The following is a 72,089-nucleotide window of genomic DNA, read 5'->3' as shown; positions in this document are numbered from 1 at the left end:
AAAAATTGGGGATGTTAATTTTTGTTCTATTTTATTTTTTAACTTGAAATCAGTCCACTAAAATGATCAAGAACATTTTTCGCAGAATTCTTAACATGCACTCCAAATCTCATTGAACACGTGGAATCTCTATTCCATCATTGGCATTGGATAGAACACGTGTTTGACCCAAAAATCAAAATAAAAAATGGGGATTTTTGCAATCAAAGTTTAAAGTTGGATTTCCTACACCATTGGTTGCTTTTTAATTAAGGAATTTCCACGTGAAAGTCGATTTGGGGTGTGTTAGTTTTTTTTTTTTTTTTCTCTCTTTAATAAAAAAGATTGGTTTATAAGCGGGATTTTTGGCCATTTTAAATTGGTATTTTTTATTTTCTTTTGTTTTAAATCCATTTTTTAAAAAAAAATAGTAAAATCAATTGGTCGATTCATGTAAAACCACTCTGTGTTCCAACAATTACCACTCTATCCTTAATTCAATATTCTCTTAAATCTCAATTTATTTAAGGTCACTCAAGTAACCCTTGATTGAAACACATAAACAAATATTTCGAATTAAATGTTTGCTTCTAACATGGATATATGCTTGATATGCTTATCTTTAATCATGTGATTAAAATGGTGTTGGTCTTGATTAAATATTCATGTGATTCATGTTATAATGATTGGTTTGATTGGACCCATAGGCCCATTTGTTTGAAAAAGGCCCCGGCACACCCTTCCCTGTGTTGCACACACCACATGCACGTTTACTATTTTGCACACTTACACATCCTATATAGCCAACGTGGTACTAGTGCGTGGCCCGGTCTCTTCGGAGATGTGACGTCATTCATGAAAACCACAACTCCAGTCACATACCTTAGGGTATATCAAACTGGGGCATCAATACTGTCTGATCAGGTGATTCTGAGAAGTATATTGATGCACCCAGGATGGAGCGACCTAAGCCTTTTACCTATTGTAAGCCACACAGTCACATGTCCCGATTGCCAACGTAGTACTAGTACGTGGTCGGTCCACTCATGGGATGCCAAACCATTTATGAAAGCTACAACTCCTGACTCATACTCATAGGTATGTAAAAAATAGTCTAAGTATATCAATTGCACTTCTTGGTCAAAACCGGTGTCTAAGCGAGATCTTGCCCCGCTGTACCCTACTGTACGAGGGGGATAGACTACGTCTATTCTAGACGAGAGGTATTTAAGTGGGCCCTTGCTCAGCATCGTGCGCCACCTCTTAACTAGAGATCAAACTGGTTATTTTTGGCTTCAGAGAAGTGAGTTGATGTTTTAGATTATCACCTATACGATATATCAAAACAAGTCACCACGTATCGAGAGGTATATAGGTGTGCTTGGGCAAGGGTAGCCAGATAAAAATGCATTGCACATAGTAAGCTTAGAGTCTAGAAACCTTCCTATAGGTCATGACTCGAACTTATCGTGGGTGTTCCCGAGTTATTCATTGAATGGAACCTTATTAGACTTTGTGATTGATGTGAATGATGTGGATGATGAGATCAAAATGTATGGTTGTCTTCAAGGATTAAAGTTTTTTCTTTTAAAATAGGTGCACCGACCTAATAAAGAATCCATTCTTTTATAATAATGACCCAGTCCATCCCAATCCAACAATCATGACGGACCGGGCCATTTAAATCCAAATGGAAATCAAATTTTCAAGAAAAAAATAGTTCATAGAAGGAAAATATTTTCCAGAGAAGAATGTTTTCCAAAAGAAGTGTTCTTTATAAAAAAATATTTTCCATAAGAACAAGATTTTTCGAAAGGAAAATATTTTCTAAAAGAAAATAAAGAGAAAATTGATATTTTACATGGACCTTGGAAGAGTACTAAAATACCCTTTTGTGTCAAACCAGGATCCTAGTCGCAGGCGATAACCTAATCGATCAGTTAGTCAAAACAACCGTCGTAGGGATACACCCTGTAGAGAAGATCAATTTTGGGAGATTCAAGTTGAGGAGTGCTCTCTACTTCCACGAGTTTGAGATAGACTGGAACCTCTTACATGTTATGGCTAAGCGATGGAACCCCTATGTTCATATATTTCATATGGGGTATATACACTTGTGCCCCACTCACGAGGATTATTGTGGCATCATGGGGATATCCACTTCAGGACCTCTAGTCAGGCCCTCATTGAAGACCGGATATTCTGGTGACCTCGCCATAGACTGAACATTTCCAAGGAAGAAGCCAAGGCCTTAGTTCATAACGGGAGATTGGACTTAGTATTTTTACTAGGCCCGTATCGCTCCCGCAATCATCCCGTCAATGTAAAACCAGAACTTTGGCGAGCCACTAGAGACTATCGATTGTGTCTAGGAATCCTAACCCAATACATACTGACCTCTAATAGTGATGGCCAAACTATCCCTGAGTCCTTCATAGATATAGCCTCTCAACTCTTAAGGAAAGCCAACCCGGTACCTCTCATTCTAGCTGAAACTTTCTCAGGTTTAGATGCCATAAAAAATAGTGAGCGGGAAAGCTTCAAAAGAAGCCCCTACTTACTCTATATGTGGTTTTGTGATCGTCTCAAAATCGTAAATGCTCTCTCAAACCTCGAATATGGGCCAGAACACTTTTTCAAGAGAAACCTGTTAGTGCGTCACAACTCAGTCAAAGCTTGGAGCAAATGGTTAGACTTTCGCCTTGCCCATCATTTCGATTTAAGGTCCCCTTGGTGGATGACTGATCCCCCTGTTCTAAGAATCAAAGGATCCTACTATGTTCGTCTGATCCTAATTTGATCCCAAAACAGTACGACGTACCCATAGAGTTATCTTTACCTCAGCACAAAGCTTTCTTTTCCCCTGAGCCTTTGATTGAAAAGTTAGTGCACCTCATTGAGATGACTTGGAACAAACGCACCTTAAGGTATCCAGACGGACCAGCAGAATTCAAAGAGCCAGTTATTAGAGGCAAGAGGGTCAAGCTTGACAGCAATCCTGATGACCATCAAGACAAAGCCAAGTGTCCATGTAAAAATAGTTCAAGTCAAATTTGTTTAAAGATGTTTTTAATAAGAACATTTCTTTGTCAATCATTGTCAATAAAGCTATTTTTTCTTTCAAATAAATATTTATTTCTTCTTTGAAAGTTCCTTGTGTCAATGGATTAATTAATGGATTGGTGCACAAGCCTCAATGAAATGATTCCTTATCAGGATCAGCACTACGTTGGCTGATGTCTCAAGATCCAGTTACTGTGGGCACATGGGAGAACATGTCAAAGGCTTTCTGGCATCAGAATAAGTACATTACTGAGATTGAGACCTCAAAAAGGGATTTGGAAGCAATTAAACAGAAGAATGGGGAGACATTAACTGATTTCATTAGTCGTTGGAGGGCCAAGGCTGCCCAAATGTGGGATAGACCTTCAGAAAATGAACAAGTAGCGATTATTGTAAAGAACCTCTCACAAGGATATGCTCAACACCTAGTTGCCCAATATCTCCCTACTTTTGAGTCTTTGTTACAAGCCAGGAGTCAACTCGAGGACGCTTTTGCCTCTGGGGTTCTCTCTAACCCCTCAGATAACAAGCCTAAGAAACCCTATGTTTCTAAACATAGTACAAACCATGTCTACATAGCCAACACGTCAGCTACCCCAGCTCAACCCCCAGTCTAAACTAATAACCAGGCTCACCCAAGTCAACCTCAAACTCCATGTCAATTTACCAATCTAGGGATGAGTCTCACTGTAGTTCTTGACAAATTGGTGAAAAAAAGGGCTTATTACCCCTATCCAACCCTGACCTTTACCTAATCCCTTGCCAGCTGGACACAATTCTAACTTATTCTGCGAGTTCCATCAAAACCCTGGCCATCACATGGATCGATGTATCACCTTGCGCCATGCCATTCAAAACCTTATTGACAACAAAAAGGTCACAATCCCTAGCCCACCAAATGTCACCACTAATCTACTACCTACCTATCAACCTCCACCAATCCTGAATATGGTTTCTCACCCCATTACTATTCGATCCAGTTTCTCTCATCCATCCAATCCAAGTCTAACCACCTAGTTACCCCCTTGCCAGGATAGCCTTCACTGATAAGATTTTTAACACAAACTATGAACCATTTGATTTAACCTCGGATGATACGTATTGTTTATCCCTGCCTCACTACAGTCGCCCCGTATTCACTAGTTACCTGTTGGCTCAGATGAACCCAAAAAGCCCAGTATCTTTGACAAATGAAGACCCATACTTGTTAACTGAAGAAGATGAGCCTTTTCCCTCTCCTGTGATGAAGTTAGGCATATGACTCGAGGAGGAAGAGTTTTTAAATCACAATAACTCTATGTTGATAATCTTGCAGCATTGGCAAGAAAAGAAAGAGAAGTTCCCATCAAAGAAAATATCGAAGAAGATAATTTGTGATCAAGCAATTGAAGAAATCAGGGGCCAATATCTCAGTATGGGGTTTACTCATAGCTTCCACTACTCATAGAGAAGCCGTTCTCAAAGCATTAAGTACAGCCCAAGTCTCCCTTGATACTTCTCCAGATCAGCTGGCCAGTATAGTAGGGGAAACTTATGTAGAGAATATCCTATCCTTCTCAGACTCAGATCTCCCAAAAGAAGGAGCAAGCCATACTAAACCATTGCACATCACAGTTGACTGCAACGGGATGAGGGTACCTCTGGTACTGATCAATAATGAGAGTGTATTGAATGTTTGCCCTTTAAAGATCGCCACTTGCCTTGTGTTTAAAACTGAAGATCTCAAGCCCACTAATCAAGGGGTTAGGGTCTATGATAACACCAAAAGGGATGTATTGGGAATTTTGCATCTTCGATTGTCCACGGGCATAGCTGAATTTCTTACAGAATTTCAGGTCATAGACATCCAGTCTTCTTTTAATCTATTATTAGGAAGACTATGGCTACACCAAATCAAAGCCATACCTTTTACACTACACCAGAAGGTCAAGTTTATTAAAGATAGGCTAGTGATTACTCTTCATGGAGATGCTAAAATTGTGGGAATTGTAAATAGTACTGAAACTAAAAGTGAGCCGTTGCTTGAGATTCAACCAGAACAATAGGGAGTAGAGCTCAGTGGGTTCAAGTTTGAAAAGATATACTCAGTACTATGAAAGAATATTTTCCAATGGAAAATACTTTTAATTACTACATGGCCAATATATTCAGGAAAATGAGATTTTTCCCTGGTATGGGCTTAGGTCGCAAGCAGCAAGGTATTAAAGAGGCACCAGTGATTAAAGAGGTCATCGGTACATTCGGGTTAGAATATAAGCCTACAAAGGAAGATTGGGCCCAATACTGGAAGACAAAGCGGGACAAGGCTATTGCAAAAAGGCAAAGAAGCTCTACGGATCTCATTAAAATGAAGCCTTATCGTAAGACCCTTAATGGCTATTTCGTGAAGGAAGGATAAGACTTCCGTTACTGTGGGTTCCTAGAGCCATTCATTGACCACATCACAGGTACTTGTCTGCTGGGGTTTGAGATTTTCTTTGGTATGGATTGGCCTGAAAAGGAAGCAAGCACAGAAGTTCAAGAGAAGAAAATTGAAGACTGGCAGCTCAATCTAGATTCACTCAACATTGATCAATTATTCATTGAAGATCACAGTGTCCTGGTGTTGTCAATTGAGAAGGGGATCCCAAATCCTCAGTCTGCAATCAAACCCGTTGTAGGGTGTCTCTCTAGCTATCATGTAATTATTCATGTGTTGCATGTCAAGACTGGGTCTGTCAGTCCCCATAGTTCTGTTCAGTCTTACATGCCAGATGAATCATTTGTTTCTGCTGAGTCAAGTAGGTCCATTATTTTTACTAAGTTAAGTGAGTCTGTCAAGTCTGCAATGAGTCATGTTACCCCATCTCCTTTTAATGAAATGAAAGAAATTATTTATTACCTTGAGCGCAATAATAATTTAACTAATAATTTGGCTTCGGAGGGAGAGTCTTCTAATGAAGAACTTCCCCCTGAAATAATTAAATTACTTGAACAAGAAAATGAACTTCGGGTTCAACCTCTAATGGAGGAAGTAGAGGTTATCAACCTCGGAACAAAAGAAAGTCCTTAAGAAATTCGGATTGCGATCACATTATCCCCCGATGAACGCAAAGGGATAGTAGACTTGCTCAGAAAGTTCAAAGACGTGTTCGCGTGGTCTTACGAGGATATGCCGGGAATAAGCACAGACATTGTTCAACATCGTATTCCGTTATATCCAGATGCTCAACCCATTAAACAGAAACTTCGACATATGAAGCCGGAATGAACTCTGAAAATTAAAGAAGAAGTTACGAAGCAGATTAACGCTAAATTTTTGAAAGTAGTAGAATACCCTGAGTAGATTGCCAACGTCGTCCCAGTGCCTAAAAAAGATGGAAAAGTCAGAATGTGTGTAGACTTTAGAGATCTAAATAAGGCAAGCCCAAAAGACAGTTTTCCTTTACCACACATAGATATTCTAGTAGATAGTACAGCATGGCACGTTTTATTGTCCTTCATGGATGGTTTTTCGGGGGTACAATCAGATAAAAATGGATCCTCGGGATATGCAAAAAATTTCATTCATCACACAGTGGGGAACTTTTTGCTATAAGGTTATGCCTTTTGGTTTAAAGAATGCCGGAGTCACCTATCAAAGAGCAGCTACGACTCTACTACATGACATGATACACAAGGAAGTCAAATTCTATGTAGATGATATGATAGTCAAATCCAAAGAACGACTGGGGCACGTTGCTGCGTTAGAAAAATTTCTCACAAGGATTCAAAAGTATAAACTCTGCCTCAACCCTTAGAATTGTGTATTTGGAGTAACTTCTTAAAAATTATTAGGATTTGTGGTCAGTCAAAGAGGGATCGAAGTAGACCCTGTGAAGATTAAAGCTATCCAAGAGATGCCACCGTCGGAAACTGAAAAGCAAATTCGAGGTTTTTAGGCAAAATCCAGTATGTCAGCAGATTCATCGCTCAACTCACCAACGTCTGCAAACCTATTTTCAAGTTTCTCAAGAAGAATGAACCAACAGTTTGGAATGAGCAATGTCAAAAGGCCTTCGACCAAGTCAAGGAGTATCTCTTGAATCTACCTATTTTGGTTCCACCCACACCGGGTGAACCACTTCTTCTTTATCTGTAAGTCATAGAAGAAGCTATGGGATGCATGCTTGCACAGTATGAAAAAGATACTGGCAAAGAAAGGACTATCTACTACATCAGTAAGAAGATGTTAGAGTATGAACGAAAGTATTCAGCCCTAGAAAAAACTTGCTTGACACTAGTATGGGCTACTCAGAGACTTCGACACTATATGCTATCTCATTCAATTATTTTGTTATCTCGGATGGATCCTCTCAAGTATCTTTTCGAGAAAACGGTACTGACAGGGAGAACCACACGATGGTTATTGTTGTTATCAGAGTTTGACATCACGAACGTTACACAGAAATCTATTAAGGGAAGAGTTGTAGCAGAATACTTGGCAGATCACCCGGTAATAGAAGGAATAAGGCCTGTTGATCAGTTCCCAGATGAGAATATCTTGCATGTTGAAGAAGAGTCTCAGAATCAAACATGGCAGTTGTATTTTGATGGAGCCGCCAAGTAATATGGGTATAGAATAGGGGCAGTCCTGTTTTCTCCGAGAGGATGCCACATTCTGATCACTATTAAGTTAGCCTTCTCTAACACCAATAACACAGCCGAATATGAAGCATGCATCGCTGGACTTGAAGCTGTTTTAAATCTGGGCATTATAGAAATAGAAGTTTTTGGGGATTCAGCCTTGGTCATACACCAGTCATTGGAAGAATGGAAGACTAGGGACGAAAAGTTGAAACCTTATCATGAGTATTTGTTAAACCTAGTGAGTAAATTTGAAGCTATTATGTTCCAACACGTGTCAAGGGAAGATAATAGATTTGCTGACTCGTTAGCCACTATATTTTCAATGATCCATTTGCCCCTTAGCATGGAATTGAGGCCGATCACTGTTGAAGTCAAAGACAAACCTGCATATTGTTACCAGATCAACATTGCTACTCGACTACTTGATGGAAAGTCGTGGTACACAGAAATTAAAAAGGTGTTGGAAAAATAAGAATTCCCAGAAGAAGCATCAAGGAAGGAACGACAAGCCTTACTAAGATTAGCATCTCAATTCATCCTGTGGGCAAAAAGTTTATACAAAAGGTCTTATGATGGGGTTCATTTGTCGTACGTCGATGAAGATCAAGCTGAACAGATAATGGTTAAACTACATTCAAGAGAATGTGGCCCTCACATGAGTGGGAAAATGTTAGCTAAGAAAATTATGAGACAAGGGTACTACTGGCCTACGATGGAAACAGATTTTCATCACATGGTCAAGACCTGCCACAAATGCCAAATACATGCAAATCTTATACATGTGCCACCTTCTCTATTAGTTGGTCTGACGTCACCATGGCCATTCTCAGTTTGGGGAATTGACATTATTGGTAAAATATGGCCTAAAGCATTAAACGGGCATGAATACATTTTAGTTGCTATCGATTATTTAACCAAGTGGGTCGAAGCTGCGTCTTATGCTGTCCTCACTGCGTCTCGAGTTGCAAAGTTTATCCAAACAAACATCATTAACCGGTACGGGGTACCTTCGGAACTGATTTCTGATAACGGGTCACATTTCAAAGCTGAGGTTATTACTTTGTGTTCAAAATTCAAAATCTCACACCACAAATCACCTCCTTACCGCCCTCAGACTAATGGAGCAGTCGAAGCAGCTAAGAAGAATCTTAAAAGTATCATCAGAAAAATGTGTCAATCACATCGAGATTGGTCTGAAAAATTACCATTTGCACTATGGGCATATCGAACTTCAATTCGAACCTCTACTGGAGCTACTCTCTACTCTTTAGTTTATGGCATGGAAGCGGTCTTGCCAGTTGAAATGGAAATTCCATCTTTCAGGGTTTTGTTAGAAAGTCAGTTGTAAGAAATAGATTGGGTTCGCCAGCAATATAAAGAATTGAATTTGATCGAAGAAAAATGATTGAGAGATTTTGTATCACGTGCAAGCTTGTCAAAGAAGAGTCGCCCGTGCATTTGACAAAAAGATCAAGGCCCGTCACTTACAAGTCGGGGATTTAGTACTCAAAGAGAATCGGGCACGTATCTCTGACCCTAGAGGGAAGTTCAAACCAAATTGGGGAGGTCCGTTCATTATCAAGGAAATATTACCAGGAAAAACTGTCAGGCTTCAAGATCATGATGGAATCGAGTTATCAGAACCAACCAACCTTGACCAAATCAAATGGTACTACATTTAAGGAGGCCATTTTTAGCCGAATCAATTTTCCTACTACCTAGTTCATTATCTCCTTTCTCAACCCCTTTGCAGCCTGTTCAAAAAGAGAAAAATTATGTCTTTTACTTCTTAGCCTGATTACCTAACCCAGGGTAGGGAAAAATTTGAACTACATTTTGGTCTGATCCCAAAATTTTGGGGTACGTAAGCAACCTGAGAAGTTACTTCAGGCCCGACCACATCAAAATAAAATAATAGATTCCCCGACAAAGAAAAAAAAAATCTAAAAAGGAAAAAAATTCAAAAGAAAAAAAAATATCATCCAAAATGGGGAAGAAAATTCAAGAAATTTTTTTAAATGAAATGCCATACAAAGGGCATTTGGGTTTTTGAGCCTCAAAGTTCCTTTCTTTTTATACCCAGTCCTAAGCTTACCTATAAAAGTCCTCCTAAGTACCGTACGAAAAACCAAAGAAGATAGTAAAACATGATCAAACAGTAACTCTAGAAGTTCAGAGGAGAAGAAAAAGATAAAAAAAAATGATGAAGCCTGCTAAGTTGAAAACCCGGAAAGGGCAACTTAGGCAAAAATTAAGGCAAGCTCGCAAGGTGGAAAATCTGGAAGGACAACTTTGGCAACAATCAGAGCCAAGAAAAAAAAAGAAAAAGCTCGCTAGATCGAAAACCTTAAAAGGCGATTTAGGCAAAAGCTAGAGCAAGCTCCATAGATTGAAAACCTAAAAAAACGATCTAGGCAAAAGTTAGAGTAACAAAGAAAAATAGAAGAAAATCCCAAGCTGAGAGTGGTCCGAGCTGAAACATCAGAAATCCGAATAATCAAGTTCAATACTTAGCTTAAATCAGGCATAGACTCGGAAGCCACAACTATCTTGTCTACGATAAATCTGAAAATTCTTACTTCCCCAAGTGAACCAAGGGAGAGAAGGATGAATTCTATGATGAGTCTCAAAAGATAATATTTTTGTTCTCTTGAGCTTGACTCAAAATCTTCAATAAAATTAATCAAAATAAAATTTTGGATCTTTATTGCGCTTATGGTAATCAAATATTTTAAACCTTCATACAAGGGGCATTTTTCTTTTTCTTCTAATATGTAGTTTCCTTTTATACTAGGGGCATTTTTTTACATGATGTATTCAACTATCTCCAGTGCCATATTTGTTATCAAACCAGGGGCATTTTGTTTTTGAGCAATGTTAATCCTAAAAGATAATGGGAACCCCAAACTTAAGGTTACCCTCTTGATAACAGTTTTTTGGAAAACCCTTGAGGTTCAAAAAGAAATAAAAACTCAGGTTTTAAATTCATAAAATTTTTGGGTAAAACCTTAAGGGTCAAACAAAAGCATTTTGGATCTCACATTTGATTTTGTCTAGAGATTAACTCATAACCCTCTTACTTAGAATATGAGATAGGGCATTCATTCTTTCCCTGATCTATTCATTCCCAGATTCTAACAATCTTTTCCAGATTCATTTTCAATCGTTTCTTTCCCAGATTTATTCCTTCATTCTCCGTTTTACTCAGCCAGATGCCGCCAAGGGTTTTCTCGGAATTATGCTCAGTTACCGTCGAGGGTTTTCTTGGAACTATGCTCAGATGCCGCCTAGGATTTTCTCGGAACTACGCTCAGATGCCGCTAAGGGTTTTCTCATAATTATGCTCTGTTACCGCTGAGGGTTTTCTCAGAACTATGCTTAGTTACAGTCGAGGGTTTTCTTGGAACTATGCTCAAATGCCGCCGAGGGTTTTTTCGGAATTATGCTCAGTTACTGCCGAAGGTTTTCTCGGAATTATGCTCAGATGCCGCCGAGGATTTTCTCGGAATTATGCTTAGTTACCGCCGAGGATTTTCTCAGAATTATGCTCAAATGCCCCGAGGATTTTCTCAGAATTATGCTCAGTTACCGCCGAGGGTTTTCTCAGAATTATGCTCAGATACCACAGATGATTTTCTCGGAATTATGCTCAGATACCGCCGAGGGTTTTCTCGAAACTATGCTCAGATGCCGCCGAGGGTTTTCTCGGAATTATGCTTAGATGGAACCGAGGGTTTTCTCGGAACTATGCTCAGATACCGCCGAGGGTTTCTCGGAATTATGCTCAGTTTAGCTCAATTTATATTCACTTCATGCTCAAATTTGACTCATTTCCAACTTAAACTCTTTTAAATTTATCTCAGATTTTAAGTCCACACACTTGCACAGTTGTTACATCAGTCAAGGATAATTTTCTAAAATTCAAGGATCTGACACTGCCAGTGAGAGCTCGCTCTCAAAGACCTGACATTTTTTTTAATTTGAGTAGAGCTTTACCCTCAAGGATTCGAACATCCCGACGAATTGCTAAATCAGGCTGTAAAATGAACTGTCACTAGCTTTGGCATTCGGATATCGCACTATCTACCAAAATAGATTTGCTATCTGGTTCGCTTCAAACCTCTGTCAAAGAGGGGCATCTGTAGACACCCTATTTTTTGCATTCGCCTAATTAATCAACTCGTCAACCCGATCGCAACGGTTCCCAATGATGGATGTTTATTCCAATGATTTATTTTGTTACCAGATATATTTCAGAAATCCGAATGAAGTATCTCAAACTGACAAAACCTTAGAAACCACGCTACGCTAGGAAAATACGACCCCAGAAACAGAGAAATCATCATCTTGCATACCAAAAAGAAGCTTCACGATAAAAATCACTAAAAATGACCAAATTACCAAAATACCCATAACATCAAAACAACCTTAGAGCCTACGTTACGATTAGGAAAACTCATTCAAACACATAAAATAACAAATCGAAACCAAATAAATCATTTCTCCAATTTTCACAGAATTCGACAAAATTACGAAAATGCCCCTTATAAAGTTCACGACCATTTCATACAAAAAATTTCATAAATGAAAAAAATAAACATTCCCATTGAATTTCTTATGAAAACTGATTCAAAACCATCCTGAAATATTGAAAAATGACTTAAAATGCAAAAAATCCTTTCTGAGGGCAAAACAGTAATTTTATAATTTTAATAATTAAAATTTTTAAAATTAATAAATAAATCATTAAATAATGTAAAGTGAAACATTAATAAAATTAATTTAAAATTTTAAACCAAAAAAATTGATCAATTAGGCTTTTAGGCAAAATTGTTTATGGTTGCCAGGATATTTATTCAAGGACCCCTCCATCTAGGAGTCCAAACAATTAAAGATATAATAAAAGGGGGTTCTCCAAAAATTAAGGTCAATCAAGTAAGACTAAAGTCAAGATATTAAAGGTCAATCAAGAAAGACTAAAGTCAAGATATTAAAGGTCAACCAAGAAAGACTAAAGTCAAAGTATTAAAGTCAATCTCATAAAACTAAAGTCAAAACCATAATTTAAACTAATCACGTCAATCTCATAAGACTAAAGTCAAAACTCAAATCTAAACTAATCAAGTCAATCTTATAAGACTAAAGTCAAAACCCTAAATTAAAACCCTAAAGACTAAGTCAATCTCATAAGACTAAAGTCAAAACCCTAATTAAAACCCTAAAAGAAACCCTAATCAAATCCTAATTCTTCTAAAAAACTTTATAAATAGGAGCCTCCACATCCTATTTTCGAATCAAAGAAAAAACCCTAGAAAATGTAGGTCAAGAAGCCTCCACAACCTTCCCAAAACCCTAATTTTGATGTCCCAACTCCTTACCTAACACACATACTTCGATTTTAGCCTGAAAAATACTTAGAAGCTCTTTAAAAATATCCCGAAATTCATAAAAAAATTCGAAGAATCCAGATCTAGGGAAGGGATACCTCGTCTTAGAGATCAGAAATCAGATCCAAAGACAGAACGAAGCGAGGAATACTATAAAAGGAGTTACTCTATTAGATCTGAGGGAACGAGAACGTTGTCTTCGGAAAGGTATAGATTTCTTAACTCTTTTATTATTATTTAGGTTTTGTAGCGATGTAGGTTATTTGGGAATTAGTAAAGACCGGCGTTTGCCGGGCGGGGTTGGTGTCTAACACCTTCCAACCTCGTAACATGATCCCCGGACCCATATTTTTGTAGTAGATTAGTTGATTTATCCGTTTAAAGTCTATATTCGGTTCCTAGACCGTAATAACTAGGTGGCGACTCCCAAACCTCAAAGGTCAAAAGCGGATCCGTGCACCCCGCGGATCGAGGGCGCTTTCAGTAGGACATGACTATCTTCAAGACAACAGCTCGTAAAAGAGTAGCACACTCTTGATATTAATATTTGGAACCTATATCTAGCACGAATCAACCTATTTCTATATATAAAAAAATATTATATAGGAAATATGTCCAATTCAATGATTTAAATCTTCAAACCAGTCAGAACAAGGAAAAAGATGAAGAAAAGTATTCTAACTATGATGTTGTCGTTGGTCCACCACCCGAACGTGTTGCAGACAACTTTAAGTTGTTAAGAGTCACATAGCATCACAAATCTCCAAACCAGTCAGAACAAGAAAAAAAGATGAAGAAAAAATATTCTAACTATGATGTTGTCGTTGGTACACCACCCGAACGTGTTGCAGACAACTTTAAGTTGTTAGAGTCACATAGCGTCATGTAAAGAATATAAAATGGTATTAGAACAAAAATTGGATTAACATATTTCATGTTTGTAATATGTTATAATGTATATGTATGAAAGATGAAATAGAAATTGTGGTGAGTACTTACAGAAATATTCATAATACTTTTAATAACAAACTATTTCATTAGACCACTCAAATGAAGCCTATTATTTACTCATTTGATTCATTGTCTACATCAAGCTTGGTCTATACTTTGTATTTTATTTTTGTGTTCATGCTAAAAATCTATTTGTTTTTATATAAGTGTATTATTTTCTACCCCAATATGGTGTTGGCTGTACGTGTTCTACTCAATGTTTCCTTTTCAATTATCACATTCTTATCTAATAATTTCTATTGCTCTATATTTCTAATAATTCTATACTAGATTCTTTCTATTTTAGTTGTTCTTGTTGTTTATGTATTAGGTTATCTAATAATGATAGTAATACTAAAATGATTACTTGTATCAAATCCAATAAAAATATTCTTTGAAATAAAAAATTCTTCATTCTAAATTAATATAACTTGGGATAAGCATATTTAGTTATATAATAAAATAATATAATTACAATAATAATAACTATGCATTACACAGTTACATTTATTTTAAATATTATATTAATTTCATTTTCTTACAAGAATTCTTCATCTTTATCATCTATAATACGATCATAATGGTTGAAAGTTCTCATCATACAAACATACTTAATTCCAAGGAGAATCATGGGAATGTTATAAACAATGAAAAAGAAAAAAAGTTATTATTTATTTTCCTTTTTTTAAATATGCATATGCATAAACAATTATTTTTTTAATTTTGTTATTTACTAATTTAAAATTAAAATTATAAATGATAAATGATATATGATTATGATAGAAATTAGTTCTATTCAATCAAAATAATCAATTGCATGTTCAAACTTAATTAAAAATCATTAATTCAATAAGAATTAATGGTGATAATAATGAAATCATCTTAATGATACATATCACATATCTATGTGTAGACACCCCATTTTTGCATCCGCCTGATTAATCAAGTCGTCAATCCGATCACAAAAGTTCCCAATGATGGATGTTTATTCCAGTACTTTATTTTGTCACTAGATGTGTTTTCAGAAATCTGGATGAGGTATCTCGAACTGACGAAACCTTAGAAACCACGCTACGCTAGGAAAATACGATCCTAGAAACGTAGAAATCATCATATTGCAGACCAAAAAGAAGTTTTACGATAAAAATCACTAAAAATGACTAAATTACCAAAATACCCCTAACATCAAAACAACCTTAGAGCTTAGATTACGCTTAGGAAAATCCGTTCAAACACATAAAATGACAAATCGAAACCAAGTAAACCACTTTGCCAATTTTCACAAAATTTGACAAAATTACAAAAATACCCCTCATAAAATTCACGACCATTTCACACAAAAAATTTCATAAATGACAAAAACCAACATTCCCATTGAATTCCTTACGAAAAAATGTTTCCAAAACATCTTGGAACATTGAAAAACGACTTAAAACGTAAAAAATCTTCTCCGAGGGCAAAATGGTAATTTTACAATTTTAATAATTAAAATTTTTGAAATTAATAAATAAATCATTAAATAATGTAAATTGAAATATTAATAAAATTAATTATAAAATTTAAATCAAAAAATTGATCAATTAGGATTTCAAGAAAAATTGTTGATGGTTCGCAAGATATTTCTTTAAGGACCCCACCATTTGGGGGTCCAAAGAATCAAAGATATAATAGAGGGGGGTTCTCCAAAAATTTAAAGTCAATCAAGAAAGACTAAAGTCAAGATATTAAAGTCAATCAAATAAGACTAAAGTCAAAATTAAAGTCAATTAAGTAAGACTAAAGTCAAGTATTAAAGTCAATCTCATAAGACTAAAGTCAAAACCCTAAATCAAAATCTAAACTAATCAAGTCAATCTCATAAGACTAAAGTCAAAACCCTAAATCAAAACCCTAATCTAAGCTAATCAAGTTAATCTCATAAGACTAAAGTCAAAACCCTAAGTCAAAACCCTAAAGACTAAGTCCATCTCATGAGATCAAAGTCTAAACCCTAATTGAAACCCTAAAAGAAACCCTAATCAAACCCTAATTCTCCTAAAAAACTTTATAAATAGGAGCCTCCACACCCTATTTTCGTATCAAAGAAAAAATCCTAGAAAAAGTAGGTGAAGAAGCCTCCACAACCTCTCCAAAACCCTAATTTTGGAGTCCCAACTCCTTACCTAACACCCCTGCTTCGATTTTAGCCTAAGAAACACCCAAAAATCTCTCAAAAACATCCCAAAAATCCACAACAAATTCGAAGCACCCAGATCCAAGAAGGAGATACCTTACCTCGGAGATCAGAAATCAGATCCGGAGATAGAACGAAGTAAGGAATACGGTACAAGAAGCCATTTTCACCAGATCTGAGGGAATAGCACTTTTGCAGATCGTAGGTAAGTTTTTTTCATTATTTTTTAATCTAGGTTTGTCATTAGCGATGTAGATTTATTTTGGATAAGTAGAGACCGGCAATGACTGGGCGGGGTTGGTGCCTAACACCTTCCAACCCCGTAACATGATTCCCGGATTCAGATTTTCTGTAGTAGATTAGTTCATTATCCGTTTTAGAGTCAGTTTGGTTCCTAGACCATAATAACTAGGTGGCAACTCCAAAACCTCAAGGGTCAAAAGCGGATCCGCGCACCCCGTGGATCGAGGGCGCTTTCAGTGACGACTCCACTGGGGACATTAAGGATCAAACTTGAAAAACCCGAAGTATGGGAGTATCGCTAAAATAACCTAGATTTTTCTTATTTGTTCTTTGTTTATTTGTTTATTCATTATTTGCGTCTTTGTTTTTTGTTAGTATTTTATTTTATTTTATTTTTTCGATTATTGGGCATGTGTTTTGATTTTAAATATTTGGCTTCGACATACTATTCTTGTGAGTCAATCACGAACGTGATCTTAAATAATGAAGGATTTTAGAATGATTGGTTTTATTGAAAATGGTATGATGATTGGTGGATCATGACGCTTAATGTTTTTATGTGTGTAGGTTTTCTTTGTTTTTTTATTTTTTATTTTTTTAAGGTGTATGCGATTGATCACAGGATAGCGTTTTATCTTCTTAGTTTTTTTTTTTTTTTTTTAATTTTTTTTAGGGAAAAAGAGTATGTAATTAACCTTTTCTTTTAGTAAAATAAATTTATTTTTTCCAAAAGGAGTGCTGTCCATTGACAGCAAGAAAGAATAAAAAAAATTTCAAAAAAAAAAACAGGAAAAAAAGAGTTTTTTTCCTAGACTCTGTCAACAGCACAAGGTGCTGGAATTTTGGGTGCCTCGAGTAGTTTTTATTTATTTATTTTCACACCCATTAACAACATTGTTGTGTTGGTGTGTAATAAATAGAATCTAATTTGTCATATTCCCACATCGTCTTCTCTAAGAGAACACGTTGGTTCACATAGAGACCGATTCGGTCTCTCTGTTTAGCCGTTTGAAACCAACAAAAATCAACAACAAATCGATTGTTTTTAAAACCCACATCATCTTAAATGATTGGGGTTCACCGAACCAAATCAAAAATCGATTTTTGTCCATCGTTTTCTCTCTGTTCAGCCGTTTGAAACCAGCAAAAATCAACAAAAAATCGATTGTTTTTTAAAAGCCACATCATCTTAAACGATTGGGGTTCATCGAATCAAATCAAAAACCGATTTGTGTCCATCGTTTTTCAATCTGTTCAGCTGTTTGAAACCAGCAAAAATCAACAAAAAATCGATTGTTTTTTAAAACCCACATCATCTTAATTGATTGGGGTTTACCGAACCAAATCAAAAACCGATTTGTGTCCATCGTTTTCAACCGAATCAAATCAAAATCTGATCTTGGGTTCATCGTTTTCAACCGAACCAAATCAAAAACTGATCTTGGGTTCATCGTTTTCAACCGAACCAACTAGTTCATCGTTTTCAACCGAACTAGATCAGAGAATAACCAGTTTCGTTCTCTCAAACTAATCGGCGTGATTTGTTCGATGGTGAATCTGATTATGACTTAGGAAAATCATCATTTTCTTTTAAGGATTAAACATTGAGCTTTAACAAAGTATTAATGGCAGCGTTTTATTGAACTTAATCCGGGTTTGAATCACAGGAGATCATTGATAAGAGTTCTAAAACGGTTAAATTAACTTCAACCGATCGAGTTGAGAATCTAGATCAGTTTTTTTTTTTTTTAAATGTGAACATGGCTGATGGAGAAGATGGTGTGAGGGTAAATAAGAGCTTCATTTTACTAAGGGCACCCCCTTTTATTGAATATGACGGTTCCTAACAAAATGGCCTTTTGTTTTAATTTTTTTTTTTTTTTAAATAGTTTTTTTTTTTGCTGTTTTTGCTTGCTATCCATTTAATAATTTTTTTTTTTTAAAAGAAGAAAAAATGTAATTTCACGTGTTATGGGTAGATGAAATCTCGCACATCTATTTTTATGTGATTTAAACATATCAACGATTCTAATGTCACCTCAATTATAATGATTGTTTATTTATATGGAAATTGGGGTGACACTAGTAAAAAATGATATGTTAATCCATGTATGGATCAAATTTTTAGGCCTTTGTTTAAAAAAAAAAAAATGGGTTATTGGATTTCCAAGTCTCCATGCTAGCGATTATCCATTTATCTTCGATCCAATGTGCCTTAAAATTCGGAATTATTTTGGACCGTCCAAAATGACCCTTGATTGAAATACATGAATAAATATTTCGGATTAAATGTTTGCTTTTAACATGGATATATGCTTGATATATTTATTTTCAATCATGTAATTCGAATAGTGTTGATCTCGATTAAATATTCATGTGATTGGGATAGTGTTTTATTTCGATTAAATATTCATGTAATTCCTTTTGTAATGATTTGTTTGATTGGATCCATGGGCCCACGTGTTTGAAAAAGGCCCCGGGCACATCCCACCCTGTGTTGCACACACCACATACACGTTTACTGTTTTACCCACTTACACGTCCTATATAACCAACGTGGCACTAGTGCGTAGCCCGATCTCTTCGGAGATGCGACGTCATTCATGAAAATCACAACTCCAGTCACGTACCTTAGGGTATATCAAACTGGGGGCATCAATACCCTCTGATCAGGTGATTCTGAGAAGTATATTGATGCACCCAGGCTGGAGTGACCTGAGCCTTTGACCTATTGTAGGCCACATAGTCACATGTCCCAATTGCCAACGTAGTATTAGTACGTGGTCGATCCCCTCGTGGGTGAAAGCGCCCTCCATCCGCGGGGTGCGCGGATCCGCTTTTGAATCTTGAGGTTTGGGAGTCGCCACCTAGTTGTTGTGGTCTAGGAACTAAACTGACTCTAACATAGATAAAAAGAACTAATCTACCACAAAAAATCTGAATTCGGGGATCATGTTACGGGGTTGGAAGGTGTTAGGCACCAACCCCGCCCGGCCAAAGCCGGTCTCTACTAACTTCCCAAGTAAATTACATTGCTAAAACCTAGATAAAAATAAATATAAAAAAATACATACCTTTCAGATAGCAAGAATTTTTCTCCCTCAGATCTGACAAAAAAAAAATTCCTTGTACTGTACTCCCTTGCTTCTGTCTCCGGATTTGACTTCGGATCTCCTAGATCAAGGTATCTCTTTGTTTCTGAATCTGAACTCTTCAAGTTTGTTACGGATTTATGAGTGTTTTTGGAGGGATTTTAGGGGTTTTCTAGACTAAAATTGAAGGGGGGATGTTAGGTAAGGGGTTGGGGCTCCAAAACTAGGGTTTATGGGGGGCTAGGGGAGCTTCTAGACCTACTTCTCTTAGGGTTTATGATTTGATACGAAAATAGGGTGTGAGCACCTCTATTATAGATATTTTTTTTAGGGTTGATTTGGATAGAGTTAGTGTTTAATTAGAGATCTTTTAATTAGAGTTGTGTTTTAGTTAAAATTATTTTAGGTAGAATTGTGTTTTAATTAGAATTGTTTTAGGTAGAATTATTTTTAAGTTAGAACTCTATTAGATAGAGTTATTATTTAATTAGAATTCTATTATGACTTTTGGTCTTATTTGATTGACTTTTAATGTTTTGATTTTAGTCTTAATTGATTGACTTTTAATATCTTGACTTCAGTCTTGCTTAATTGACTTTAATTTTGACTTTAGTCTCACTTAATTGACTTTACTACCTTGAATTTAGTCTTGCTTGATTTACTTTTAATTTTTGGAGAACCCCCTTCCATTATTTATTTAATTCTTTGGACCCCCAAATGGAGGGGTCCTTAAAGAAATATCTCACGAACCCTCAACAATTTTGCCTGAGAGTCCGATTAATTGATTTTTTATGTTCAAATTTTTAAATTAATTTCATTAATGTTTCACTTTAATTATTTAATGTTTTATTTATTAATTTAGAATTTTTTAATTATGAAAATTGTGAAATTACCGTTTTGCCCCCGGAGAGGACTTTTCACGTTTTAAGTCGGTTTTTAATGTTCTAGGATGTTTTAGAATCGATTTTTCGTAAGGAATTCAATGGAAATATTATTTTGTGTTATTTATGAAATTTTTTGTGTGAAATGGTCGTGAACTTTATGAGGGGCATTTTCGTAATTTTGTCGAATTCTGTGAAAATTGGCGAAATGATTTATTTGGTTTCGATTTGTTGTTTTATGTGTTTGAATGAGTTTTCCTAAGCGTAACGTATGCTCTAGGGTTGTTTTGAGGTTAGGGGTATTTTGGTAATTTGATAGTTTTAGTGATTTTTATCGTGAAGCTTCTTTTTGGTTTGCAAGATGATGATTTCTATGTTTCTGAGGTGGTATTTACCTAGCGTAGCGTGGTTTCTAAGTTTTGTCAGTTCGAGATACCTCATCTGGATTTCTGAAACATATCTGATAACAAAATAAAGCAATGGAATACACATCCATCATTGGGAATCATTGCAATCGGGTTGACGAGTTGATTAATCAGGCGGATGCAAAAATGGGGTGTCTACAGTGGGATGCCAAACCATTTATGAAAGCTACAATTCTTGACTCGTACCCGTAGGTCTAAAAGATAATCTAAGTATATCAATTGCACTTCTTGGTCAAAACCGGTGCCTAAGCAAGATCTTGCCCTGTTGTACCCTACTGTACGAGGGGGATAGACTACGTCTATTCTAGACGAGAGGTATTTAAGTGGGCCCTTGCTCAGCATTGTACGCCACCTCTCAACTGGAGATCAAACTGGTTATTTTTTACTTCAGAGAAGTGAATTGAGGTTTTAGATTATCACATATACGATATATCAAACCAAGTCACCATGTATCGAGAGGTAAATAGGTGTGCTTGGGCAAAGATGGCCAGATAAAAATGCATTGCACGTAGTAAGCTTAGAGTCTAGAAACCTTCCCAGTAGGTCACGACTCGAACTTATCGTGGGTGTTCCCGGGTTGTTTATTGATTGGAACCTGTTGATTGATGAATGTATGCGAGTGCTGTGAATGATGAGACCAAAGTATATGGTTGTCCTCAAGGATCAAAAATTTTATTTTCTTTGAAAATTAAAATGGGTGCACCAACCCGATAAGGAATCCGTTTCTTGCAAAAATTCAATAATGACCCAGTTCATCTCGATCCAACAATCATGATAGACCGGGCCATTTAAATAGAAATCAAATTTTCAAAAGAAAAAAAATGGTTTACAAAGGGAAAGTATTTTCCAGAGAAAATATTTTTCAAAGGAAGTATTTTCCAGAAAAAGTGTTATTCTCTAGATATTTTCCAAAAAATATTTTCCATAAGAACAAGATTTTTCAAAATGAAAATATTTTCTCAAAATAAAGATTGATATTTTTACATGGACCTTGAAAGAGAACTAAAATACCATTTTGTGTCAAACCAGGATGTTAGCCGCAGGCGATAACCCAATTGATCAGTTAGTCAAAACAACCGTCGTAGGGATGCACCCAGTAGAAAAGATCAATTTTGGGAGATTCATGTTGAGGAGTGCCCTCTACTTCCACGAATTTGAGATAGACTGGAACCTTTTACGCGCTATGGCTAAGCGATGGAACCCCCACCTTCATATATTCCATATGGGGTATATGCATTTGTGCCCCACTCACGAGGATTTTTGTGGCATCATGAGGATATCCACTTCAGGACCTCTAGTCAGGCCCTCATTGAAGACCGGATATTCTGGTGAACTCGCCACAGGACTAAACATTTCCAAGGAAGAAGCCAAGGCCTTAGTTCATAACGGGAGATTAGACTTAGTACCTTTGCTGGGTCCATATCGCTCCCGCAGCCACCCTATCAATGTAAAACCTGAAGCCTGGCGAGCTACTAGAGATTATCGATTGTGCTTAGGAATCCTAGCCCAATACATGCTAACCTCCAATAGTGATGGTCAAACTATCCCTGAGTCCTTCATAGATATAGCCTCATAACTCTCAAGGAAAGCCAACCCAGTACCTCTCATCCTAGCTGAAACTTTCTCAGGTTTAGATGCCATAAAAAATGGTGAGCGGGAAAGCTTCAAAGGAAACCCCTACTTACTCTATATGTGGCTTTGTGATCGTCTCAAAATCGTAAAGGTTCCCTCAAACCTCGAATATGGGCCAAAACACTTTTCCAAGAGAAACCTGTTAGTGCGTCACAACTCACTCAAAGCTTGGAGCAAATGGTTAGACTCTCGCCTTGCCTGTCATATTGGTTTTAGGTGTCCTTGGTGGATGACTGATCCCCCTGTTCTAGGAACCAAAGGATCATACTATGTACGTCTGATTGGTTTAGAAGAAACATCTTTTTACCATCCTAATCTGATCCCAGAACAATATGACGTACCTACAGAGTTATCTTTACCTCAGCACAAAGCCTTCTTTCCCCCCGAGCCATTGACTGAAAAGTTAGTACACCTCATTGAGAAAGCTTGAAACAGGCGCACCTTAGGGTATCCAGACGGGCCAACAGAACTCAAAGAGCTAGTTGTTAGAGCCAAGAGGGTCAAGCCTGACAGCAATCCTGATGACCGTCAAGACAAAGCCAAGCGTCCATGTAAAAATAGTTCAAGTCAAATTTGTTGAAAGATGTTTTTAATAAGACATTTAAGACATTTATTTGTCAATCATTTTCAATAAAGTTATTTTTCTTTCAAACAAATATTGATTTCTTCTTTGAATGTTCATTATGTGAATGGATTAATCAATGGATTGATGTACAAACCTCAATGAAATGATTCCTTAAAATGTTATCAAGAGGGTAATACTGAAATTAACTAAATTTACCTTTGATGGGGTCATATAGGATTATCATTGCGCCCAAACTCAAGCGTCCACCTCCTAGTTGGAGTCGTAAGTCCAGTCGGTTAGAACGAGTTATGTTTCAGAGAACTTTATCAGGATCAGCATTACGCTGGCTAATGTCTCAAGATCCAGTTACTGTGGGCACCTGGGAGAGCATGTCAAAGACTTTCTGGCATCAGTACAAGCACAGTACCGAGATTGAGACCTCAAGAAGGGATTTGGAAGCAACTAAGTAGAGAAATGGGGAGACATTTACTGATTTCATTGGTCGTTGGAGGGCCAAGGCTGCCCAAATGTGGGATAGACCGTCAGAGAAAGAACAAGTAGCGATTATCCTAAAGAACCTCTCGCAAGGATATGCTCAACACTTAGTGGCCCAATATCTCCCTACTTTCGAGTCATTGTTACAAGCCGGAAGCCAACTCGAGGATGCATTTGCCTCTGGGATTCTCTTTAACCCCTCAGATAACAAGCTTAAGAAACCCTATGTTTCTAAACCTAGCACCAACCATGTCTACATAGCCAACACATCAGCTACCCCAGCTCAACCCCCAATCCGAACTAATAACTAGACTCACCCAAGTCAACCTCGAACTCCGCGTCAATTTACCAATCTAGGGATGAGTCTCATTGTAGCTTTTCACAAATTGGTGAAAAAAGGGCTTCTTACCCTTATCCAACCCCGACCTCTACCTAATCCCTTGCCAGCTGGACACAATTCTAACTTGTTCTACGAGTTCCATCAAAACTCTGGCCATCACACGGATCGATGTATTACCTTACGCCATGCTATTCAAAACCTGATAGACAACAAAAAGGTCACAATCCCTAGCCCACCGAATGTCACCAGTAATCCACTACCTACCTATCAACCCCCACCAACTTTGAATATGGTTTCTCACACACCATTACCATTCGACCCTATCTCTCTTATCCATCCCATCCAAGGCAAACCGCCTAGTTACCCCTTGCCGGGATAGCCTTCACTGATGAGGTTTTCACCACAAATTGTGAACCATTTGATTTAATCTCAGATGATACATATTGTTTATCCCCGCCTCGATACAGTAGTACCGCATTCACCAGTTACTTGTTGGCTCAGATGAACTTGAAAAGTCCTGTAACTTTGACAGATGAAGATCCATACTTGTTGACTGAAGAAGATGAGCCCTACTCTCTCTCTTGTGATGAAGTTAGGCATATGACTCGAGGGGGAAGAGTTTTTAAGCCACAAGAACTTTGTGTTGATAATCCGGTAGCCCTGGCAAGAAAAGAAAGAGAAGATCTTATCATAGAAAATATTGAAGAAGATAACTCCGTGATCAAGCAATTGAAGAAATCAGGAACCAACATCTCAGTCTGGTGTTTACTTATGGCTTCTAATGCCCATAGGGAGACTGTTCTCAAAGCATTAAGTACAACCCAAGTCTCTCTTGACACTTCTCCAGATCAGCTGGCCAACATAGTAGGGGCGACCTATGTGAAAAATATCTTATCCTTCTCGGACTCCGATCTCCCAAAGGAAGGAGCAAACCACACTAAGCCATTGCACATCACAGTTGACTGTAACGGGATGAGGGTACCTCTGGTATTGATCGATAATGGGAGTGCATTGGATGTTTGCCCTTTGAAGACCGCCACTTGCCTTGGGTTTAAAATTGAAGATCTCAAGCCCACTAATCAAGAGGTTAGGGCCTATGATAACACTAAAAGGGACTTACTGGGAATTCTACACCTTCGATTGTCCACGGGCATAGCTGAATTTCTGGCAGAATTTCAGGTCATAGACATCCAGTCCTCCTTTAATCTGTTATTAGGAGGACCGTGGCTACACCAAATCAAAGTCATACCTTCCACGCTACACCAGAAGGTCAAGTTTATCAGAGATGGGCTAGTGATCACTCTCTATGGAGATGCTGAAATTGTAGGGATCATAAATAGTACTGAAGCTAAGGATGAGCCGCTGCTTGAGATTCAGCCAGAACAACAGCGAGTAGAGCTCAGTGGGTTCGAGTTTGAGAAAATATACTCAGTCCAATGGGATCAAGCCATGAAAGAATATTTTCCAATGGAAAATACTTCTAACTGCAATATGGCCAATATATTCAAGAAAATGAGATTTTTCCCTGGTATGGGCTTAGGTCGCAGGCAACAAGGTATTAAAGAGGCACCAGTGATTAAAGAGGTCATCGGCACATTCGGACTAGGATATAAGTCTACTAATGAAGATTGGGCCCAATACTGGAAGACAAAGCGAGACAAGGCAATTGCGAAAAGGCAAAGACGCACTACGGATCTCATCAAAATGAAGCCTTATCGTAAGACCCTTAATGGCTATTTCATGAAGGAAGGAGAAGATTTCTGTTACTGTGGGTTCCCCGAGCCATTCATTGACCACATCACAGGTACTCGTCTGCCGGGGTTTGAGATTTTCATTGGTATGAATTGGCCTGAAGAGAAAGCAAACACAGAAGCTGAAGAGAAGAAAATTGAAGACTGACAGTTCGATCTAGACTCCCTCAACATCGATCAGTTATTCATTGAAGATCACAGTGTCTTGGTGTTGTCAACTGAGAAGGGGATCCCAAATACTCAGTCTGCAATCAAACCTGCTGTAGGGTGTCTTTCCAGCTATCATGTAATTAGTCTTGTATTGCATGTCAAGACTGGGTCTGTCAGTCCCCTTAGTCCTGTTCAGTCTGACATGCCAGATGAGTCATTTATTTCTGCTGAGTCAAGTAAGTCCATTATTTCTGCTAAGTTAAGTGAGTCTGTCAAGTCGGCAATGAGTCCTGTTACCCCATCTCCTTTTAATGAAATGAAAGAAATTCTTGATTACCCCGAGCGCAATAATAATTTAACTAATAATCTAACTTCAGAGGGAGAATCTTTTGACGAAGAACCTCCCCACGAGATAATCAAATTAGTTGAACAAGAAAATGAACGTCGGGCTCAACCTCCAATGGAGGAAGTAGAGGTTATCAATCTCGGAACAAAAGAAAGTCCTCAAGAGATTCGGATTGGGATCACATCATCCCCCGATGAACGCAAAGGGATAGTAGACTTGCTCAGAAAGTTCAAAGACGTGTTCACGTGGTCTTACGAGGATATGCCGGGAATAAGCGCAGACATTGTTCAACATCGGATTCCGTTATATGCAGATGCTCGACCCATTAAACAGAAACTTCGACGTATGAAGCCGGAATGGACTCTGAAAATAAAAGAAGAAGTTACGAAGTAGATTAACGCTGGATTCTTGGAAGTAGTAGAATATCCTGAGTGGATTGCCAATGTCGTCCTGGTGCCGAAGAAAGATGGAAAAGTCAGGATGTGTGTGGACTTTAGAGATCTAAACAAAACAAGCCTAAAGGATAGTTTTCCTTTACCACACATAGACGTTCTAGTAGATAGTACAGCAGGGCACGCTTTATTGTCCTTCATGGATGGTTTTTCGGGGTACAATCAGATAAAAATGGATCCTCGAGATATGCAAAAGACATCATTTATCACACAGTGGGGAACTTTTTGCTACAAGGTTATGCCTTTTGGTCTGAAGAATGCCGGAGCCACTTATCAAAGAGCAGCCACGACTCTACTACATGACATGATACACCAGGAAGTTGAAGTCTATGTAGACGATATGATAGTCAAGTCCAAAGAACGACTGGGGCATGTTGCTGCGTTAGAAAAATTTCTCACAAGGATTCAAAAGCACAAACTCCGCCTCAACCCGCAGAAATGTGTGTTTGGAGTAACTTCTGGAAAATTGTTGGGATTTGTGGTCAGTCAAAGAGGGATTGAAGTAGACCCTGTGAAGATTAAAGCCATCCAAGAGATGCCACCTCCAAAAACCGAAAAGGAAATTTCTAGATTTTTTAGGCAGAATCCAGTATGTCAGCAGATTCATCCCTCAACTCACCAACGTCTGCGAACCTATTTTCAAGCTTCTCAAGAAAAATGAACCAACAGTTTGGAATGAGCAATGTCAAAAGGCCTTCGACCAAGTCAAGGAGTATCTATTGAACCTGCCTATTTTGGTTCCACCCACACTGGGTGAACCACTTCTTCTTTATCTGTTAGTCACAGAAGAAGCTATGGGATGCATGTTGGCACAGTATGACAAAGATACTCGCAAAGAAAGGGCTATCTACTACATCAGTAAGAAGATGTTAGAGTATGAACGAAAGTATTCAGCCTTAGAAAAAACTTGTTTGGCACTAGTATGGGCTACTCAGAGACTTCGACACTATATGCTATCTCACTCAATTATCTTGTTATCCCGGATGGATCCTCTCAAGTATCTTTTCGAGAAATCGACACTGACAGGGAGAACCGCACGATGGTTATTGTTGTTATCAGAGTTTGACATCACGCACGTTACACAGAAATCTATCAAGGGGAGAGCTGTGGCAGAATACTTAGCAGATTACCCGGTAGTAGAAGAAACAAGGCCTATTGATCAGTTTCCAGATGAGAATATCTTACATGTTGAAGAAGAGCCTCAGAACCAAACATGGCAGTTGTATTTCGTGGAGCCGCCAATCAGAATGGGTATGGAATAGGGGCAGTCATGTTTTCTCCGGAAGGATGTCACGTTTCGATTGCTATTAAGTTAGCTTTCTCTAATACCAATAACACAGCTGAATAAGAGGCATGCATTGCTGGACTTGAAGCTGCGTTGAATCTGGGCATTACAGAAATCGAAGTCTTTGGGGATTCAGCCTTCGTCATACACCAGTCATCGGAAGAATGGAAGACTAGGGACGAAAAACTGAAGCCTTATCATGCGTATTTGTTAAACTTAGTGAGTAAGTTTGAAGCTATTCTGTTCCAACACGTGTCAAGGGAAGATAATAGATTTGCTGACTCGTTAGCCACTCTATCTTCAATGATCCATTTACCCCCTGGCATGGAATTGAGGCCGATCATTGTTGAAGTCATAGACAAACCTGCATATTGTTGTCAGATCAATATTGCTACTCGACTACCCGATGGAAAGCCGTGGTACACAGATATTAAAAAGGTGTTGGAAAAACAAGAATTTCCAGAAGAAGCATCGAGGAAGGAACGACAAACCCTTTTAAGATTAGCATCTCAATTCATCCTGTGTGCAGTAAGTTTGTACAAAAGGTCTTATGATGGGATTCATTTGTCGTGCGTCGATGAAGATCAAGTTGAACAGATAATGGTTGAACTACATTCAGGAGAATGCGGCCCTCACATGAGTGGGAAAATGTTAGTTAAGAAAATTATGAGACAAGGGTACTACTGGCCTACGATGGAAACAGATTGTCATCACATGGTCAAGACCTGCCACAAATGCCAAATACATGCAAATCTCATTCGTGTGCCACCTTCTCGATTAGTTGGTCTGACTTCACCATGGCCATTCTCAGTTTGGGGAATCGACATTATTGGTAAAATATCGCCTAAAGCATCAAATGGGCATGAATACATTTTGGTTGCTATCGATTATTTTACTAAGTGGGTCGAAGTTGCGTCTTATGCTGTCCTCACTGCATCTCGATGTGCAAAATTTATCCAAACGAACATCATTAGCCGGTACGGGGTAGCTTCAGAACTGATTTCTGACAACGGGTCACATTTCAAAGCTGAGGTTATTACTTTGTGTTCAAAGTTTAAAATCTCACACCACAAATCATCTCCTTACCGCCCTCAAACTAATGGAGCAGTCAAAGCAGCTAATAAGAATCTTAAAACTATCATAAAGAAAATGTGTCAATCACATCGAGATTGGTCTGAAAAACTACCATTTGCACTATGGGCATATCGAACTTCAATTCGATCCTCTACTAGAGCTACTCCCTACTCCTTAGTGTATGGCATGGAAGCAGTCTTGCCAGTTGAAATGGAAATTCCATCTCTGAGGGTCTTGTTGGAAAGTCAGTTGTCAGAAACAGATTGGGTTCGCCAGCGGTATGAAGAATTGAATTTGATTGAAGAAAAACGACTGAGAGCTTTGTATCACGTGCAAGCTTATCAAAGAAGAGTTGCCCGTGCATTTGATAAAAAGATCAAGGTTCGTCACTTACAAGTCGGGGATTTAGTACTCAAAGAGAATCGGGCACCTATCTTTGACCCTAGAGGGAAGTTCAAACCAAATTGGGGAGGTCCGTACATCATCAAGGAGATACTACTAGGAAAAGCTGTCAGGCTTCAAGATCATGATGGAATCGAGTTACCAGAACCAACCAACCTTGACCAAATCAAACGGTACTACATTTAAGGAGGCCATTTTTGGCCGAATCAATTTTCTTATTACCTAATTCTTTATCTCCTTTCTCAACCCCTTTGCAACCTGTTCAAAAAGAGAAAAATTGTGCCTTTTATTTCTTAGCCTGATCACCTAACCTAGGGGAGGGAAAATCCGAACTACGTTTTGGTCTGATCCCAAAAATTTGGGGTACGTAGGCAACCTGAGAAGTTACTTCAGGCCCGACCACACCAAAATAAAAAAAATAGATTCCCCGACAAAGAAAAAGTCTAAAAAGCAAAATTCAAAAGAATGGGGAAGAAAATTTATGAAAAAATTTTAAATGAAATGCCACACAAGGGGCATTTGGGTTTTTGAGCCTCAAAATTCCTTTCTTTTTATGCCTAGTCCCAAGCCTACCTATAAAAGTCCTCCTAAGTACCGTGTGAAAAAGTCAAGGAGGGTAGCGAAGCATGATCAGACAGTGATTCTAGAACTTCAGAGGAGAAGAAAAAAATAAAAAAATAAAAAATGAAGAAGCTTGCTAAGTTGAAAACCCGGAAATGGCGACTTAGGCAAAAATTAAGGCAAGCTCGCAAAGTTGAAAATCTGAAAGGACAACTTTGGCAACAATCAGAGCCAAGAAAAAAAAAAGTTCGCTAGATCGAAAACCTGAAAAGGCGATCTAGGCAAAAGTTAGAGCAAGCTCGGTAGATTGAAAACCTGGAAAGGCGATCTAGGCAAAAGTTAGAACAATAAAAAATAAAAATAAAAAAAATAAAAATAAAAAACAAAAGAAAATCCCAAGCTGAGAGCAGTTCGAGCTAAAACATCAGAAGTCCGAATAATCAAGTTCAATACTCAGCTTAAACCAGGCATAGACTCAGAAGCTACAAGTACCTTGTCTACGATCGATCTGAAAATTCTTACTTCCCCAAATGAACCAATAGAGAGAAGGGTGAATTCTATGATGAGTCTCAAAAGGAAATATTTTGTTCTCTTGAGCCTGACTCAAAATCTTCAATAAAATTAATCAAAATTAAAAGTTGGATCTTTATTGCGCTTGTGATAATCAAATATTTCAAACCTTCATACAAGGGGCATTTTTCTTTTTCCTCTAAATATATAATTTCCCCCCTTATACCAAGGGCATTTTTTAATGATGTGTTCAATGCCATGTTTATTGTCATACTAGGGACATTTTGTTTTTGAACAATGTTAATCCTAAAAGATAATGAGAACTCCAAACTTAAGGTTACCCTCTTGATAGCAGTTTTTTCGAAAAACTCTTGAGGTTCAAACACATGCATTTTAGATCTCACATAGGAGATAGGGCATCCATTCTGTCCTAGATCTATTCATTCCCGGATTCAACCCCTCTTTTCCAGATTTCATTTTCATTCATTATTTCCCAGATTTATTCCTTCATTCTCAGTTTTACTCAGCCAGATGCCAAGGGTTTTCTTGGAACTATGCTCAGATGCCGCCGAGGGTTTTCTCGGAACTATGCTCAGATGCCGCCAAGGGTTTTCTTGGAACTATGCTCAGATGCCGCCAAGGGTTTTCTTGGAATTATGCTCAGATGCCGCCGAGGGTTTTCTCAGAATCAGATGCCGCCGAGGGTTTTCTCGGAACTATGCTCAGATGCCGCCAAGGATTTTCTTGGAATTATGCTTAGATGCCGCCGAGGGTTTTCTCGGAACTATGCTCAGATGCCACCAAGGGTTTTCTTGGAATTATGCTCGGATGCCGCCAAGGGTTTTCTTGGAATTATGCTCAGATGCCGCCGAGGGTTTTCTCGGAACTATGCTCAGATGCCGCCAAGGGTTTTCTTGGAATTATGCTCAGATGCCACCGAGGGTTTTCTCGAAACTATGCTCAGATGCCGCCAAAGGTTTTCTTAGAATTATGCTCAGATACCGCCGAGGGTTTTCTCGGAACTATGCTCAGATGCCGCCAAGGGTTTTCTTGGAATTATGCTCAGATGTCGCCAAGGGTTTTCTTGGAATTATGCTCAGATGCCGCCGAAGGTTTTCTCGGAATTATGCTCAGATGCCGCCAAGGGTTTTCTTGGAATTATGCTCAGTTTATGCTCAGTGCTTAGATTTGACTCATTTCCAACTCAAACTCTTTGAAATCTATCTCAGATTTTGAGCCCACACACTTGCACAGTTGTTACATCAGTCAAGGAGAATTTTCTAAAATTCAAGGATCTGACACTGCCAGTGAGAGTTCGCGCTTAAGGACCTGACATTTTTCTAGTTCGGAGAGAGTTTTACGCTCAAAGATCCGAATACCCCAACGAATTGCTAAATCAGGCTGCAAAATGAACTGTCACTAGCTTTGGCATTCGGATATCACACTATCTACCAAAATAGATTTGCTATCTAGTTTGCTTCAACCCTCTGCCAAAGAGGGGCATCTGTAGACACCCCATTTTTGCATCCGCCTGATTAATCAAGTTGTCAATCCGATCGCAAAAGTTCCCAATGATGGATGTTTATTCCAGTGCTTTATTTTGTCACCAGATGTGTTTTCAGAAATCCGGATGAGGTATCTTGAACTGAGAAAATCTTAGAAACCACGCTACGCTAGGAAAATACGATCCCAGAAACGTAGAAATCATTATATTGCAGACCAAAAAGAAGCTTTACGATAAGAATCACTAAAAATGACTAAATTACCAAAATACCCCTAACATCAAAACAACCTTAGAGCTTACATTACGCTTAGGAAAATTTGTTCAAATACATAAAACGACAAATCGAAATCAAGTAAACCACTTCGCCAATTTTGACAAAATTCAACAAAATTACGAAAATACCCCTCATAAAATTCACAACCATTTCACACAAAAAAATTTCATAAATGATAAAAACCAACATTCCCATTGAATTCCTTACGAAAAACTGATTCCAAAACATCCTGGAACATAGAAAAACGACTTAAAACGTAAAAAATCCTCTCCGAGGGTAAAATGGTAATTTCACAATTTTAATAATTAAAATTTTCGAAATTAATAAATAAATCATTAAATAATGTAAATTAAAATATTAATAAAATTAATTATAAAATTTAAATCAAAAAATTGATCAATCAGGCTTTCAAGAAAAATTGTTGATGGTTCGCAAGATATTTCTCTAAGACTAAAGATATAATAGAGGGGAGTTCTCCAAAAATTTAACGTCAATCAAGCAAGATTAAAGTCAAGATATTAAAATCAATCAAATAAGACTAAAGTCAAAATTAAAGTCAATTAAGTAAGACTAAAGTCAAGTATTAAAGTCAATCTCATAAGACTAAAGTCAAAACCCTAAATCAAAACCCTAATCTAAACTAATCAAGTCAATCTCATAAGACTAAAGTCAAAACCCTAAATCAAAACCCTAATCTAAACTAATCAAGTCAATCTCATAAGACTAAAGTCAAAACCCTAAGTCAAAACCCTAAAGACTAAGTCCATCTCATGAGACAAAAGTCTAAACCCTAATTGAAACCCTAAAAGAAACCCTAATCAAACCCTAATTCTCCTAAAAAACTTTATAAATAGGAGCCTCCACACCCTATTTTCGTATCAAAGAAAAAACCCTAGAAAAAGTAGGTGAAGAAGCCTCCACAACCTCCCCAAAACCTTAATTTTGGAGCCCCAACTCCTTACCTAACACCCCTACTTCGATTTTAGCCTAAAAAACACCCAAAAACATCCCAAAAATCTACAACAAATTCGAAGCACCCAGATCCAAGAAAGAGATACCTTACCTCGGAGATCAAAAATCAGATCCGGAGATAAAACGAAGTAAGGAATACGGTACAAGGAGCCATTTTCACCAGATCTGAGGGAATAGCACTTTTGCAGATCGTAAGTAAGCTTTTTTCATTATTTTTTAATCTAGGTTTGTCATTAGCGATGTAGATTTATTTTGGATAAGTAGAGACCGGTAATGGCTGGGCGGGGTTGGTACCTAACACCTTCGAACCCCGTAACATGATCCCCGGATTCAGATTTTCTATAGTAGATTAGTTCATTATCCGTTTTAGAGTCAGTTTAGTTCCTAGACCATAATAACTAGGTGGCGACTCCCAAACCTCAAGGGTCAAAAGTGGATCCGCGCACCCCGCGGATCGAGGGCGCTTTCACTATGTCAACATTTATCATTTATTTATGTTATATGTTATTATATGTTATAACACAATTATATTAAATATTTCTTAGTTATTGATTTTATGTTTGTTAAAAAATAATATTATAAAATTTCAACTGAGCAACATAAGTAATAAACTTCCATTAGATTCTTCTACTATTAATCATACTTTAATTACATTAATTCTAAACTATATACTGCTTTTTTCATATAATGAAAATGACCATTATCATTATCCAAAATACCATGTATTTGAGCAGATTCTCGAAAAGTATTATAATGGAATTCCATCTATAGTAAACAAATAATCATATGATATCGGATCCCGTACATGGTTTAAAAGCATTATCAAATAATACCTTTTACCTTCAGATGGATATGCTGCACTAACTTGACCAATCGCATGTTTCGATTTTCTCCTACTCTAACTTTTTGAGGTTTTTTTCCAGATGTAATGTTTAGGAAATTCTTTGTAAAGATATTGTCGAGCATCTTGATCATTGACATTAATATTGAAGAATTCTGTTAGCATCATTCGTGCTATAAGATTTTCACGAAGTAACTGTGTCAAGTTTTTATTTTTCTAATATGTGACAAAATTCTGATTTGGTAGGTGTAATTGCAGAACTGTAATGGATAGGTAAACTTCATTTATATATAACTCATATATTCTCCACTTTGCTTTTGGTGGAGAAACCCACCGAGCATCTTGATAATTTTGAATTTCATCAACCCTTGCCTTAGAACCATTTTAATCTATATATATGGCTATACGATCATGCCCCTTGTAAATGTACTTATATAAGTACTTAATAGCAGATATGCTTGAGCAAACTTCAACGTTTATGTGACAATTATACCTTTAAAGAAGTATGGATTGTAAGGCTCAACCCATCTATTATCGATATACACTTTTCGAACTTCTACTTAACGCCCATTATTTCTTCTTCGATAAATAGGATAAGAATCTTTGACTTCAGTTGTTTCATAAAATGATCTTGGATAATGAAATTTAGATTTTTTTTGTATCATGCAAGAGGAACTCTTCCTCAAATTGTCGCACGAACTATGCATCATTTGCTTTACGACTCTCACATAAAGTACGGGATTCATATCTTGATTTGATATTTCCGTCGTAACAATTTCATCATAATCTGCTGGGGTCAACACCTTATCTGTATTTTCTAAGATAATCAAGAAATAAACATGCGGTAGACCTCTTTTTTTAAATTCAATAACATTAACATGAGCAACAACTTGTCCAAATATCTAATCCTTGAATAATATTTTCTTCAAGTCTTTGATCTTTGATCTAAATACATGAGTTGTTAGATCTGATCTATTGAAAGGTTTTTTGAAGGTCTTTATCTTGAAGTTATATCCTCCTATTCTGGATTGCATGTGATTGTGAGAAAAATGTTAGACTTGCCAAAACGATGTACAAAAACCATTGCATTTAAATATCGCTGATGCATATCACGAGAACCACCAACAAATGAAGTAGGGAACACAACTCTTTTTCCCACGTTATCACCCCTGACTTCACCAATAGTCACACTATCCACTATACCTTGATATAATTCAGAACAAATTTTATCTTGATATTTGTAGTAGAATTCAAGTGTTGTTATCTTGATCTTGATATACATATTAACCACAAATTGTTGAAATAGACGTCCATTGTATAATAATACTATTCTAAGATGATTTCTTATTTGAAATAGGTGGCAATAGTATTCTCTACAAGAGACACATTTGGCAGCTTCTTTGACGGTATCTATAACAGAGACTTGTATTAATTTATTTAGGTAAACATAAGTGAAAATTCAAAATTTAATTATGCTAAAATTCAAAATTTATAATTGGAAATTTTAAAATAGGTACCTAGTTTTTTACATAAGACTTCATCAAAATTTTCAGATATTGGTTGTGTAATATGCGATATTGAAGACTCAGAACATGCATTGTTCTTATTTCCCTTAGACTTGTTTATTCTTTGGTGCCACCTTGTTTTGCCAAGAGGAAACAATAGAGGATATTGTAATGGGTCGTAACAACCATAATATGGTTGTACTTTATATGAATTTCCTCTATGACCATGCACCATTATTTCCCTTGCATATCTCCCCTCTAAATTATTTTTCTCAACCCATAGCGCAGCAACTTGTGAAATAGATGGAGCATTGTAAACACATTGATCTAAACCACAATCTCTTTTGATTATGATTGTATGATCTTCTAACGATGATAGACTCCTTAAACTCCTTAAGAACATAGAATACAGATTCATATCGAGGATTGATATTAATTTTTCTATGATTTGAAGTTTTAAAATTGGAAGATGGTGTGTTCTATTCATAACCTCATTTTCAGTATCATAGAAATATAATTGAAGAAACTTAGCATGTCCATCAGTTGGTATCAAACTGGGTATATAATGAAAGACTTGACCCTGAACTTTGAAAGTATATACACCACCCTTATTGTTGGTCAGTTTTTTGTCTAGTTTAGCACTTATTGATGTGAAAGTGAAAACACTATTATAAGCACGGACAAATTCTTGAAATTCCTTAGATTCATCTATTTGAGAAGTAAACAAGTTGAACAATTCCATAGGTATGAGATTTATATTTAATACCACTTTGCCATTATAACAACAAAATAATGGAGATGCAAATTTCAACTTTATAGCACAACAATATTTACCTCCTTAAACTTTGGTACCATTCTCTTTTTCATGTGTTTGGTATCACCTTCTAAAGAATGTGTAATAATATTTTTATTTTTTGTTGTACTACCTATATACATCTAGAAAAATTGATTAATTTATCTATTATTTATCATTTGTCAATTTTTAAGATTTATTAGGAACATGGATATTATTATACTTAGAATAATATGAGAGTACACCTCGGAAGGGTGTCCTTAGAGAAGAGTTGGACAAGATGATGCTTTGTCTATTCATTGTTAATATATCGTCGTTATTGCGATCAATATTCTGAATTCTTTCACTGGTTCTATAATAATTCATCATCCTTTTCTTTAGTAGTTCAACTCTGCTATGGTCATCCATCCTAGCATTTCGCTGACGAGCTTGAATACGTCGTAACTCTTTTTATATATGCGAATTAAGAGTATTATATCATATGCCATTTGCACTTCGAAAACTATTTGTTACAATATTAGCGTATTGTGAACCAAATAACGTCAAGTTGTTATGAGAAATTTTTATTTAATCTATATCTGAAGATTATTGTAAGTCTGCTGCCCTACCATTTGAATATCTAAGTTGAGAAGTATTGAAGGATATAAATAATTTTCTTGAAAGTATGGGAAAAAAGTTAAAGATTATGATTTGCTAATACTCAACTTGCTAAGCAATGATGGAATCAGTCAATTGAAATATATACAAGATGAAATGGTAGTATTCACACCACCAGATGATCTTCTTGCATGTGACCTTCTTAATTTGGACCAATTGGATGTTTTTACTACTATCATTGCTAGAATCAATCGTAACAAAAGTGATGTCTTCTTTGTTGATGGACCAGACAGGATTGGGATAACTTTCTTATATCGTTCATTACTTGCTCGTGTGAGATCAACTAATAACATTGCTTTAGTTACATCAACATCGGGTGTAACTGCAGGAATTGTGCTTGGGGGTCAAACATCACATTCAAGATTTAAAATACTTTTGATTGTTAATTATTCGAACATGTGTGGCATTCCCAAACAAAGCAGTCGCGTCGAATTAATAAGAGTGACAAAATTAATTATTTGGGATGAGGCTCTTGTGTCAAAGAAACTAGCAATTGAAGCTCTCGATCGTACTTTACAAGATATTATGGACTCACAATTACCTTTTAGAGGTAAGGTACTTATTTTTTGTGAGGATTTCAAGCAAGTTCTTCCTATTGTACGTCGAGCTACAAGAACACAAGCAATAGATTCTAGTTTAGTAAAATCATACTTATGGCCAAAGATGGAAAAAATTCAATTGAAGACAAATATACGTGCTAAAAGTAATGTAGATTTTTATCATTTACTATTACGTATTGGCGACGGCATCGAGGAAACGATTTCTCAAGATGTTATAAAAATTTCAAATGACATATTGATTAAATGTGAAGATGAAGAGAAATCAAAGCATCAACTTATTCATACAATTTTTTCTTCTATACATGAAAATGGTCATTGTTCAAAATATATAATAGAATGAACATTGTTGGCTACAAAGAATGAGTATGTTGATGATCTGAATAATTTGGTTATTAATAATTTTCCCAGCGATGAAGTTATTTACTATAGTTTTGATAGTACTGTAAATGAGACTAATAAGAATTATCAGTTAGAGATTTTGAATGGACTGACACCTAATGGACTCCCATCGCACAAGTTAGTCTTGAAACTCAATTGTCCAATTATGTTATTAAGAAATTTAGATCCATCAAACGGACTTTGCAATAGGACACGCCTGATTTGTCGTAATTTCGAGAAAAATGTTATACATGTAGAAATCGTTGTTGAATAGTACATCGGAAGAGAAGTCTTTCTACCTAGCATTCCATTATATCCAGTGGAAAATGAGTAATATCCTTTCATATTCAAGTGAAAAAAATTTCTAGTCTGATTGGCATTTACTATGATTGTAAACAAATCACAAGGGCAAACTATACCACATATTGGTATATATTTATCAGAGACAGTCTTCTCACATAGACAACTCTATGTGACAATGTCAAGGGGTGTCTCCAGATCAACAATAAGATTTCTTATAAAGTCGTTATCTGCAAATGATGATGAAATGGGATATACAAAAAATATTGTATATACTGAGATATATGAGTAAGCTCAACATTTTATTTAATTGATTACAACCAACGTTATTAATTTTATTAAAATAAATCACATCATAAGAAAAATATATTATGTAGAATGTTAAGAAGCATACTCATAACAAACTATTATTACATGAATTATTTTATTAAATGTTATATTAAATTTTTGAAAATGATGATTGTTTTATTTAATTATTATTATAATTATATTTGTTATTTGCAGGTCATGATGTGTCTAATAATAACAAATCAATAGAGTCAAAGTATCAAATGATTACTTCTTTGAACCAAAATGCAATAAATTGAAATTTGAAGTGTCGCCTTGCACAAGTAGGAGATCCACATCATTATAATAACAAAAATGGATTTGGATCAGTCATGACAGTTATCTTTGTTTATAAAAATGTTAGTAATAATTTTTTTTAAATAAAAAATTATATATAAATATAAAATAATAATTGTATAATTTCTGAATTAACAAGGTGATAGGATCCAGACAACAATGTTCAATGATACAATAGAACATTTTAAATCAAATTTAAAATGTGATAATATTTATTTCATTTCGCATGAAACCATCAAAGTAGCAAATCCAAAATACAACGGTAGGAGTACGAAATTTGAGTTCATTATCGACAGAAAAAATAAATTGAAAGAAATCGATAATGTCGTATAAGATATTTATATGATCAAATATAACTTTATAAAGTTTTCCTCACTGCCAAAGCATTAAACATTTGATTGATTGATAGGTACAAAATTCATACTATCAATTATATATGATGTTTATTCATTTATCTTGATGATCTTAATTGATTGATATATAAATTAACTTTATATTAATTCCTACAACTAAAATATCTCTAATTATATTTTCATATTATAGATATTGTAGGAGTCATCACAGAACTTGGTGAATCAATTAGTATAAAAAAAAAGCTTAATGGATCAAAAGTTCTTCGATGAGAAATCACATTATTGGATTCATTGTAAGATATTATCAATTATTAAAATTTATATGATTTATATTATATTATATTAACATTGAACATATTTTACAAATACTTAAACTAATATTTCTCTTTCTTTTTTCTTTGAACTTCACCATCTCTCGTAATTTTAACATTATGGGAGTAGTTTGATAAAAATTTATGGTGAAAAATTTAATGAAATTATCAGTGAAAATCCTGTAATTGCTGTAACATTGTTGAAAATTCAGAATTTACATGAAGGTTTGTCATAAATTACTATATTTCACTAAATTGTTAATTATATATGATTGAATTTCTTATTAATTAATTCTAAACATTATTATGTATCATACCTAATTATTATTGATATTTTTTTAAAATATATAGGAATCACTCTATCATCCACAAAAAATACAATTGTGGAGATCAATTCTTCAAGAGCAGAAATTGTTGAATTGAGGAACTAGTATCTAATTTATTAAATTTACATATTACATATATATATATATATTATACTATCTTAATATTCAAATAAAAAAATAATACATAATAAGTTTAAAAAAGATTGTCTGAAAAAGAAAAATATTCTTGTTATTTACAAGTTGCTCATCGACCTATCATCAAAATTGAACTAGTAACTTTAATAGATTTATTCACTCTTAATCCAGAAGATACCAATCATGTATGTATAAATTATACAAATAAAATTTTTCTAATTGTTACTATTTACTAAATTATAATAATAATCTTAATAAAATAAATGTTGTTGTGTATGTTGTATTTAAACCTTTATTTCAAGTCAATATAAAAATAATAGAGCTAAATAAGGAACAAGACCCATGGTATATTGCATGTAAAACATGCAATAAAAAGATACAACAAATAATGAAAATTTTTGAATGTTCAAAATGTACCAAAATAATAATCGACGTCGTTTATAGGTAATTTACAAGAATATTAAAAATACTTTAGGTCAAACAATTATTTCTTAACTATTTTTTTTACAATAATTACATTTACAGATATATGTTGCGTATAAAAATTACTGATGAGACTACATCGACGTGGGTGACACTATTCAATAATGAGACTGCAAAATTTTTGCAACATAGTGTCGATGATGTATGAAAGATGAAGGTAAAAAAATTAATATTAATTTAGAAAATACATAATTTCAATTATTGTTTTAGTTTCTTTAAAAATAATCTTATAAGAATTCAATGTACTTATTTTTCAATTTTGATTTTATTTACAGGAGAATGACTTCCCTAATTACATGAGTATTCTGGAAAGTTGCTTGGAAAGATCATATATCTTCGACATTCAGACAAAACAATTCAGAAATGAATATCGAAATAAATTAAGTTTCACATGCGTGGGGATTGATAATATTTATGAATAACAAATATAAATAATTGATTACTGATTTAAAATAGACAGTTAAATACTTTCTTGATTAAATTTATTTTGGATTGTTGAATGTTATATAAATTTAGGGATTAGGGATATTATGATTATTTAATATTAAGATATTATCAAAATACAGTCTTCTAATATAAATTGTCTTTTTTTATTTTTATTCATGTATCTTTCTGAATGAAATTTTGGTGCAAAACTTCATATTCATACTATATATTATAGATATTCTAACAAGTAGATAGTATCTGCATAAATTTTTTTGATTGGCTTGAATGATTTTGTTTCTATATAGTATATATTCTATGTCATTTTGATGGGTTTTAGTGTCAATACTTGATGGGGCCTTGTCTTGCATAAGGTTTAGGTTTGAATGTTTAAATTTGTTAAATTTGTATCTTTAAGTGTTCTATGATGTACTAGAAAATTAAATGAATTAAATGAAAATACAAGATGGATGATTTGGAGTTTGTTAGCATTGAAAAGGTACTGAAAAATAAATGATTGGCTGTTGTGATAATTAAGGTACTTTGCGTTTGTTAAGTTTATATTACTTTAACAGATTCAAGACATTACTTAAACTTTAATTTTCTAAAATTGAAATTGTAGTGATCATGCTATCTACAATTGATTTGAAGGACAAATCAAGCATGTGACCCAACTTTAAATTTTATTTTTCTGAAATTGAAAATGTAGTAATCATGCCATCTACAATTGATTTGAAGGAAAAAATCCAGCGTGTGGACCCAACCAAATTAAAAGGTAAGTTAATTACTTATGTGACAGGATCACTTTCTGTCATGTTTGGAGCAATCATACTTGGATCATATCGTGAATCTTTGTAATGCATACCACAAAGTCTCATGTAGTTGGTAAAATGTTGAAATCCTCTCTCAAAAAAAAAATGTTTTAGAACCTTTTTAAGATGGACTAAACTAGGTAGAAATATTTTTAAAAATTTAAAAATTTATAGTTTCATGTAAATTAAACATGTATTTCACGTGCAACGCACGTGTACTTTACTAGTATATTTAAATGAAACTTCAAAATGATGCATAAAATGGGTCGAATTTTATTTGAAATCCGAGGATCCAAATAAAAAAAATGGGTCAAATAGGATTTGATGCCCCTTGATCTGAGTCGAATCCAGGTCCATATCCACCTAGATCCAAATAATATATTGCTTTGAAAGTTATACTTTTAGGTTTTTCAAAATATCATATTTTACCACTTTAATACAACATGAATTCTTTTAAAATTAACGTTCTAGAATTTTCAAGTCAACATGACTAGAATCGTCAAATTAGTAGGAACCCATCTCAACTCCGCCGAGACAAAAGGGAAGAACTGCTGGAGGCGGCAGTATAGTATAGCCAAGAGGCCTTGGGGGGCGGGGGCGGGGGCGGGGGCGGGGGCGGGTACCAAGGCAAAGTAGTTTATAATTGAATCTCAGAGGATTCAGATTAAGTAAAAGCAAAATAATTCGGATATGATTTTACATAGTAGAAACTGAATAAAATTTGGATACGGATTAGGATCTAGATAAAAGTCGAAGTGCGGAGATGGACAGGGATTTGTTGGAGCTCAACATTGTTGCAGAGGAGGTAAAAGATCTAGATGTCCAAGAGGATTACACTCGATGACAAGGGTAGAGCATAAATGAAAAATATAAAAATATATTGACTAGAAACAATTATAGACATAAAAGTATTCAGCATAATACTTGCAGACCTATTATAGAAGTATTCAGCATAATTTAACATAAAAGTGGAAAGATTATATACATTATAACTAATGAGCAAGAAAATGATTGAAGTTGCTACACTTAATTAAAAAACAATGATTTAACTTTCTAGACATAGATGTTCTAGAAGAATTTAGTTCATGTAAAGGGGAAGATATACATTATGGGATAGTTGCAGGTGCTAAAATTTCTAAAGGCACACCAGGTATCGGCTCTAATACCTTGGCATCTGGTAGCTCTTTTAACAAAAGCTCCTGCACATAAAAGTCATTAACTTTGTCAATTAAAGGAAATGTTTGAATAAAGAAGCTAACACAGGAAAACATGTAATGATAAGGAAAAGTGAAAAGTGAAAATGAAATTACAGAAGCAAGTACTATAACATGATCTATAACCAAAGTGAAATGATGTGGAAACCAAAACTTCTAACACAGAAGACTAAATAATTTCAATACTAACCCTTAAGCATCATGACCTTACACATCAAGAATCTGAATTCTGTGAAGATTTCATGAAAAGTTGGTTTCTAGCACCGGCAGTGGTCTAGCATGCTGTGGCATATGAGACTACCCACTTGGGTCCTTTCATGGACTGGTAGTCGGAGGTTAAGTATATGAGAATTTGAATGGAATAAATGAGTCCGCCACATTGGATCAGTCTCCCAAACATTTATTAAGTAATACTGTAGAGTTATTGAATGATTTCGACATCACAGTTTACAATCATTGTAACAAGGAAGCTCCATCTTCTAAGATATGGCATGTTGACCACCATGCCAACATACTTTTCCAAAGTATCTTAATTATTCTTCTTTTTTTTTTTCATTTATTATTTATATATTGTTTATATGACTTCAATGTATTATCAGCTTACCTAAATACAATATTTCTAAATTTATACTTAAAATAATTCTTTAGGGATATATCAGTGTATCCGGTTTGTGGCATCAGTGTAACTGACACTTCGTATCATTGTCAGACCGTGGCACATATACATGTCCTTTGTTAGGTCACAATAATTACTATAACCATATGTACAAGTGGAATAGTATCACAATACTCAAACATTTTGTTCTTGTTTCAATGATAACAACCAAAGAAAACCCTACTTCAAATGATTCTGCTATAAAGCCTTACTTTAAATGATTCTATTGTTCCATCAGATTGAACGATACTCGCTAGAAAGCCTTTACTGTCGAGGTCTCCATTTTTCATTGACACAACAAACCTGTGAAAAAAGAGAGACAATAATCGAAGCAAAATATCAGTAGGATAAATTTATGTCATGTTAACCATCAAAGTGAAGGAAATTAATATACTTGGCACCCAGCAGCTTTGCGAGCTGAACTGCATCTTCTTGTCCAGAAACCAAAGTGAACTTAGGCAGCAATTGCTTTATAACTGGTGTGATGACAATGTCAGCATGCTCATTTTGAAGAAACGACTGGTTATACACACAGTGAGGCTCATAGTAAAGAGTGAGCTGGCCTTGATCAGAAGTTACAAGATACCTAGAAATACATTAGCCGTGCTAAATGTGATTACATAAAGTATAAACGAGAAGAATAAGAGTGCCCTGATCATAAAGTGAAACTAATACACAGAAGTGCTATTAAAATAAGTATTATGTAGGATTAGTCGTTAGACAAGTTAAGGACTTACCCATTCTCCGGACGCTGCCAAGGAGGACCCAGAATAGGACCTGCGGTAGCCCGGATTCTTACTTTAGAACCAATTTTTCCTTCAATTTCAGAGCTCTGGCCTGGTTCTAAATATGTAACCTGGAAATTTCTCAGATTAAATGTTAACATGCATTCAAGATATCAACCATTACTGCAAAGCAACTTTGAGGTCATGGATTCAAATCTGGCCTACCCATCCAAAAAAGAGATATCAACCATTAACAGAAGAATGGGCAGTGTCAAATGGTTGGATTACAGAGACCATTATGTAAGGAAAAGAGGAGAAATAAAAAAATGAAAATAGTAAGACAGTTCGGCATCGTAGATTTTTCGGTCAATGGTAGGTATAGCTAGGCACATACCAGTATCGACTATGAAATTAAGTAGTCACGATCACAGAAGAATTATAATGTGTGTGACATATTCTCCTGGACATATGTGTATCCCTATATCCTTAAAAGGGGAAGAAAAGATAAGGGAAAAAGAAAACAAAACTATCACAAACATATTTCTTGGGTGTTCTACAGCAAGTGTATGCATGAATAGGTTTGGTTCGACCTAATTGCTATTGAAAAGTGTATAGGTTCGACAAACAAGAAGCTAATTGTACAAACTACAAATTGTAGTAGTTGGATGTCCATACAACTTATTGGGACATCCATGTTGATCACATTCTATAAACAATTTGAATCAAACATTTACTTGAAATACAATTTTCTTTTTTTTTTTGATAGGTAAGACTTTTATTAAACAAGCAAAGGAGAAAGTACAAACGGGTTGGTCGGGGGAACCAACCAAAAGATGAAGAAAAAGAATAAAAAAGAAATAAAACCAGCCCACCAACGCTGATTGATAAATTACAAACCCAATCCCACCTACTTATTAAATCTTCAAAAAATAATTCCGAGAATTCTTTGAAGATTTTACACCAAAGGAACAAGCGAACTAAATCGTAATATGGATCTCATCTTACGATCATTCGCAGGCATCGAAGATATGCTGGTTCGTCTCTCTCCAGATCCCCCAACAGACTACAGAGGGGATTACATTCCATATGAGTTTCTTTGCCATAGAAAATTAACTACCCAAGTGCAATCACCATTGAAATAACACTTCAATAGACCTAGGGAGGCACACATAGATATCAAACAAAGCAAAAGTAAACCATCACATTTCCTTCACCACATTAGAATGGATAAGAATAGAATATGCTCCGTCGTTTCTCTATCATTTCTGCTAAGGTAGCAATAATTCAGCATACAAACACCCCTCCATGCAAGCTGGTCTGTCGTTAGAATTCTTTCCAAAACCACCAACCAAATGAAGAACGGAGCCTCGGATGGAACTCTCAGGCCCCAAACTGCTATATGGGAGAATGACAAAAAGAAGCCTCGACAAGTGACTTACAAAAGGAGCTCACCAAGAAGGCACCATCCTTACTGCATGTCCAAACTCTCTATACAGACACCGAATAAAGACACTCTTAACAACTATGAGATAAGAATCAATGTCCCAATCATCTACATTTCTTCTAAACCCAAGACCCAAGCCACATCTTCTCATGATATAACCTTGAATCTGGGCACCAGCACTCTTTTCCACCAAGATAACTCATACGTGTTAGGAAACCAATCCATAAGATGACTCGCACAAAAGATCCTTCTAGAACTGAATCTTGTCACCACTACAAATCTTAAATGTAATCCTCATAAAGCTTGCAGGACTTGAAAGATGCCCTTCTATAACCCACAAGCATACAACAATCTAGAATGACCACTTTCCTAGCAAATCTCCTTTTCCCCAAACTTTGCTTGAATGCTTTTTTCTCCAAGGGCTATCTCAATTTGCTCCAAATCTCCAGAACCACTGGCCCAATAAAGCCCGATTCATCCTTCCCAAATTTTGAATCCCAAAATCTCCTTGACTCTTTTGGAACAAACCTTCTTCCATTTCACAAAACTGAAATTCCACCTCCCATCTTTATCATGCCAAAGAAACTCACGCAACATCTTCACAAGCTTTACTCCACACTCCTAGGAATCGAGAACAAAGAAGGAAATAAACTAGAATACTCACAAGTATACTCTTTATCAAAGTAAACTTAATTCCTTGGGAGAGAGAAATTTCCAAGAACATAACTGTCGAAGCAGAACCCCGTATTTCTTCTAGAGAATCTCCTAATTGTTCCAGAGCAACTAGAAAGAGATTCTTTAACCCGAAAGAATTCTGTTCAGATGTAGGATATCTATCCAGAAGTTTTCGCAACTCAATCATGTATGATGGAATCATCAAAGATTTGATCTTTTTGACCCAACCCTCTAAACCACTAGGTTTCAAATAGACTGATTGTTATAAGCAATTCCGAATGGAAGCCCAAGATAAGACGAGGGATGAGATGTAACATGGAACCAAAGGTTGCTGCAAGAACCTCAATATTGGGCATGTTGCCAACCATAAAGACTTTACTGTTTTGAAGATTGACTACAAATCCCGAAACAACTTCAAAGGAACAAGAATGCCCCCAAGAAACTGCAACTGGCCGATCAAGACGTCTAGGAACACAAGGTTATCATCTGCAAACTAAAGATGGAATCCCTACCAAGAACCCATAAATAGCCCCAAAGGTGATGGTCTTACTCATCATTCTTCCAAAAGCTTCAGCTACCATGATGAACAAAAAGGGGAAAACCCATTACATACCTAAGAAAATTCTAGCTCAAATGATTATATACGTTTTCCAAATAGATTTTACACACAACCCCTGGGACACGTGATATTCTGTTAGAATCAATACATTCATTTTCTATGAGCACACCGTCCAAGATTTGCCTCCCTGTAACAAAAGGCACCTTGGGCAGGCTCGACAATTCCTTAGAGCACCTCCTTCATCCTTTATGCCAGCAACTTTGAGATGATCTTATAGGATGCGCTCACTAAACTAATGGGTCTCAAGTCAGAAATGTCCCCAAGCCCAATTTCTTTCGAATAAGCATCACGAAAGTATAGTTTGACCCAAAGTCCAAGAAACCATCATTAACAACCTCCACAAAGTCCCCTTTGATAGAATCCCAATATGAATTGAAGAAACCCGTCATGAATCCATCTGGCCCCATCGCTGTCATTGCTTATACCAACTACCTCCTCAAAGGGTATCTCTAACCACCACTGCTGCTCAAGAAAAATACTATCAAAAGCTGACTAAGAGTGGGTCTAGTCTCATGAATCTCAGTATAAAGCTTCCTATAATAATCCACCACCCCATTCCTCACCTCATCCTCCCCCTCCAGCATTACCCCATCAATTTGAAATAAAAACCAAAAGAGTGGAATTAATTTTGTACTGAGGAGGGAGAGGGAGGTCAAACATACGACAACCATGACATCTATCTGCCATTCACTTCAAGCAATCATTTCCCCACCAAAGCAGTGAAGGCACAGTTGAATTTTTTGGCGTCCATTATTTGCAAAGCTAGAGGCAAATCTGTCAACCATTTCTTTATTCATTGTAGCTTTGACTGTGCTTGTTTGGTCCCATTTTTCTACCCTATTTATTGAATCCTTCCCAAGACTGCTCTTTCTTCATTGCAAAGTTACTATCCCATGGCATTTAAATCTAAGTAGAGAATCTTATGGGGGTTTATTCCGTTTATTGTTTGTTGGGCTCTTTGGAATGAAAATGATTAAAGGGTCATTTTTCTATAGTGTAAGATCTTCAAAGAATTTTAGAGCTTTTTATTTGAAGACTTAATGGGTAAGTGGGATCTTGTGATTGGGAAGGTAAGTATTTTAGTAGGGATCTTGTGATTAGGAAAGAAAATTAGTTTAACTGTTCCATTTTTTATTATATTTTTTTGCTATATCTTCTCTCTTTAGCTCTCCTTCCCCTTAGCTAGGTCTCCTCAACCTTCTTTGTATGTTTCTCTTTTGGTAATACCATTTTATACTAGTTAAAATGAAAAGATGTTTTCTTTTGACCAGGTATCCCTATCTCAACCCTCTCGGACACTTTAAATACATATTCTCTTGGTGGGTTAGTTGATTGGCTATGTATGGTTGCTCTAGTATAGTTGATTAAGAAGCTTCAAAGTAAATTACTGGTCAGATTACCAGCCTTCACTTTTGCATCCTCTTGTTCAAGGAGCAATTGAGTAAGGCTTGCAAGTGATCTTTCGCTTCTACCAAAAGGAATTGTTTTAAATGAGTTCCTCCTTCATATCCCTCACCAATCTCCATACATTACTGATTAAGGAGCTTCGAAGAAAATGACAAATAAGACTATTGGCTTTCAATTATGTATCCTCTTGTTCAAGGAATGATTAGTAAGAGGCTTGTAGGTGATCTTTTGCTTTACCACAAGGAAAGGTTGTACATATGTCTCCTTTATTTCTCTCATCAGTCTCCATATGCCTCAACATACTATTAATCTATTGTCTATAATAAGTCTAACCAGATACTTCAATTATTCCTCACTTCATTTTTTTTTCTTTCTTTTGTTCCTCTGATTACGAGGATATGGACACTATGATCTAGGGATAAACATCACACTAACCAATGTTGAGAACCACTCCCGATGACAAGATCCTTTTCTAAAGAAGAATCAATTCTTTAAATAAAAAACATAACTTGTATTTAAAAAACTCAAAATGTAAGATCTCAAATTGAATATAATGCTCTCCCAGAATGGTAAAACTAATCCCAACTGTTGATTCTATGTTATCCTAGCAAACCAGTTGTCATAACATCTTTTTTTATAGGCAAAGCATAGTGGTTAGCAAGGTCAAGATGGGTTCCAGCGGGTTCGAAACTAGGACATGGGAACAACACTACACGTGTCTAACAAGCTTAATTAAGTTGGAACTTCTTTCACAACATCTATTCATCATGGCTTGGATTGACTTAGGAAGAGAAAGAACAAAAGAAAACCATAACTGACCTATGTTGTTCATCACATGAGACAATTTCAAAGATTTTTCACTTTTAAGAAGACTATACTCAAGCATAAAAGTAAGCCTTTTACGACAGACCCTATGGAGTCCAATCCTATTACCCTACCAAAACACTATCAATGTAGTCATTAACAACTTACACTCTATAACTCTTTGATCAGGGATAGCGTGGAAGACCCCAGCGAGGAGGGGACCACGCCATCACACCTTGCCAAATAGGTGCCAAACTATCAGTACGACGAAAAGGACAACCAATAGAATTCAAGAGTGCGATCGGATACCTAGATCTAGTGATGTATACGATGAAATAAACAAGAAACACACATAGTTCAGCAAGATTGCCTATGTCCATGAGTGATGATTCTTTCACTATTTCCATGAAAAAAAGGGTTACAATCTTTCTTTCTCACTGTCTTAGAAAACTGAAAACACTCCTTATAGGAAGCCTAAAACAAGTTGGCTATGTGTTTATAGTCCATACAACAGGTGAAACTTTCCCTTGGGAAAAAGTCACAAAATTGTGGAAAATGTTAACCGAAAAAGTTGGACCCTCATAATTGCTCCTGGTGTACAGCCAATATAATACCACCAACCATGGTTTTAAATCTTGTTCAAGACTGAGGCGACTTGTCCGATTTGTCTCAGTATTGCCCACCAACGAGACAAAAGGGCTGGCAATGATCTGAAATATACATGATGTCTGAATTGGACCAAACCAATCCAATCCGAAAAAAACATGAAAATTTGGATTTTTGGATCAGATTCGGATGTACTCCAATACGCTCTGAAAAAAATCTGATCTGAACATATTTTAATATTTTATTATTATTATTAATTTAATATAAATACATATAGATAACACATTTTAGTCTTTTGGTTTCCCTCTACATTTGTAGTTGAAAAGTGGATTTTTTTTTTTTAATTTTATATGATTTAAAATTTAAAAAAAAAAATGTCAACATTGATAATTTGAAAATAAGCATGTGTTCAAATCGGATCAGAATAATTTCGGATTAAGGATGAAATGAAACGGATCGGATTTGGTTCACATATTCATTAATCCGATCAGATTGGATACATGTTTAAAAACAATTGGATCAGTATACCAAACTGATTCGTTGGCCCTAGGATAGACAAGTCATCTCAAACTTGATTTGTTTCTCAAAAGTCAGACCATTGTCTCATTGTTGACCGGGACGACTTGGTCTCATTCATGATGAGACGAGACGAGACGTCAAAACGAGTTTTAAAACCATGCCACCAATAGAATACAAGGTATAAACATAACAAAAGCAATAATGACTATGACAACAATCAAGCAGAAGAAATGAAGATGTCGAAAAGCATGACTTACATTGCTGAAAAGGGGGTCCAACAAGGCTTCCGCATTCGGAGTTGCAATGACTCGAAGATCCGGGGAAATGTTGGAGAGAGGCCTCAAAGTCTTCAAATGGCAATGATCATCAAGGCTTTGTGTAATCAATAAGCAGTCGATTTCAGGAAGATCACTAAGCTGCTCTAGAATCAGAAAATCAATGAGAATGAGCTAAATCATTACACTAATTCACAACCCATCATACAATGGTTATCAAATATTACCTGGAAGTTCTTCAAGACCTTCTTGCCTGCATCATAAAGCCATGGAATTCCAAAATCCAAATTACCCACCAAGATTGGATCGACCAAAATTTTCAACCCACCCACATCCCACAACCAGCTATTCCCCTATTAAAAAAATAATTCAATAACAATTCAATGAAAAAACTAAATAATTAAATAAAAGAGACCCATTTTAGAAGAGCAAAAACCCACTTCTAAGTAAGTGAGTTTGAACAAATCCGTGCTGGAGAAACTCGACCCAATTGCATTCTTCTTAGAAATCACCGCAGAATCAACGCTAGACCTGTAAAAAGTAGACTTAAGAATACAGTTCATTTAATGTAAATTCCCAAACATCAATGGAGAGAGAAAGAGACCTGGATTTGGAGATCTTCAATTTGTTGTTTGGAGAGAAGCAGAGTGCAGTATAGGAAGTGTGATTTAGAAGATTGTGGGAAAATGATAATGGCAAGAAGGGTTTGTTTGAACAATAGAGAAGAGAGCGGAATTGAACAGACATGATCAAATCAAAGTAGTGGAACCGGTGAAAGATTGAAGATGGGTTTTTGACAGTAAAATTACAAATATCTATTTCGTGTGTTTTTCTTTTGATTCGACGAAGGCGAGTGACACTCGTGGCTTTAGTCTTCCCGCGAACTCTAGAAGTGTTTCGCTTCGCTTCTTATTTTTTAGCCATCCAATTATTATAATCGCTTAACCAACCACTTGTTTAGTCGTTATGGCTTTTAAACTCGTCTAAAACCGAGATGACTCGGGCGAGTCACAATGAAGCTGCACCCATAGTCATAAGAATCAAAATCGATTCCACTCTATCCGGCGGGATGGAGGGCCACTATTTGCACACACAAAATGGCTCAATGCACTCACTTAATTGACTTTTATAAAATAATCAAATTATCATTTCACCCTTTTGTTTTGACTTATTACACCCACCACCACCTATCGAACAAAAATCCAAAACCCACTTCCTCCTTCCTTCCTTCCTTCCCCCTTATTCTTCTTCTTCTCCTTCTTCCTTATTTCCTCATTCTCTTCTTCTTCTTCTTCTTCTTCTTTATATTTATCTTTTTCTGAGTTTTGTGAAAAATTGAATCAATGGATTTTAGGTTTTAGGATTTTTTTTTTCAAATCATCTTATTTTTTTTAATTTTCTTTTACTTTTTTGTATTTAATAATCAAGAAAAATAAAAAAATCATTGTTACAACCTTCATAATGATGATTTTGAATCAAAAAAATCAAAGATTCTTTTACAGTTTTGTTTAGTATGTTTAGACCGAACTTATTTTAGTACATTTAGTAGGTAACTATCATATATATATTACCAAACGGAGTCGATAGGTACTTACCGAGCATTACAAACTCAAGACCTACCGAATCTTACAAAATAGATTTGGTAAGTACCTACCAAACAGAACTTTCTCATGTGAACAACTTCGACTCAATTGAAAATCTTAGAGTAAGAAAAATAAGTAAAATCAAAATTCAAAATCCTCATTGAAATCTTTCTAGATAGAAAGAAGAAGAAGAATAAATGTGAGAGAGAAAAGAAGAAGAAAAAAGAAAAATGATTTAGTACCTTTAAGTGTGTGAAATAAGCAATTTAGGTTAAAGTACATTTAATAACTATGTGTAGATAGTTATTTTAAAGTTAAGGTGGCTACCGCATGACAGTGGGTGAAATGAGCCATTTGAGTGTGTGCAAATAGTCGTCCCAATTTCAAATCTCATTTAAGACTTAATGATTCATTCTAGTCATCTCCGTAGCATTCAAGAATGATGTTGATTTTCATGGTGACACATCTCACACGTTGTCTCGTTTGAAAACTGAGTTTACTTGGACTAATATTTAAAAATTCTTGATTGAGTCAATAAGATTGTCCAAGTCAAATGGGATTTTCGTATATTTTGATTCAAATAATTAAATTTTTATAACTTAAATATATATTATCTAAATAAATATATAATCTTATAACTAAGCATCTTCAAATTAATCTATCTTATTTCTATAAAAAATTCTAATTATTTGTATATAAATATTGTAAGTCAAGTTAAATGATTTATCTCATCTTAAGACAAGATGACTCATCCAAGATAATTTTGTCCCATTCATGAACGAGACGAGATGTCAAACGAACATTTAAAACCATGGCGAGGACTCTCTTTTGTTTATGAAAAGATCTTGTCACGTCCCAAAATCCTAGCACCCATCCCCATAAAGAAGTGTTAGAATCTCGATGTGTGATTAACTATCCATTCCTATGATACTATATAATAATAGATATGAGTTCATGTTTAACAATTGTATCGTAACGGAATAATTGCTCAAATCAATAATTAAGAATTTGGAGAAGTTAACAATCAATTTTAATTATAATCCATAATCCTCAATCTCGTAATAACATAAATTAATGTCTCCTAATCTGACATATAAATATAGTTAATATGTAATACTAAAATAAAATGATACACAATATCCTAGCATAAATGTTTTAAACTGAAACATAAAAAGAAATAACTATTAAACTCTAAGACTACACAAATTGATGGAAACGGTTTGCTCATCCACGTACTCAAACTCCGGTACCTCTTGGTAACTCTCTTCCTTAATGATTGGCTCCTCAAATGTTGTATAACTTGAAAATATGAATGATACTTAGTAGGAAGTCTATTATTTTAACAACTAGTCACAACATGCAACATATAATTATTCTGAAGTTTAAATCATATAAGTTTTGATATAATATAGAATTTAGATAAAGTCTAATTGAAATAAGAAAATAAAACAAATATAATAAGTAATGGTCTATCAATCATATCATTTAACAATGTAATCATCTCATAATGTTTTCAAAGTAAAATAATCATCCATTGGCATATAATAAAGAGATACATAATACATATTTGGGGGTGTAATCGATAAGAGTGTTGAGAAACACGCCACTATAATTGCCTCGGCTATGGAAAATCGATATTCCAATACTTAACCTTCGGTGTGAAATCCCACCATTCTTATCTAATTTTGTGGCTGGTATAACATACCATAGGTGAGTGACCATTTATCTAGTTCAGACTGATTGTTGACCAAGAACCCAATACTGAGATCAACTAATAACAAGGCCAACCATTTGACGATTACAGACTCTTAGTGATCACTAATTAACCTAGGGACGAACTCCTCATGTATAAGCCTATTAAAAGGCAATACATGTGAATTTTGACTATCTTTACATTATACAAAGATTTTCTTTACACACAAATATTTCCTAGGAAAGAAGATGAGAAATTTTCGAATTTCACGAGCTGTACTATTTTTTAAGGTATCCCATACTACCTAAGAAAAAAAATATCAAGTGTTATCATAGATTAACATATTGTTTTCGAAAATATAGCAATGCATCACTCTTTCTAGGTTTTCTACGATCATTTTTTTGTAAAAAATAATTTTATTCTGTATATATATATAACTTCTTAATATCAAAAATACAAACAAAGTATGGTAGTACCCTCCAGTAAGATCTATTTGTCAATTAATTCATCCATCAATCACATCTCACGTGGTCATAGGAACGTGAGATATCTATCTATCTTTCTATCTATCATGCATAACGTGGCCTAGCCACTGCATAAGGCTAGAGACACTATCCCATCAATCAATTGAGAACATAAGTCATTTCTATCCATTTATCAATCCATCGACTCAAACATCTATTTTCTTATGTATCTGTTAAAGTACACATTTTCTAGAAAAATGTTTGTGATTCTAAGACATCAACTAATTCCATATGACGGTCTTGGTGAGAAGAAAAGACTCAAAAAATATGATAAAATTATAAATAATTAAAAGTTGTGAAAATTTAGCTAATTGTCAAAAATGTGATTTTTCATAGTTCTTCAAACGAAAAAAGAGTTTTTAAAATTGAAAGTTTTAATTATGAAATTCCACATCATATGATTATTAAAACTTAATTTTGAGGGAAATAAAAGAAAAGAAAATTTGAAAATCTGATAAAAATGTCTTAATTTGCATTTTGTTCTTAAAACCAAAAATTAGATTTTGATATGTTAAGATTTAGATTTTTAAACTATTCCCATTATTTTCAAATGGGGTGATAAGTCAACGACTGTGGCGTCCCGTTAAATACTAACACAAATCCCAAGGTCAAACCTCAAGGTACTAGGTAGCACCACAAAATTTAGACATGGCTTCATCTATTTATGTTAACATTCTATGAAACTTGAAAAACTAATAGTCCAATATACAACAAATCCTGCATATAAAAATGTAAACACGAAATAACAGCAGAAGACTAAATACATCTAACACGCAAGTAGATCAGAGTGCGGAAGTTCAACAATATATAGGATTACAAAAATACTCTTATCTAACATGAACCTAATACTCAATCCCAAAATCTATATACATCCTGGATGAAACTGACCCCACTAAAGGGTGTAGCCCTAATGCTCACCATGCAACAGATTCTGGTTGTCGATCTAACCAACTAAATACTCCTCACTTGTCGACTATATGCCTGTTTCGGTAACTACAAGTCCTGAAACTAAAAAAAATAGGAAGATATGGACATGAATGATTTTTTAATCCGACTTGGTGGTTGCGAAGATCTCGATGACGTTGTCCTTTTTTTATTTTTCAAGTGGAGGACGGTTTGGGCTCTAAGTCAATGAAATCAAAGGTCAAAGGGTCGAAATCCCGTATGTGTTATGGTTGTTTTTGATGAAATACAAAGAAAGATAAGAGAAAAATAAAAAGAATTGGGTGGGATTTGCAGAGTTCAACGTTACGGACATTTTTCCCTTCTTCGTCGAACATCGACAGAAACCCGTTCATGATGAATCTGTAGATCAAGTTGGTTCCAAAACCAATGTCTTTAAAAGAATGCCTTTTTCCAATTTTTGACGCATTTAAGAAACAATGAATAGTAAAAAAAAGTTAGAAATTTGTTTATATATAAAATATCGGGACACAATTGTCCTTTTTGAAGTTGTTTTAATTGATGATAACTTGACTTTCTAGACACCAAAACTGATGAGTAAATACTTCATTTTCTATAAATTTTCATTGTGGACCCAATAGTGCAATCGGATTTGAAAAATTCTTACTCTAGTAAAAATTTCTTTTTTTTTTAACTAGGTCTAACTCAAAAATCAAGGATTTTGTAAATTTTTTGTTCGAACTCGCATTTGAGCATGCTTACAAGCTAAAATATATTTTTTCGATCATTTTAAATCCAATAGTGAGGTCAGATTTCATTAAAAATGATCAGAAAATTTTAAAAATTTATCTTAAATCTCACTTTTAAAATTTTCTCAAAATTTCACTTATTTTTTTCTAGATATAACTCAAAAACTCGGGGTATTACAAAACATACAACCACAATTAACTATCCTGGATATCCATTCACCAACCCACACACAACACAATAATGTAAAATGCAAACATCACCTCTTGGGTGTGATTCTGATATGTTACCATTTCATCCCCATTTTTCTTCCTTTCAGTATTTTCACTTTTCGATTTTTGAACACAACATTCATTTTTCAAACTTTCAAATTCATTTTGATCATTTAGTCGAAAAACTATCAAAATTTAGTCAAAATGAGGTCCCGACAATTATGCGAAAAAGTTGGTGAAAATTTGGCTAAGTGTCGAAAAAGTGATTTTTCAAAGTTCTCTAAATTAAAAACGGATTTTTGAAAATGAAAGCCTTGAATACAAGATTTGACATCATGTAATTTTTATGACCCTATTCAAAATAACACAAAAGATATTTAGGTTTGAAAAATCTAACGAAAAAGTCAAAATTTACGTTTTGTTCTTGGAAACAAAAATTAGATTTTTATCTTTTGAGATTTGGATTTTAAAACCATTTTCATTGTTTCCAAATGGGGGGTAAAACCTTAATTTTATTAGAAAACTTAAAGTAAATGTCCTCTTTAATATTTTACTTTCCAATTAAAGTAAATGGAAAGTAAAAATTATAGAGGACATTTACTTTAACTTTTTTAATGAAATGAAGGGCCCAAAAATATATGTAGGTTGTGGGGATAACAAATAAAAAACAAAAATCCAATTATTACTAAAAAAAATTACTGACGACGGCGCTAATAAAGACTTGCAAGTTGTATGCAAATTTTGATTTTTCAATCAAATTTTTTAGAGTTCTTCATCGATTTTTCGATCTATTATCCCACCCACTTACAATTGTTAAAATACTATTAAAACACATCAAGTATGTAGTTCTTTCATGAATTTGAAGATAAAAACAAAGAATTTCTACGATTTATAAACATAACACACATTCGATAAAAGTCCTAAATATAATTTTTGCAATTTATGATTACCAATAGGAATTGAGAGTCCTCTAACAAAGTTCGTAGTTGTAGGATGTGAAAAATTAGCACATAAATCGAGGTTGGATGTTTGGTTGAGACTGGTTTACGAAGATTTTGAAGACGATGTTCTCCTTCCTTCTACGATAAAAAATGATTTTTCCTCCAACTAGATGAAACTCTGAGTGGGTGGTATCGAAATCCACTCGTTGGTTTTTGCTAAGAGACGGAGAGAAATAAAGAAAACAAATATTGAAGGTAGTGAGATTTTAGAGCTTGTCAATACCGACAACTTTGTTTCTTTCGTCGATGATCAACGATGGCTCATTCGCGACGGATCTAAGTGAGAAAGAGTGGAAACCCTTGGTTCAATCGGTTGGGAGTTCAATTCTTTAGAGAAGAAGACAATGAAATAAAAGGTCAACTTTTTTTTATAAAAGCATGAAAGGCATTTTTGATATTTTTCATTTGTTTCGATGGTTGACGATATTTCGACTACCCAGACTCAAAATTTGAATAATAAATACTTTATTTTTATAATTTTTCATCGTGGACCTAATGGTGTGATCGGATTTTATTAATTCTCACTCTATCGAAAATTCACCATTTTTGGTCTCATCCGACACAAAATTCGACAATTTTATAACTTTTTCGTTTAACTCCAATTCAAATGGGCTTATAAGCTAAAATACATTTTTCGATCATTTTGAATCCAATGGCAAAGTCAGTTTTCATTAAAAATGAATAGAACCAAATCCGAGTGTTTTACCCTAAGTTCCTTTTTTAGAATTTTCTCAAAATTTCATCATTTGATTTCCTCGAGATACAAGTTAAAACTTAGGGTATTACACAGACGTTATAAAAGTATATATAAACATATTTCTTTCGATAAATATGAATTTTATTCCACAATAGGAAATGATACATGAATACAAGGATGTTAAAAGGCCATAGAATGCAAGTGGATACATCTAGACATTTTTTTATGGGCAATGAAATACATTTACAAAAGATGGGATTCTAGCCATAAGCTTATCCTCTTATAACCCAACCCTTCATTTACAAAAAAACACCAAAATTTTAACGAAAAGTTCAAAGGTTATGATTCCATCATGAAATGCAGAACATAAAAAATAATATTGAGGGTCTATATCTTATAAATAAAGTGTAATAAACTATATTATATATTATAATATCACGTGTGACCAAAAAAAGCAATCATACGAATCTGGTGACAACTTTAATTAAGTCAACGAAATAGACACACGTGTAAATATTACATTTCCGATGAAAGCTTTTGTGGCAACTGCAACTCCGATAATGTTCTGTACAAGTTAACATTCTCATCAACTTTTCCTCAAACTTCCCACCAAGCAAAAAATAAAAATAGGCAGTTAGTAATAAGTATACTTATTTTAGATTATATTGTAAAGCTACTAAAATATCATTGTTTTAATAGTAAAGTAGCTTCTATTTCAAATTATATAAAAGAATTACCTCTTGGCCAGGTGCATCAAGCGAACTACTTCTTACTTCATCATTTTCCCTCATCTTTTATCCGAACTTGGGATCAGCAATGTAAACCCTAAACCCTAAAAGTTAAAAAAGATTTACCTACTAAGTAAAAAAAAAATATGAGTTAGTAACAAGTAAAAAAAGTGATATAGTAAAACACATAAAATATGAAACATGAGATACTAAAAATAAAATAATATGAGATATTAACAAGTAAAAAATATGATATGAGTTAGGAAAAGTATATGAAGTCTTATACCAACATATTAGTATGTGTAGCTTACACATTCCAAAATAAAGAGTAAGATATGGGTGTAGAAAGTAATTCTTACCTATATTAATATAATTCAAAAAATACAAAAAATTATCGATGTTACTTAGTATTTAAAATAAAGTAGTTTGCTAAAGCGATTAAAAGAAAAAGTAACTTTTAAAAATTACGATAAATCAATCATCATCTAGAGGCTGGATAGAAGAGTCAGGTGGAATCAAGTACAAGTATACGAACTACAAAAAAAAACATATTATGAATTATATTGTATTACTTTATTATAACTTAAACAATAAGAATAAATAATTACTAATTGTTGTATTCCCATAAAAAATCATTTGAGCTCCTCATACGCCTTCCTTTCAGATTATCTTTGTCGCGCAGCCTCGACCTTATCAACTTTTTTTTGTTTCTCCATTTCAATCAGTTGATTTTCTAAAATTTTTACTCTATCCTCCTTAGTATCTATGGATGAGGAGGCGCCTTGGCTAGAAGATCATCCAAATAATGATGTTGGAGTCGAATCCAAGTCATACCCATGAACATGACTAGGTTTATCGGGTCCCATAACCTTGGCAAATATATCATTCAGTCCGATGATGTCTTGGGAGTCCGATGGTAAATCTTTTTTGGGTTCTTTCATCTCATCCTACAAAAATATTTATGAGTTTAATTAATTTAATCAACAATTATTGACAATGATTAATTATAGTACATAATTAACATTTTTCAATAACAATGTAATTAGGGGTGCAACTTAATTCGGTTCAAATCGAGAACCGAACCAAACTGTGAAATTTGGATTGGTTTGGTTCGGTTTAAATCAATATCGGTTCGATTTCGGATTTAGAAAATAAAAAATCGATGAATTCAGTTCGGTTCTCGGTTCAGGTAATATAAAAACCCGAACCAAAACGAAAACCGAATTCCTATTAATTTTAAATAAAATATTTAATTTATATTTAATTTTTAATTTTTAATTTTTATAAAAACTAAACTTACCCCCTCTCGTCTCTCTCGTCTCTCACGCGAATATGCAACCTGTTGCCAGCGGTTGCCAGCCTGCCACCGGTCGATGAATCAATCAATCAATCTCTCTCTCTCTCTCTCTCTCTCTCTCTCTCGTCACTCTCGTTGGTCTCTGCGACCTGCTATCAGCGGTTGCCAGCATGCACCGGCTGATCGCTCGTCTCTGCGACCTGCCGCCAGCGGTTGCCACCGTCCGATCAATCTCTCTCTCTCTCTCTCGTCTCTACGACCGGCTGCCAGCCTGCCATCGGCTGATCTCGTCTCTGCGACCGGCTGCCAGCCTGCCACTAGTTGATTTCTCTCCCTCTACGACTGCGATTCACGACCAAACTGTAAGTCTCTTCGCAACCCATGAAACCGAACCGAACCAAACCGAATAAAGGTCGGTTTGGATTGGTTCGGTTTTAGAACAATTCGGTTCGGTTCTGGTTCTCATATGATGGAACCGACCGTGATCGGTTCGGTTCTGATTTTGCTCTAACCTGAACCGAGTTGCACCCCTAAATGTAATTACACTTACAATTTTCTTAGTAGCAACATCTTCTATTGGAACATTATCATCATTGGAGTGGGTCTTAATAAATAATTATACCCAACTAAGTGGGTGTTGGATTTTGCTATTCCTATTCACATATTAGAAAATAACATAATAGTAATTAGTATAGTTATATATATAATTGATATATTAAATAGAATAATGACAATATTTATAGTCAATGGAATATTAATAGGATTGATATACCTCTTTATGAAGTACACATGAAAAACTCTTCAAATCAGATGTATGAAACATCATCTGGTGGGAACGGTTTTCCCAATTAGTAGTACTTCGACGCTACATTAAAATCAATTAATTAATTAATAATTCAACATGTAATGTTAACAAATTAAATTCTTTTATACAAAACATACCTAACCCAATTCAGAATTTCAAAAATCAATCAACGTGATCTACTGTTAAATAGGAATATTTTCTGGACATTTTTGAACTTGAGTTCTATCATCATTAAATACATCATAAATATGAGCTTTCAATCTGTGCTTATAGTCTTTCCATAACTTATTATTTTTCATTACGTGCTTACAATACTATGAATCGATGACAAATTTATCCTAAAAATCAAATACATATGTAAAGCTATTATAAAATTTTTATAAAAGCATATTGATAAAATAACCTATATAATTCTGTTAAAGATATCTAACATACAAAAACGCTTTGCCAAACCTGTTCTTTGACATCCTTATCAATTGTTTTCTTTGATATGGCGTCTAATCTGAGTAGATATATGTCTTTAATCAAGACACTACAAAAATTAGACAACTTTTGAGCATGCTTACCATAAGGTTGTCCAGCCTTGTTGAAACATACTTCCGATCTTCGATTAGGTTCGACATTAAATATATTAATGCATTGTGTCGGGTCTCGTCTTCTCTTGAGGGTCATTTTTAAAACACTTCATCAACCTCATGCTAGAGTAGGTCCATCTACATTTACAAGTAATGTTAAAACATAAATATGAAATCAAAATGAAAATTAGTTAAGTATTTATTACAAATATAAGTAATAAATAATTATTTATAAATAATGATATTGACATATTGATGATCACTTACGTTAAATAATTCATTACAAAATATGAGTTTTAACTTAGTGATCTTCAAAATCAAAATTATTTGCATCATCAACTGGATGCGGAGGCGATTCAGATTGTAAGTGGGAGGTGCATCGATAGTAACTACCGATACATCATCTTTAACCTAATTGACATCACCATAATTGTTCTCTTCAAAGATATTTCTATCAAAATCATCACCAAATAGATGACTCTCTTATATATCATCTTTATCATTAATGATTTCCTCATTTATGTCATACAAATCTCTAGATTTAGTCTCTACAATAACATTCCATTCTAAATCAGCAAGATCTCCTATATAAAAAACTTGTCATGTTTGTGAAGCTAATACAAATGATTCATCTATGATTTTATCTCCTTGAAATAAAAGTCGTGTGAAGTTGACAAGTGTAAACCCATGATCATCAATTTTTATTCCTTTGCCCATTGTCATAACATCGGCCCAATCGTACTTAAACAATATAAGCTTAAGACTATGAGAATATGTCAATTCAATTATATCCATTAAATGCCCATAATATGTTATTTAATCCTGTTACGGGTCTTTTATCTCTAACACTTTCACAAGTAGTGGTTGTTGTAACCACAACACCACTATTTTGACTTTTACGTCCCTTCTCGTTATCCGATACACGAAATCTAAATTCATTCTGAATATACTATTTAAATCTTTTCTCAAAACTTTGTAAATCTAAGCTTAAGCTCACAATTTCATTTGACACGATTTTATTTTATTTTTTCAATAATTGCATCTGATTGAAGCGAAAAAGTTAATATTGATACATTATCAATATAAAACTAATGAGTCATAATCATATTTAATCTATTTTACTTACATGATCATTGAACCAACTAGTAAATATTTCATATTGCAACTTCTACAGTTTAGGAGAATTTTTATATGAAAGCTGTTGTAGACACCCCATTTTTGTACTCGCCTGATTAATCAACTCGTCAACCCGATTGTAACGGTTCCCAATGATGGATGATTATTCCAATGCTTTATTTTGTTACTAGACATGCTTCAAAAATTCAGATAAGGTATCTCAAACCAACAAAACCTTAGAAACCACGTTACGCTAGAAAAATATAACTCCAAAAACATAGAAACTATCATCTTACAAACAAAAAGAAGCTTAACGGTAAAAATCACTAAAAAATTATAAAATTATCAAAATAACCCTAACCTCAAAACATCAGTACGCTTAGGAAAATCCTTTCAAACATATAAAACAACAAATCGAAATCAAATAAATCATTTTGCCAATTTTTGACAAAATTACGAAAATGCCTCTCATAAGGTTCACAACCATTTCACACAAAATAAATTTCATAAATGACACAAATCAATATTCCCATTGAATTCCTTACGAAAAATTGATTCCAAAACATCCTAAAACATCAAAAACTTACTTAAAACATAAAAAGTCATCTTCGAGGGTAAAACAGTAATTTTACAATTTTAATAATTAAAATTTCTGAAATTAATAATTAAAACATTAATTAATGTAAATTAAAATCCTAATTAAAATTAAAGTCAATCAAGTAAGACTAAAGTCAATCAAGTAAGACTAAAGTCAAGAAATTAAAGTTAATTAAGTAAGACAAAAGTTAATCTTAAAGTCTATCAAGTAAGACTAAAGTCAAGATATTAAAGTTGATCAAGTAAGACTAAATTCAATCTTAAAGTCAATCAAGTACGACTAAAGTCAAAATCTTAAAGGTAATCAAGTATGACTAAAGACAAAATCTTAAAGTCAATCAAATAAGACTAAAAGTCAAAACCTTAATTGAATTCTAATTAAATAATAACTCTATTTAAAACAATCCTAATTAAATAATAACTCTATTTAAAATAATTCTAATTAAAATATAACTCTACCTAAAACAATTATAATTAAACACTAACTCTATCTAAACAAATACTTAAACAAATCTATAAAAAGGGGTTCTTACAACCTATTTTCGTATTAAAAAATAAATCCTAGAAAAAATAGGTCAAAAAGTTTCCCTAGCTTCCCATAAACCTTGATTTTGAAGCTCCAACTCCTTACTTAACATCTATACCCTAACTTTAGCTCAAAAAATACCTAGAAACCCTTCCAAAATACCTAGAAACTCATATAAAAATTAGAAAAATCCAGAAGGAGAAACTTTATTTTGGAGATTCGAAACGAATCCGGTGATAAAACGAAGCTAGGAGTGTTGTACGAAAAACTATTCTACCAGATCTGAGGGAACAAGACATTTGTCTTCGTAAAGGTAAAGATTTAAAAAAAAATTATTGATTAGGTCTTTTTAGCAATGTAATTCTATTTGAGAATTAGTAGAGACCGACGTTTGCCGAGCGGGGTTGGTATCTAACACCTTCCAACCCCATAATGTGATCCCCGAACTTAATTTTTTTAAAGTAAATTAGATGTTTTTATCCGTTTAGAGTCGATATTCGATTCCTAGACCGCAATAACTAGGTGGCAACTCCCAAACCTCAAAAGTCAAAAGCGGTTCCGCGCACCCCGCGGAACGATGGCGCTTTCATTGACGACTCCATTGGGGACCATTGAGGATCAGACTTGAAAAACCCCAAGTATGGGAACATTGCCAATGACCTAGTTTTTTATTTTATTTTATTTTATTTTTAGTTAGTTTCTTTTTATTGTTTGTTTATCAGTTTTTTTTTATTATATTTGTTGGTCTAATCACTAATTTCGGTTCGATTTTGGGTACGTTAACCTGGCATATTATTATTATTAATTTTTTTTATAATTCAATCGAGAGTCACTTAGGGTGACTTTAAATAATGCTAAACTTCAAAGGATAATTTCATTGAGGGTGGAATAATGAGACAAAGGGGATTTTTTTCTTTTTTAAGTTATTCTTCCTTTTTAGGTATGTCGATCCGTTTTTGGATGACAAAAGATTTTTTTCAAAGAAACATGTTTGATATGTTTTTTGATAATGTTTTTTTTTTTAAAGAAATTGTTTTATTATTTATTTGTTTTTCGCTTTTTATTTTTATTTAGGTGTTCAGTGTAAAATCCCAAAATTTTAATTCGTATCTCGAGGAAATAAATATTGGAATTTTAAGAAAATCTTGAAAGTGGGACTTAGGGGTAAAACTTTAAGATGTTTCTGATCATTTTTTGTAACATCCCGTATTTTTAACTCGTATCTCGAGGAGATCAGATAGTATTTATTTGAAGAATATTTTAGAAAGAAATTTAGAGTCAAGTACCTGGATTATGCTATGTTCATTTTTATTGAAGATCGACTTCGCCATTAGTTTCAAAATTATCGAAATATATACTTTAGCCTATAAGCAAGCTGGAATTCAAGTTCGGGTAGAAAAATTGACAAATCCTCGAATTTCGCGTTAAATGGGACCCCAAAATAGTGGAATTTCGTTAGAGAGAGAATCAGAAAGATTCGACCACACCATTAGGACCGAAACGAAAAATTATTCGAAATGGTATATTCGTTTGTCATTTTTCGAGTCCGGATAGTCAAGTTACGGTCGAAACTAGAAATAATAAGGAAATTACAAGTATGCCATCAGCCTTCTTATAAAAGAAAGTAAATATTCTTTTATTCTCATTTGTTCCCTTTTCTCTAAAAGATCCAAAGCTCAGATTTTTCTCGAAACCTAGGGTTCTCCTCTCTTCTCCTCAAGATCCGTTAAGAACGAATGACCGTTGAACTCCGACGAAGAAGACAAAGTTGTCGGCTGCGACGAGAGCTACAACCTCACCCTCCTTGTTAACCCATTCTCATTTGTTTTCCCCATCTTCCATCAAAATCCAGCCGTGTGGTTCGAGTGAATCTTAACACATCTTCATCGAGGGTTCCATCGAGTGAGAGTTAGGTCCACCATTCATTGTAGAAGCAAAGGAGTGCCGTCGTCAAAGGGGATTGCAAACCCTAGCTCACTTTGCATCAAACTCAACTCAACACCAACTCCTTCACCACCAACCTTGATCATTGGGCAAATTTATCACCTTTGGCGTCTACAAACAAGTAGGGGACTTTCAATTCCTATTGGGAACTTTAGATTTCTCAATGTGCATTTAGGGTTTTGAAACAAAACTTATTGTTTGCATTTAAATCGTAGAAATTGGTGTTTGATTTCAAATTCATGGTAGAAGTAGGTGTTTTGTTTATGTTTTATCGAATTTTGATAACAAAATCGTGGGTGGGTCGAATGGTTCGAAGAATGGAAGAAGAAATCGAAAAAGGGATCGAAAAACCCAAAAATCGCGAGTGAGGTTCAGGCTGTAGGTGGGAAGGGTCGGTTCCACCGGCACCTGCCTAAAGCATTCTGTCGGTCCCACCGACAGAATGTTGTTTTTGCCACCGACGAAATCAAGAAGCACCCGAAAACTTTGTTCTGTCGGCAGGACCGTCGGTCCCACTGATACCTGCCGATGTGTATTTTGTCGGTTCCACCGACAGCATATTGATTCTGCCACCGACAGCCACCGACAAACACAGTTTTGATTAGAACAGTGTTCTGACTCTTGGTTTGACCTCCTCACACCTTATACACTATTTCTCATCCTTTATTTCATTAAAAATATTTAAGTAAATGTCCTCTTTAATTTTTACTTTCCATTTACTTTAAGTTCTTTAATGAAATTAAGGTTTTACCCCCCATTTTGGAATAATGGGAATGGTTTTAAGATCCAAATCTCAAAGGATCAAAATCTGAATTTTGGTTTAAAGAACAAAACGTAATTTTTGACGTTTTCGGCAAGTTTTCAAAATGAAATAACTTTCGCGTTCCTTTGAATTAGATTACAAAAACTATATGGTGTCGAATCTCATGATCGAGACTTTCATTTCGAAAAACCCATTTTTAATTTCGAGAACTTTGAAAAATTGAGTTTCTGATACTTAGCCAAATTTTCATCAGCTTTCTCTATTTTTAACAGCCTTGGTCCCGAGCATCGCTGGGACTTCGTATTTTTTAATAAACTTTGATGGTTTTCAATGGAAAAACCAAAAGAATGACTTTGAAATATTGAAAATGGATGGTCGATGTGAAAAGATGAAAAGTAAGAATGTCGAGAGAATGGAAAAAGGGAATGAACGGTAAAATGTCAGAATCACACCCGAGGGGTGATGTCTACATTTTACATTGTATGTTGTGTGTAGGTTGGTGAAAGGATATCCAGGTTATTAATGAAAGGGTTGCATGTTTATTTCCGATTATGTTAGCGCGTGCACTGAATACTGTTGTTTATTTTTAGGCCGGGTGGCCACAGTTGCATGGTAGGAACTGGATATCCATTCTCAACCCTGTTCTATTAATTTCTCTTTTGTTTTAAATGAAAAACTATATATACGTAACTATTTTGTGAGCTGTTAAAGGGTTTGTGAAAGCCTGAAGGGATAGTGTGTCACATCATCCGGAGGGGTGCACTATCCTGGGATGTACGGTAGGGACCACCAAACTCATACGTGGTATGGGACGCGTATGAGAGTGGAGTCACAACTGGAATCCGGGTTCATTCCTTTCTTATCTTTACCAGTGAACGTGTATTGTAAAGGTGGTCGTATACGAGTGGAGTGTCTTTTGGGAATCACATGCACGCCTGATAGGCACAGACGAAGATGATTGGTCAGTGATCACTAACAATCTAGTAGTAGTCGAACGTTCTGACACATCGAAAAGAGACCCATTGCTTACGGTCACGTCAAACGGCCAGCCTGAGCCGGATAAATGATCACCCATGTGGTAAGTGCAGCGACCGGCCACAAAATCAGGAACTAAAAACCAGATTTATGTTGTAACATCATGTCCTGACTGGGAGCGATCCAGTCGTGAATCCCAACGCTCAAATTCCATTACTCCACCACTTGTATTATGTATCTGTCGTTATACTTCGAATTACAAATTGAGAAGCATGTTTATTATTTTAATGTTGCCAACTGTATTTGCATAAAATGGAAAATGTATAATAAGTATGGATGATTGATGCTACGTGTTATTTTTAAACTGTTTAGCTGCTCATCCCTGGCCATATGTACCAGTTAATCGTAGTTTCAATTGTAAGACTTGCGTATTTTGAAATGATGCAGTATGATTAGTCGATCACATTAAGTGAGATTATTAGTAGGAATTGTTTGTGGACCTACTGGGTAACCCTTGTTACTCACCCTTTTCTTATATTTTTTTTTAGTTGCAGAGCCTGTGCTTGGGGAGGCGAGTGTTGAGCCATCCGTAGAGGAGCATCTGGTTGGTCAGATCGACGATCAATGTCCCTTACCCGGTGAGCGTCATGACTACTTCTACTAGGAGTCTGTTCGTCTTAGGAGAGGTCTATGTTTTTAGGCCGAGTGATAGGGCTATGTTAGAGTGAGGATAGACTTTGTAATCCTGTATAACTTTATACTTTTTTGCGCAACTCTGATCTTGCTTATTTTGTTGTTTATAAAATCTATTGTCTTTCGTTCTTTAATCATTGTGGATTCGTTGCTTTATACAGGATTGTTTGGTATTGTTTATCAGGTTTGAGTTCCGTGAAACGCTAACATAAACAGAGGAGACCATGCCGAAATTTCGAGGCGCCACCTAGTGCCTCGAGATAGTCTTGGGATTTGTGTTAGTGTTTGGCGAGGCACTACATTTTTAATGGAATCTAACCTCACCATTGGATTCAAAATGATCGAAAAACATACTTTAGCCTATAAGCACACTCAAATGCGAGTCCGAATATAAAAGTTGCAAAATCCTCGATTATCGGGTCGGACCAGGCTAAAATAGTGATTTTTTGTTAGAGAAAGAATTATTAAGATTCAATTCTACCATTGGATTCATAACAAAAAATTATTGAACATGAACTATTTATTTGTCATTTTTGGAGACCAGATAGTCAAATTATCATCAAAAATGAAAACGACATCAATTTTAGGGGTCACCTCAGGCCAAAAATGTAAATTTTTGTTAGAGATAAAATTTATAGAAATTGACTACACCATTAGATCCGGAATAAAAAATTAGGCAAAATAGAGTATTCATTTGTCAGTTTTTGAATCCGGATGGTCAAGTTATTGTTGATCAAAACAATAGAGGAAATACCGATTTCGTCCCAAATTTTATATAAATAAAATTTTAACATTTTTTTTATAACTTCGTCTTCCCCAACTCGTCCATACAGCCGCGACAAATAAACGAAAAATTTATTTTTTTTCCCAATCTTCTACCTCAGATCTTTCGCAAATGGCTCGCCGTCGACGACCGCCGTAGAAGGGAAAAAGATCCGCAGCTTCGACATCTATAAAACCCACCCAAGAACTCTTCATTTCATCTTTTCTTTCACCCGGTATCATCAAAAATCAGTCGTATTTATATACGAAAATTTTGAAACTTTGACCTCGAATTTCATCCGTTTCTAGGTTAAACCGTCTTCTGATGCAGAATGGAGAAACGTTCGCAGCCTCGACATCTACAAAATCCATCCAATCTTTTTTCGAATCACTTTCTATTTCACCCGATATCATCAAAAATCAGCCGTATTTATATACAAATATTTTAAAAACTTCGATCTCGAATTTCATCAGTTTCGGGGTCAAATCATCTTCCGTCGTAGAAGGGAGAAAAGACGACGGCGTCAAGATCTTCAAAACCACCTGGCCAGATTAAAAAATCAGCCACTTTGACGTTTGATCTGTCTCGATTTCCGCATTGATCGCTTCGATTTCCGTGCACACGCTATGATCCTTTCGCCTAGAGATCGTAAGGAACTTTCAATTTCTATTAGTAATCGAAGATTGTGAAAATTATATTTAGGATTTTATCAAAAAAATTTTGATGTATTTCCAAAATATAGAATTCTTTTGTTGTTTAAAAATTCACGCAAGAAATTACATGTTTGATATGTTTAATTGTATTTTTTAACAAATTATACGTGAGTACGGTATTTTAACGGGTTATTTCCATCAATTGGGTCTTGTGCACTGCTTGGACCCCGTTTTGATATTAAATTTGTATTTTTTTTCAATATTATTGATAAAATAAATTCTATAGTTGAAAAATGTGATTTAATATTCAATGAACTCATATTGAGTTGATGAATATCAGAAAATGGATATTTTATTGAAGAGATTGAAAATTGTAAAAATCGAAAAAAGGAAAAAAAGGTATGAAACGGTAAAATGTCAGTCACACCTGAGGGGTGATGTCTGCATTTTACGTTGTTGTGTGGTGTGTAGGTTGGTGAACAGATATCTAGGGATAATATTGTTGGTTGCATGTTTATTTAAATTTCTGTTAGTGCGAGGCGCTGTTTATATTTCCGTTATGTTATTTATTTTAGGTCGGGTGGCCACACTTGCATGGTAGGAAACTGGATATCCATTCTCAACCTTGTATTGTTAATTTCTCTTTTATTTTCAAATGAAAATATTATATATATGTAGCTATTTTGTGAGTTGTTAAAGAGTTTTTGAATGCCTGAAGGGATAGTGCATCATATCATCCGGAGTGGTGTACTATATTGGGATATACGGTAGGGACCACCAAGCTCATACGTGGTATGGGACGCGTATGAGAGTGGAGTCACAACTGGATTCCGGGTTATTCATCTTTATCTTTACCAGTGAACTTGTAATGTAAAGGTGGTCGTATACGAATGGTTTGTATAATTGAGAATCACATGCACGCCTGATAGGCATAAACGAAGATGATTAGTCAGTGATCACTAATAATCTATAGTAGTCGAACGTTCTGACACATCGAAAAGAGACCCATTGCTTACAGTCATGTCAAACGGCTAGCCTGAGCCAGATAAATGGTCAACCAAGCGTGGTAAATGCAGCGACTGGCCACAAAATCATGAACTAAAAGTCAGAGAAGAATTGTAACATTATGTCCCGACTGGGAGCAATCTAGTCGTGAATCCCAACTCTCTAATTCCAATACTCCACCATTCTGTATTATGTATCTGTTGTCTTATTTTGATATATAAAATGAAATGTATGTTTAATATTTCCATTTGATCAATTAGATTTGTATAAAAAGAGAATGTTATAGTAAGTAATGCTGATTGATGAAATGTCAATTTTAAAATGTTTAGTTACTCATCCTTAGTTATATGTACCAGTTAATCGTAGTTTATTCTGTAAAATTTTATATATTTTAAAATGATTCAGTATGTTTATTCGTTCATGTTAGGAGGGGTTATTAGTAGAAATTGTTTGTTTCTTTACTGGGTAACCATTGTTACTCACCCTTTCCTTCTCCATTTTTTTAGTTTCAGATCCGAAGCTTGACGAAACAAGTGTAGAAAACGAGTGAGAATCATCTGGTGTGTCAGGTAGACAGCTAGAGTTCATCACTTGGTGAGTATTGGGGTTATTACCCCTAGTGGTGTCGATTCGTCCAAGAGTAATATAGATTTTGGTTTTGAGCGATAGGAATTCTGTTAGAGTGAGGAGTCTTTGTATAATCCTGTATATAATTTTTTTTCTTATGCACTCTGATCTATCGTACATTATTAGACGTATATAGGCTTCCGCTAGTATTATATTTTGTTTGTTATATGCAAGATTGTATGTCGTTTATCAGGTGCAGGTTAAACGCCTTGGAATGCTAACATAAACAAAGGAGACCATGCCGAAATTTTCGAGGTGCCATTTAGTACCTCGAGATCTGACATGGGGATTTGTGTTAGTGTTTGGCGGGGCGCCACAAATGGTATCAGAGCATAGTATTAGATCCGTATGGGATACAGATTTGCTGTGTTTTGGAAAATTGGCTGATACCACAGATATTAGATCGATAATCATAGAGTGTCATTAGGAATTCAGTATCCGAGCTCAGCAGTAATTCTGTATTGGAATTATGAGTTCTTCCATGTCTAGAAGTCTATAGAGCCTAGTAAGCCCAGGATATGATTCTAGGTTTGTTCTGTTAGTAATAGAAATGGAGTCCATTACTAAGTTCCAAATTATTATAGTAATTCATAGTTACGTAAGAACGATTTTGGGCTTATTCTGATAAGTACCTTGCTACAGATAAACACAAGCGAGAGATATGGATAAGGTATAGGCTGAAACGTAACAGAGACGAGACAGGTTCTGGATCAAATCACTGATCTGATATCACAATTAATGTCATTCATCGGACAGATAGCTAAGTCTCACGTCAAGTTTAGAGAGGAAATATGAATAATACAACCACCACTACCTCGAAGCCAAATGGAAAGAAGGCAATTAGTTTCTAATAAGCGACAAACAATTACGAAACTAACAAATTCATAGGAAAAATAACAATAAGTGGGGAGTGATATTATAGACATACCAACTTAATTGATAGAAGAATTTCATAAGAAATAATAACATATACTACTAAATCCATCGAAAGAAAAAGTTGTGGTATGTTATGAGTGTAGCAAATCGGGACATAAATGAGAGTAATGTTCGGGTCAACGTCAACC

General features: G+C 35.0%; 1 protein-coding gene across 1 annotated transcript; it reads right to left on the bottom strand.

Moving 5' to 3' along the window:
- Nucleotides 1-42,648: 42,648 nt before the first annotated feature.
- On the bottom strand, nt 42,649-51,537 carry LOC147401501 (Metallo-hydrolase/oxidoreductase superfamily protein). The gene is made up of 8 exons (XM_086442811.1): nt 51,203-51,537; nt 51,039-51,129; nt 50,826-50,951; nt 50,581-50,739; nt 44,262-44,380; nt 43,919-44,110; nt 43,737-43,827; nt 42,649-42,854 (listed from the first exon to the last, which is right to left on the bottom strand). Exons 1-8 carry the CDS (start codon nt 51,343-51,345, stop codon nt 42,762-42,764), a joined length of 1,014 nt encoding a protein of 337 aa, XP_086298937.1. The 5' UTR covers nt 51,346-51,537; the 3' UTR covers nt 42,649-42,761.
- Between the last annotated feature and the right edge of the window lie 20,552 nt (nt 51,538-72,089).

Source organism: Akebia trifoliata, chromosome 5 (assembly GCF_017979445.1).
Source record: "Akebia trifoliata isolate Shusen 1 chromosome 5, ASM1797944v1, whole genome shotgun sequence".
NCBI lineage: Eukaryota > Viridiplantae > Streptophyta > Magnoliopsida > Ranunculales > Lardizabalaceae > Akebia > Akebia trifoliata.
The sequence above is the reverse complement of the archived record's forward strand: the minus strand, read 5'-3'. Positions and strand labels throughout refer to the sequence as shown.

Bases quoted from the DNA above. Each gene is read 5' to 3' on its own strand.
- LOC147401501 (XM_086442811.1), bottom strand. From the start codon at position 51,345: ATGTCTGTTCAATTCCGCTCTCTTCTCTATTGTTCAAACAAACCCTTC. The intron at 51,130-51,202 runs GTCTCTTTCTCT...TACTTTTTACAG, and splicing joins TTGAAGATCTCCAAATCCAG to GTCTAGCGTTGATTCTGCGG. The intron at 50,952-51,038 runs GTGGGTTTTTGC...TTTTTTTAATAG, and splicing joins TCAAACTCACTTACTTAGAA to GGGAATAGCTGGTTGTGGGA.